Source organism: Solea senegalensis, linkage group LG16 (assembly GCF_019176455.1).
Source record: "Solea senegalensis isolate Sse05_10M linkage group LG16, IFAPA_SoseM_1, whole genome shotgun sequence".
NCBI classification, from domain to species: Eukaryota; Metazoa; Chordata; class Actinopteri; order Pleuronectiformes; family Soleidae; genus Solea; species Solea senegalensis.
The window spans coordinates 20,151,277-20,222,875 of record NC_058036.1 but is presented as its reverse complement, the minus strand read 5'-3'; the positions used below and the strand labels follow the sequence as shown (position 1 = coordinate 20,222,875).

The following is a 71,599-nucleotide window of genomic DNA, read 5'->3' as shown; positions in this document are numbered from 1 at the left end:
GCGGCCAGTGTGGCTGTGAGGTCACACCTACACACACACCTGCAGCCCGTTGTACTCACACAAGCATAGAGAGAGAGAGAGAGAGAGGAAGGACAGAGGAGACAGACGGAGGGGAGGGGGGACGGCATCGCTGGTACAAGCTGTGTGTCTTTGTCCAGTGGCCAAAACAACACTCAGATTAACAGTTAACCTTTTCACACTGAAGCAAAGTCAAACAGAAAAATACAATGTTGTTCTGTCGGCCAGCTGGAAGCAGAAAGGTCACGACACACACACACACACACACACACACAACTGTGTACCCACTCCATCCAACAACTGTTATACAACTTCACTGAGAGTGAGTGCACTTGAAGTCAAGTTAACTTATAGTGTTAGTGTATGTATATATGTGTGTGTGAGTGAGTGAGTAATATAGATTCAAAGTGTAGGTTCTGACTTTGATGTTGTGTTTATTTGACATAAAACACTCACTGGTCATGATTTGTTAATAATTCTCGTCTCCAGGTGGAGTCACAGCTGCCGCCTGGACACAAACATGAGCTCCATCATTTTACTTATCAGTGACACACACACGTGATACATCACTACATGTACACAACAACAACAACACACACCTCTGATTAACCACACCATTCAAACCATATGTAGTGAGTCTATAGAAGTAAAAACAATGAAACAGTGCCTGGTCTTCACTTTCAAGGCCTCAGGCGATGTATTCATACATTCAGATTTCTTAATCTGTATCCAGATTAGTCACTTTTACTTTCACAGACCTGAAGCGACCTGGTAGAGTAATAATCTCCTTCAGTGTGTTGCTCGGGTTTCAGCCCCGAGCCTTTCTGTATGGAGTTTGCATGTTCTCCCCGTGTGTGCGTGGGTTTTCTCCACAGTCCAACCTCTAGATTGACCATAGGTGTGAGAGTGTATGATTGTCCAGCATGTAATCCCACTGAGATTGGCACAGCTCCTCCATGTGACCCTCCTGTGGAGGATAAAGCGGTGGACGAGCACCAGCTCAAGCATTGCTCGATGCTGACTCCGCCCACTTCTCTCTGTGATGTGCATTCTGCTAAAATCACGTCACAGTTCATGGTGAGATTGGTTTGAGTGAATGACAGGATTGACAGACTGTTGCTGTGTTTCTGTTTAAGCATCAGACGCCTCAGACGACTGTAATGATCACGACGTCTTTCAAGAAGGATTTCAGCAGCAGCAGTTGTACCAGGGTTGTGTGAGATCCTCACGCTCACTCAGTGAGACTGTGAATGTTTGTGTCTGTACGTTGGTCCTGGGATAAGCTCAGATCAGACGGGCGGGGTGTAAAAATAGCAGAACCTTTGTAAAAGCTTAACAAGCTGCTGCAGTGGTGCAGAACACGACGGCGTTGACGGAGCGGCGAGAGCGCTGAGAGTGAGTTGACAGCTTGTAAGTTATCAGAGCTGCTGCCTGGGAGAGCGCTGCACCTCTCGGCTCCTGCCAGGCCGGTGCTTGACGTTAATTACGTTCACCTGGAAACGTCGCTGTGCATCAGTCCCAGATTAAATTACCACACTAAATAGTTAGTGGTCCTGAAAAAGCACTGACATCATAACTGCAGGTTATTAGTTTATGTACAGGAGGGAAACTCTGTTGTTGGCTGTGCAGGTTCAACTTTACACTGACAAATGTCTTCATCAACTTAATTAATGTGTGAATATCATATTCTGCTCTCTCTCTGTTCATGTTGGACTCGTGCCATTTTCATATAGTAATTGACTTTCTCCAACTTTCATTCATTAATTCATTCATTCATTCATTTATTGTCTAATACATCCTCCACATGAGCTTTGCAGAGGACGCCGGAGCCAATCTCAGCTAGGACAGGTGCATCCTGGACACGACACCAGGCCATAGCAGGACAAACGTGCAGAGACACACACTTAGGGTCAGTTTATTGTGTCCAGTTAACCACACACATAGAACAGAAAGTAAAAAAAAACTCTCCAATTCTCCAAACTTCCCATTTCTGTTCAAGTGTCTGTAAAGAACTTTCATCTTTCTACAGGTTTTCAGTTATTTTTGTATCGTTTTTCATTCCCGTCACGCTTCGCTCTCCCTCTGTAGCTTTCTAATGCTTCTGAAGTGATGCCACTTCCCTGGAGGAGCCACTGTGAGGTGACTGAGACACAGTGGAGGGAGTCGGAGGGCAGGTGGCGATCAGGAGTGAAAACAAAAAGAAGAACGGACGTCCGCTCTTCATTTCATCAGCGTTTCCTGTCGCCATTATGGTGACATTTATGATAATATCTTGAGAATCGCCAGAGACGCCACGCGACGATATTTTCACGATATTGCAATATAGTCATAGAACAGCTCTAGTCGAGTGGACTGAAAAGTCAATTCTTTTATCATGCAACTCCATTTAATGCAAAAGTGTTTCAGGACACAGGAGATCAAGCTGTGAGAGGACGAGGCATCATTTTTTTAAAAAAGGGTTGTACTCCAGGTCAAAAACAGCCAAGGATCAAAAAACAAACTCAAAAAATACACAAGAAAAAGCTGGAATGTTCACACTGGGTAAAGACGAGCTGGCACAAAAGGGAGGGAAAACACATCACTTGAAGGGGAATAGACAAAGAGACTCAGGCGCGAGTAATTAGGGCGGGGAAAGCAAAATCACACAAGCGGGGAAACTTCACAGGATGTGAGGGATGAAAGAGACTGCCAAAATAAAGCAGGAAATTGCAAAAAAAAGAAAAGAAAAACAATTCAGACAAATAAGTGGTGAGCATTTCATTTTTACTGACGTCATGTGTCTGCCATTTTCAGGCCTGTGTGTTGTGTTACATACAGTTTGTGCAGCAGCTTTTACTTCAATCTGTGAAGAAAATCCATGAGTTTCCTTTTTGCAAACATGACTCGATGCACGTGCTGCTGCCGGGGGGAAATGCCTCAGTGCCACTTAAGAGTCGACGCTGTCGTTATCACGCCGTTGGTAAATTGTTGTCAACACAGTGATAAGATGCCATTTTAGACTTTTATCACTTTGTTTGTCTTTCATTTGCTTCACCATCGAGAAGCATGTGAGCAGACACTTGCCCTGTTGACAGTGGCTATCAGGAGCCTGATGATGCTGCGTGACAAAGTCAAAGTCAAATGTTTACGACAAGGTTACTTTGTCATCTCACAGCCTCTGTAAATCATGTTTAAAAATACAGATCGTGCACATTCTGTTGACAGCCTGCAACCTTTAGTATGAAAAGAGACATTTTTGTTCTCTCTCCACACGAAGAAATTGTCCCTGGAGCCGCAAAACCTATGATAAAATAGGTCAAATGTATAATGATTGTTGCATTGTTGCCGCTATTACACAAACTCTTATAAAGTGGAGAAAAAAAAGTACCTAATTAATAAAAATAAAACATAGAATTATGTAGATTGACCTTGTTCTTCCATTGTTTGTGGAAAATGAATGAAATTATAAATAATCCACGGTGCACAGGGACGTTAACGTGCACAGCAGGGTCTGAATCAGGGGACGATCGTTTATAATCTCGGACTTCATTTCACTCAATTTTGGCCGATAATGGATCCATCTTCTCATGCAGCCTCGTGCAGCCTGGCTTACAACCAAGAAATCACTTGATACACTGCTGGATACGTCGACAGCTGTTGGATTTACACACACACACACACACACACACACACACAGACATGCATTAAGAAGCCAAAACAGTATTGATAATAACACGGCTGACAGAGCACATAAACAGCACTTATGAATGAAACCAAAGTTAATTTCCCATCGCTGGAAACAACTCAACATCTGTGATCATCTGAGTAAGTTCTTCTTTTATGAGTCTGAACTCAGTTAAACGGAAAACAAATATGTGTCTTTAGATAATTAAATAATTAAATAATTAAAGCCTGTGGTGCACAACAGAGTTTTGTTAATGTACTTGATTCTCTGATAAAGACTGAGGTGAATGATGATCTGGTTTATTATACAGTATATAGGCAAGCAGGCGTGTGTGTGTGTCTGTCTGTGTGCTGTCTGTGTGTGTGTGTGTGTGTGTGTGTGTGTGTGTGTGTGTGTGTGTGTGTGTGTGTTTCAAAGCCGAGCAATGATCCAGTTAATCAACTACACTAAATTAGACAGGACAGTCAATCAATGAACACTCACACAGTAATATAGTGTTGGAAGACCAGCTGTTTCTTCACACTGACAGACTGAGGTGCCGCACACACACACACACACACACACACACACACACACACACACACACTCACACACAGCTGCACACACACACTTTGGCAGCAGTGAATGCCGGATGGGCAGTCATTGACATTTATCAATATATCATTGGTCAGATTGTTATTGTGCCTGTGTGTGTGTGTGTGTGTGTGTGTGTGTGTGTGTGTGTGTGTGAAAACCTGGTCCTAATATGGCAGAATCTCACTTTAGTTTAGGGCGGGTTAATGTTAACTGGTTCTAGGTAAGGTTAGTGATGAGGCTTTGTTTAGGCTGTGCAAATGAGTGATCACTGCAATGTTCAGCTGCAGATACCCGTGTGTGTGTGTGTGTTTGTGCACGTGTGTGTGTGTGTGTGTGTGTGTGTGAGGGAGAGATCAGCCAATCTTCTATTAGTGAACACATGTCACGTGTGTGCAAACAAACAGAAGCGTTTCCTGCCAACATGGCAGAGCTCAGAACTGTTATATACTGGTTATAGCTTGTTCAGGAATTGAGGGAAAGTGTGGAATTAGTTTGGTAATAACAAGATAATAACATGCTATGTCCAAGCTAATCCAGATAATAGCTTCAGCTCTATCTGTGTGTTACTAACTAATGTTTAAACTTATCTGCCACCGTTTGAGGCAAAGTTATCAACTTGACAGCTGTGGTCTGATGGGAAGGATTGGAGAGAAAGGAGGAAGCAATGAGAGGAAAAGGAAAGAAGGTCTTATTTCACAATAATGGAGGGTTTCTGGCGAGAGAAACAACAAGCTTCACTTAAACACAGGAGCTCATCACAGCTTCATCTGATGAAACACTACACTAACTTTATGATGCTTTCCACTTTCACACTCAGTCAAACACGACCCACACTCTCTGTATTTATACGTGCACTCAGCTGCGGACACTGAGAAATATCCAGATACACGTCGTTAATCAAGAGCTGAGCTCTTTGAAACAATAAACAATAAAGCTCCAGTAAAGGTGCGCTGATCTCATCTGTTTCCCTGGGAAATCTATTTGTTTTGAAATGTTCCATAATTTTTTACATACTGGTACTTTTTTTGTTGTCCGTTGATTTAAAGGCCACTGTCACAATCTTTTGTGTTTCCTTGTCAAGAAGATGAGCTTTTTGTTTCCTTCCCTTCCTTGCCTTCTATTTTTCCCATATTGCTTTTCTCTTGTACATAAAGCGAGTTCATCAGTATGCAAAAAGGCCTAGAAAAGGTCAATTAAAATGTCACATCATATTCATCAGCACAGAGGGTGGTCGTGTCTGCACCTGTGTGTGTGTGCATATATACATATATTATACTTCCACATGTGCAGCTTGAGGCAAATCCTCATCATCAGGTGACCAGTGCAGCTCAGATCTGGAGTCTGTGGACAGTTTTGGCCGCAGGTGAGGTGACGCCCCGCCCACCTTCGATTCAAGGATGTTCTCACATGTGACGTGAAGTTTGTGGACACTGACGTTGATAAATGGGAGAAGACAGAAGCAACAGAGACCATGGAGATCATGGTGGCAAGGGCTCTGCAGAGAGAGTACACAAACACACACACACACACACACTCTGCTGCAGTGACACACTCTGCAGACGCACACACTAACACCCTCTGTGCCGATGAATATAAGACATTTTGCCACAGACACAGAGAGGAAGAGAATCTCTATCTAAGCGCTGACCTCATTAATGGCTCATTAATAGAAATAACATTTGCTTCCTGATTTAATCCCAACATTCCGCTGGGATTTGTGGTTAAATTTATCCCGGCTTTCCAATCTCGGCTTTCTAATTGGAGAGATTGTGTGAAATAATGAGGTGCAGTGTGAGTCATTACGCCTTAATTATTTAAATCTCATATGGCTTAACAGTTAACAGAGTCTGTGAAAGTACGTATGTAATTCATCTGCAGCCGCTCTCACCAAAGTGTGGCCACCTAGTGTCTGAAGGGATGAGTCGTGTTCACTGCCGTGTCACTGAGATTAACAAATGCAGTGAAGTCAAATCTTTAAGTCAAAGTAAAATTGCATTTGCATTTTTAAAAAGTACTAGTACACACAAAACCTACTCAGTTACAGTACTCCATGATAATTGAGTTTCACCTTCACATTTCTTAAATTCTAGATCTAAATATTTGTGGATATAGACTCTGTGTTTAGATTTCCTCCCACCACACAAGCGTGGGCAGATGCACACACACACACACACACACACTGACAGTTGTGTGTGTGTGTTTTCTGGTGTTTTGGTTGCCTTCCTGCAACAGTGACCAATGTTAGATTAGTGATCTCTCCACTGATGTGATATCTCTGTCATATCACGTGATTTACATTCTATTGAAAGATCTTCATGGAATTATTAATCAATAACGCCAACAGTGTATGTTATTTCTTATTTTTTGACCATGTTTTTTTCACTATGTGCTAAAAAAAAGAAGCAAACCTTAGTTTCTTTATTTTACTGCATCCAAATCACAGACCTACTGTGATAATGAACACATGCACTTCTGCTGATACGACCAAAAAGTAATAACCATCTGTTGGTTCTCCTTTAAATGAAAGCACAGGTAATACTATTTAATGGATACCATGGCACTAATAAGGCAGGACAGAGTGAAGTTGTACAATGACAGAACTTGCCCTTTAGTGTTAGTTAAAAGACCAAGTCCATTCTCCCTCAATCACTTTTAATATCATTCCTCTTCCCTCTGTATCAAAGCCAAGTGTGGCACTGTAATGAATCCCAGAGGTGGCCGTCTCTCTCTCTCTATCACATCAGTCTGTTTCATTTCAACCCTCCATGTCTCTCAGCTCCCATATCATCATTTGTCTCATCTCTATAACTACGATAGAATAAGACTGTGAACTCGGCAGTCAGACCCACTTGTATGGTGATTTCATCACGCTGTCTCAGAGGGTGGTGACACAGAGACCAACGCTTTCTCTGATTGTGATGCTGAGACTAAATTAACCACCATTGTTGGCTTTTGATAGTGAGGTGAAGCGAACGATGTTGAGGTGGATTCAGGAGGAACGGAGCTTGAACTCGAGCTCTGCGCTCGCACATGTGCGCAGCGGAGGCTTTGCATGGGGCTTCATCACCACTGCATTGTGAATGGACTGCTTTGTTTAGCTTGTGCTGCATGTGGCACAATGTTCAAATGCAGCCATTGGCCACTCAAATCACAGAAGCTAACCAGTCAAATCAAGGTGATGCGTTTGAGCTCCAGCGTCACAGCAAATGACACGAGTCCTTCTCATAGATCTGAGTCCCGTTTTCACCACATTTCCATTTTCTTTAGCGACAATTGCAGGAACAACACGTGTGTGTTGCTGTGGACGGGTGCTTCGTCTTTCAACAATGTCTGTCTTTGTGCCGTCGTGAACTTTATGTTAAATCTTGTCTGAGTGTACGCAGACATACTATGAGGCTCTTCTTAGGCTTTCTTCCTCCATATGTGCACACTCTTCTTCACAGAATTAAAAGCCACTGTTCTCTTCATTCAAACCTGTTCCACGTTGTAGAACAGAAAAAGGGAAAAGACCATTCCAGACGGAACTGAAAAAGCCTGAACTGATTTCACTTGGAGCGTTTCATTCCATCTTATTCGACAGACAGTAAACAGTCTGTGTTTTTAATTTATTACCCCGACCTCAACTCCTGCACTTTAAATGTCAAACAAACTTTATACACTGTTTGTTACCTGTCACCTGATCCCAGTGGGTTCTATCTGGTGAAATAAAGGTTAAATAAATAAATAAATAAATAAATGTGTGATACATAGATGGTAAACAGAAGCATATCCATGTCCTCTTTACATATTGTTGAACGAGCAGACGGTGGCATTTATAACAGTATCACACGTATCTGTGATGTGTTCCTCTCTAGTGTCTACTGTAATAAACATGAACAATCATTTCATTCAGACCATATGGAAAGATAGGCTGGCATTTCTTTGTGTAACGATCTGAAATGACTTCTTTTCTTTTGGCTTCTTCCTCTCTAGAAGTCGCCACAGCTGATGATCTAAATATCTCTGATTTGGCAGAGATATTTAAGCAACCCTTCCATTTATCCAGTCTAAGGTCCAGTACTAGCTCACTGGCTCAAAGAGGAAAATGAGGATGAAGAATAATAAGAATAAGTGACACTGTTGACAGAATATCTGCTTATGTTGTGATGGCAACGGCTAAATATGACTGAATTACCTCAAACCGCTTGTTTCTATGAACATCTCCTCACCTAAGCCTCTACATCGTCCATTATACCTTTGATGGAAACTCTAATATATAGTCCATTAGCAGTAGAAGTGTTCACACATGCTTTATGGAGCTGATGTGAAATCGTTGATGGTGAAGTCGGAGATAAATCAGGCTCAGCAGCACAGTGTAGGTCTAACAGAGATAAAACTGTGTGATCGCCCTGAGTTAGTGAAACCTTTTGTAGTTCAGAGCCATCGCTGCACAGTTAGTTTTGTCGTCGTAGGCGATCACTGCAAATATCAGACAGGGCGGTGAACTGAGTTTTATATTGCATGTGTCTTTCCTATTTCTCCTTGTAAAGTTCCTGGAGCTTCAGCGTGAGCGTAATAAAACTTGAATGGGATTTTAGAGGCAGACTGAGATTACTGCCGTCATAATCTCTCTACTTGTTTTCTTTTATAGTTTTTATTGAGCGTTCATTTCGCCTTGAGATAGAAATCCCTTTTAAGAGGGAGACATAATCATCATTTACAGTTCAGTTAAACCAAAGCTGTGTGTCCACCAAGTGGATCGGATCGGTTCAGTTTCCAAGAGGAAAATGAGCCAAAATGACCAGCCCCTACCGTTCCACCAGAGACCTTTTCTAGATGCAGACCTACAGTCTGGATTAGGATTACAGCCACAAATCGATGAAGAAAACCAAGAGCTGCTGGATGTCCTCCATTGTTGTGTTGTGTTCGATGTCGCCGTCCGTTGTCGTAAAACAGCAAAATGGTAAAAATCTACGTTGTAGTGTCCAGTTAGCCGGAAAAAAAAAGCATGAAAGCCATGTGGTCCAGTGGTGGGGGCAGATTTCATCTCCATGGGTATATTGTTCTAAAGTTTGGGGGCAGCTCCAGAAAAGGCCTGTTATTAGACCTCAGAGTTCTGAGAGGTTAGATGGTGCCAAACCAACAGTAACCTTTTAAAGTCAATGCAGGGAGCACAGCACAGGTGTGATGTGGTCCTGTCAGAAGGTGAGCAGCAGCGTTCTGGACCAGCTGGAGTCAGTAATCCCAGTCTAGATGTTCTGAAAACATGGATCAGTGTCTCTAAGACTCTGTTTATCAAATCTGAAAGTGCTGTCAAAATGTCTTAAGAGTGGATTGTTGGGTCCAAAGTGACCAATGCACCCACATCCTCTCCTGTTTAGGTTAAGAATATTTATGATTTAGTCATTACTGCGTTCATTAAGGGCTGAAGATTGTCCCCGTTTCCCTATTTCAGCGGCAGATAAACGTGGTTTAACCTGAGACGAGGGTTTTGGTTGTTCCTGTCATAGGGTGAGTATTTTATGCCCTTGGTTTTCCTCTGACTTAACTTGGTAAATGTGGGTTATGATAATTAGATGGAGATGATATTGAAATGAAAAATTAGCCCTATCATTACCTGAGCAGCTCGTAGTGAAAGCGTAGCACTTTTACTGTATGTAAATGAGCACAGAGCGACCTAACTGTGTGTATCAGAGTATAGATTGAATATAAACGTGCCCTCTCTCTCTGACCTTATTTTAACACAGCGTTTTCAGCCGACCTTGGTTTCATTGTCTCCGTCCTGCTTTCACCTGCAGCCGCTGAGTAAATGTAAATTTCTTCCCATAAAAGATGCTGCATTGTATTATTTTTATGGTAACTCAACATTAGGTTGAGTGATTAGGCCAAAGCAAGGTTGAATAAATGTGGAGTGAGAATTGTTTGCAGCCACTGAGAATAACAGCCACGCACGTGTGATCGCAGTGGAATTCTACTGTAAATGGTTTAAATAACTAAACGTACACACGCGTGTTTGTTCATCTGCAGATGTTGACACGATAGAAAGAGTCGCCGCCTTTAAATCTGTACTTTCAGTATTTTCTTTCCCTGACATTCCTGAATCATCCGTCATGTATGCAGAGCATGAAGTGCACGGGTGTACACAATAGACAAGAATACGAATAGTCATTTTATCGCTGTGGATTGTAGGAGGAAGAGTCAAATATTCATAGAAGAGAGAGTGAGTGCAGTGGCATCATCTGCACAGAGGGAGAGGAGATAACACTATTCACACAGAGTGAAAAGAGAACGGCATCATCCACCGCGAGGAAGAACAGATACAGAGGAGTGGTAACACAAAAGTAAATATTAAAGCTGTAGTGTGTCACTTTTCAATATGAACGAACGTGTGTTACATTCAAACCGTTGTCGTATCAGTTCCCACAATCAGCGACACACAACTCTCTGAATAGAGATTTAGTGTCTGGGTTATAGAGCTCACACTTGTGGCATCGCTGTGCTCTTAATACATCAGTCAATATTCCTGGATGAGGAGTAAGTAGATATTTATCTGTATTTCCTGTATGAACTCTCGTCTCGCACCTTAAAAACATAAATGACAACAAAATACATCCAGGCTCCTCCTCCTCCTCCTTCTTCCTGAAATAGAGGGATGAGGAATTGTGAGTGAGTGCATTGTATTTTCTCGTGTTTTTTTTTTTCAGATACATTTTCAAAGAACCACTGATTGGTTCACAATGAAAAACAGGAGACAATGTATACAATAATTTAATGGTAGCCTGGTATTCAAAGCGTTAATAGTATATATTGTTAAACCCAGAGACTGCATCACGGACGGTTGATAACTGCGTGTATTTACTCTTCATTTTAAAAAGGAATAATTTCATCCTCACACTGTTTTGTTCCACGATCAGTGCGGCAGCTCTCTTCTTATTCTTCTCAGAATATGAAATGACACACGGCTGTACGGACTGGAGCACACAAAGATCCTGGTACCTGTCACTGATACTGAAGTCACGTCAGATCAGGGATGTGTAACTGCAGTTAGAACTCAGCAGAAATAACCGGGACAGATACAGGGGTTCTGTGTCGGGTTCATGGATTCACCAACGACGGAGCTTGTATTCTGCTGCCTACAGTCCTATAGTAATATTATTATTGTTATTATTATCATATCATTGTTGTTTATTTAATGAATAGCAGTGGTTATTAATTAGATACTGAACTGTACTATATTTATATAAAGCATAACCAGGCTCTTGAATCTTCACCCTCATCTTCACTTTTCTCATTTCCCAAATTGAAGATACAGAAAACGTGTAATTAAGAGGTGGCTGCTGTGAAATGAGTCGCTTTCTTCCTCTAATGAAATGACCTCTGTCAACTTTCTTTGTTCTTTGGACGGAATTGTTAAAGAAAAAGACAGAAAGACGGAGAGAAAGGCACCGAATCACACGCGACGTTCTCTGAATAGAGTAACGTATTCCATTCCATTTAAGAAAAGAAAAAGATCCATTCTTTCTTATTTCCGATCACAAACTCCTGTTGACTTTTAAATGGAATCATTATTGCGAGTATCTTTTCAATTCACATCTCCAGAACCTCATCATGTACCTATGATTCACAACAGCCTCCTCATTACGAGAACAAAAACACTCCAGCAGACTTCAGTGGGAGTCGTTCAGAGTGATTTCTCCTCAATTCCTCTTAAAGTCGTAGATGTCTTCGTCACACACTCCCACACACAACCTTCATTTTCATTACTCTGAGAGCCCTTCAGTGTGTGGGGAGAGAAAAACTCTTTAAACAGCCATGGCTTCTCAAGTGTCAATCACCAGAAATTAGGAGTGGGGGGTGTAAAGGAAAGGAGAAACTACCGGTGTAAATCACAAGATATGAAGGATAATGAGAAGACGAGTGTGAAGTCACAAGAGACAGCGTCCAACGTCAATCACAGCAAAATGAAAAAGGGAAAAGAAGAAGACGAGAGCACGTGTTTGCCATCTCCATCCATCATGTGAAGGTGTGCTCGATGAATTACCTCCTGCTGCTCAAGTGTTTCCAGGAGGACGGTTGGGGGATAAATGGTGGCGTTAAAGGGAAAATGAGATTTGCAACCATTAGAGAACCTCACAGAAGAAATACCTCAATGCACAGATGGATGTGGTGAAGGACTCTCTCACTCACACATTGCTGCCCACATATTTACTGGAGGAAATATTAATTCAGTTCAGCAGCACTGTTATTCCCCCCACCCCCCCGCTCTGTTGCAGGTGATGTTAGATAGATGGCAGTGAGCCATGTGGCGGAGTGAAGATCTGTCGCTCACTCTTTGTTACGAGGGTCAATTCTGTCATTAACCTACGATTTAACTTGACATTTCAATTTAAAAAATCACATGTGAGATGTTTATTGCAGCAGAGATTAGTTTGAATTTGGCTTCATGTCATGGGGAACTCTGCTGACTCCCTGCACGAGCCTGCAGGTGCATGCTGGCGTGGTGTCGAGGCTGAATCAACACGTAGAAACAGAGGGAGAGACAGCCAAACTCAACCTGATCAAATCTACGTAGAGATGCGTTTCCATTAGAGATAGCACTAAAATAACCAGCTGGACCAGCTCCATCCATGACAGTCAGCTGACTGTACACGCAGTCTATTCTTGTCTTGTTGAGACAAAGAGGAAGTAAAGAGTTGTCTGTTGTGTTTGTTGTTTGTTGTTATTGCAGATTTCATTTCTATCTTTACATACTGTAGTTATTGATTGTCATTGGCCAAGATGTTGCATGCGACGGTTCAACAATGACGCGACATTTTGGAAATATGGATTTCCTGATCAGTTCACCACCTGACACCTCATCAGCTGATCAGTCCCCATCAATCATCCACCGTGTACAGTGAGTCATCGATCACACTCACTCACAGCTCAGTGACAGCTCACTGTACTGATCAATCACTCTCTCCACCTGTTCTTTTTCTGAAGTGCTTTGTTGTTATCTGCTTTATTTCAGAGGTGACCATCGATGACACTTAATATCAAATATTAGGTTTATTTTAAATGTGTTTTTATTGTGAAGTATCACTTGTTCCAAAACGAGCACTTTTACTTTGACATGTATGTGAAATACTATCATGAATATCTTAATTGCAATATCATGATGGGGTATTGTGTTGAACTGTTGGATTTTGTCTCTATGTTCATTGGCCCCCAGGTCATTTGAGTGCTTTAGTTTTGTTCAGTTGGGTATTTTGTTCTTATTCTGGGAACATATGTTCCACTACATTCAACAGTATATTCATTTTCTGTTTTTTTACAGACTGGGGTGAAATTTTATTGAAAGTCAATACCTCCACTGTAGATTAAACAGAAACCATATTATGTGATAAAGTATTATATTTTGTGCTGTGTGACTTGAGCCCTTGAGCTTGAGACACAGACACTTGCTTTCCCTGAAAATATGGCTGCAGATTTACAAAAAAAATAAATAAATAAATAAAAAAGAATTCTGCTCACTTTGTAAAGCCTTTTACTGCCCACAGCAAAATCCATAGTTCAAATCAATGATTTTACATCGTGGCACACAGGAGTTGTTGATCCACTGCTGCCTCCATTAGTAAGTTCAAGTTTATTATTTTGGCGCAAACTGTTCTCCATGAACTTCAGTGTAGACGAGAGAGAGAGAGAGAGAGAGAGAGAGAGAAAAAAACTTGTTTCCAGTTGGAAAAGACAGTCTATATATAACAAGATAAAGCAGGGATCACATCCTTGAGATATCGCAGACGTGTTTTTCCTCTGAGCTAGTTTCAACACCACGCTGCCCTATACAGTACATTAAGTCACTGTAATGCACAATTACACCACTGAGGTCAAAAGAAAAGTAATCAAATCCAGGAAACCTATGGAAGTCTATATTTGTCCCCTCGGCTGAGAATATCAGTGGACTAGTCGTGAAAGTTAGTAATTAAGTTGAATTGACTGGAGGAAACCGTGGTCAGCCAGAAAATGAGTAATGAGCTCCCTTCATAAGCAGCTGCTATTAACATGGTTGATGGCAAGGAAATTAACCTGTGACGTCCCAGGAGAGTCACTCATGTTCCACACATACATGTGTTTAACCTTCTCTTTGCCATGTGCTCACTGGCAGCAGCAGCACCTCTGGGAACTGACAGCAAAGAGTCGGTGAAGTGTTGAGATATTATGCCGGTGTGAAGGTGAAGGTGTGGGCTTTTAATGACACTGTTGCCCCTGTATTAATGTACGGACATGAGGACGTTTTTATGCCCGTGTTCCACAGAGGGAACATGAAACCTCTGTCAGTAGATCTTTGTCAGACTTACTGCAAATGTAATGCCTCCTACAGATGATGAGATTTCAACAATCCTTTAAAATCATGAGAAATCACAGATCTAATGCATGCAGACTGTGCACCGCTGACACACACACACACACATTCCTCAGCTGTGACTCAAGTCATCAGCTTCGTTGGCAACATCATAGCAAGGAGACAAATCCCACTCTGGCAAAATGCTCGGTGTTCCCAATAGATTAGTGTGTATGCGCGCTCTGTTAGTGGGTGTGTGTGTGTGTGGACGACTGTACCTGTAGGTGTGACTTGGAGAGTGATGTGTCCCTGTGATGGACTGGCGTCCTGTCCACGTTGTGCCCCGCCTTTTCGCCCTATATCAGTTGGTCTTGGCACCAGGATAAAGTGGTAGATAATGGATGGATGGATTTGATCGAGCAACACACATCATGTGAGTTGAGAATCCTAAACACTGTCAGACATTTTTCACAGAGTTTGCAAAGCTTTGATTTACCGGTCCATCTACTGAACGTTCCAACCCTCACCTACAGTCATGAGCGTTGGGTAATGATCGAAAGAATGATGCACGGATACATGTCATGGCCTTCCCGTAGGAGACCTCAGTGTAGACCCAGGACACGCTGGAGGGATTTTATCTCTCAGCAGGCCTGGGAACACCTTGGGATCCCCTGGATCAGCGCTCTGGGCTTCCCTGGTAAGGCTGCTCACCCTAGACCCGGATAAGCAGAAGAAAACAGAACAGAATGTAAGAATTTTGGAGCCCGTTTGTCGGGTCAGAGCCAAAAACTGGTAAATGTATATCAGTCATTGCTTACTTAAGGTCTGAGGAAGAAGAAAGTGAGAGTGAGTGAGTGAGAATTGGGACTCTCATTAATTTTCATACAGTGTGTGGATTTTTATCCTCCATGTAGAGTGATGAAATACAAAGATCATTTTCTTTTGCTGCACTGTGCAGGGAGAGAAATATTTTCTATCTCTTCAAAGAAAAAGATTTTTATGTGATGGATTTATCACAGTGCTTTTACAGAGAGGAACAGTTTGGTTTGAACACGTACATTTCAGTTAATGTGGTGGTAATCTTTACGTTTTTACTGAGTTCCTCTGTGACCTTTATGCAAAAGGGATTCTGCTGCTTATTCAAACATGAGACTGTCATATAAATGTGCCATCACATTTGCATAATTAGGTGCATGTCTGGGTTATACTTTACTGTCAGTACTTTCCCAAAGAAGAAATATTAATTACACTTCAGTTTTCCATTAGTGTTTGGAGAGTTCAAGTCCCATACTGGCTGTAGCTTTATCTAGTGTGACTAGATTTTTCATTTAATGGCTAAATTATTAATTATAACATCACACCACTACGTTTCATTTAAAGGCATTAACACAGGTGTAGTTATGCTGTCAGGCCATGGCTGAGCAGTTTTTAAGACATGTTTTCAAATCAAATTTGTTAATGCAAAAAGTTTTAATTGTGTTTTTGAGCCCCGATCACATGCTCTGCAGCCTTTACTCTGCAGCGATGTCACATTTCAAAAACGTCTCCATAATACTGTTTCACTGTAAGAAGTAGAGGATCATGTGATCACCGCGAGGAGAGACACCTGACCTGAGGTCAGCTAACCATGTTACCTGACCGCATCAGGGCCAGCAGTCCTCACTGAGACCAGAACCGGGTCTTAATGAGGCAGAATCTAACTTTAGGGCTAATTCTGTGAGTTGTTGTCAGGTTAATGTTTGGCTTAGACACTGACCTGGTCTTTGTTTGGGTTGTGGAACTGAACGTGCAGGAGTATAATTCATCTTTCCTTTCATCTCCTGCTTCTCATGAAGGAGGTTATATTTTTAGCCACATTTGTCTGTGAACAGGACAAACAGATTATTTAGATTTTGGAGGTAAAGACATAATAATAATAATAATTGACTGCAGATTTTGGAGGTGATTCTGACACACACACACACACACATACAGTATATGGATTCTACAGTTTAACAGACCATTGTTAACCTTGGTAGAATACACTTTGCTGAGTGACCTTGGCAGAGGTTTGTGCTAATTCAGTGCTTCATCTAGTTCATTTGTATTCCCTTTAATCCCACTCTTCCCGATCTTCTTTAATCTCCATTTTTATCCTTTCCTTTATTTTTTCCTCCATCTCATTTCTCCTGTCATCTTCTCTTTCCTTGGCCTCCTTTTCTGTCCTCTTTCTCACTTTCTTCCTTCCTTCCCCCTGCCACACCTCTTTCTTGCTGTCCCTTTCTCGTCATCACAGTTTATACCTTTCTTCCTCCTCTATGTTGCTCTTTTCGTTAACTTTTTTTATCCCGTATTTAACTTCCCTCCTCATCCATGACCTTTGTCTCCTCTCCTCTCTTCTCTGCCCTCTTTTCTTCTCATTATTTATTCCCTCTTCTTACATCATTTCTTGCACTTTTAACTGCTTTGTCCACTCGTCTTTTACTCTTGTCTCTGCTTAAGTGCTTCTCATATCATGGTGCTTCACATTCACATTCACTCTCTCTTCTTTTCTCATACGACGATCAACTATTTTAAACCTGCAGTGTTTAAAATAGTTTTTCTTCTGTTTGTTTGTTTTTTAGATATTAGTGGATCATTATGATCTTTTCACCTCATGTGGTTTTTCATTCTTCTGTTGTCATAGTTGTGATAGTTGTCACAGTGTCAGCCTCCTCTCCATATGAAGTACACCGTGTTGTGTCATTAAGACGTAAATCGTTTGTTTTTATTAGGGTTTGACTCCCAGTATGAATGTGTGAATGATTAAAAGTGGTCATTGTGACGAAACCTGTCCTTCTACCTTTGCTTCAAATATCTGAGTCAGTTTAAAAGTCTTGCTGTGACACATATGCAGCAATTTTCCAGAAACATTACATTATAATATTTCTCTGCACATAATGTACAAGTGCAATTCCTCCTGCGGTTTATAGAATAGAATACAGATTCATCAGTGAGACATGATCAAAAAATATTATTTGCAGCTCTGTCTCTCCCTAGAGGAGCATTCAAGTTTTCCTTTTTCAATGAATTTGATCAAAATCAATCATTTCCTGCCGTCTTCTCATTCCATTAAGCAGAACAACTCAATTCCCAATTTTTCATCTGCCATCAGAGGCTGACGCGGGGCTTCCTGAGACTTCCTCTCCACAACTCCCCGCTCTCAGACACATTTTTCCCGGTTGTGCGTGTGGCCCCGTTGTTTTCGCAGAGGCTGATGGAGACAGACAGACAGACAGACAGACAGACACTGGGGGAAGAGTCCGTTATCCACCTTCAACAGAAAAGAAACAATACTTCAGCAGAGATTCAATTTTAAATTCTGTTCAGAGTTTCTCTCTGAGTCACATTTCAGTGAAATCAGTCTGTAATAATGTTACATACACACACACACACACACATTAACCCCCTGAATTCTTGCATCAGTCACACTCTCCTCGTGCCCTTGGCGTTCAAAGCGCTCATTTAAATGGTTTGCATTTCCTACATTACATTACATTATAATGTTTATATAGTGCTTCTCCAGTCGAAGCTGCATTCATAGCCATTCAAACACAAAGCCATCAGGAACAACAGTGGGTTAAGCGTCTTTCCCAAGGACACATCAGCATTTAGACGAGCAGAGCCATAACAACTCACTCTGACCCCTGACCCACATGTATGCAGTGTGTGTCGACTGAAACGCTGCTCATTCACTTTGGATGCAGAGGCGTCAGGTGTTGTCGCGCTGCACTGCATTGTTCGTGATATTTACAGGGGAAGAAGAGAAATGATCGACTTTCCAATTGGCAGCAAATCACATGATCCAAAAATTCCAACACGGGCGTTAACCAATCAAATCCAACGCTATAAAACAAGATCTCAGACACTGCTCTGCTAACCTCGAGCACCAAGCATCAGTTCCTCCCACTGTCAAGTGTTAAAGCCGTGTTTTCATCGAGTGGAACGGCAGGAAAGAAAGAGGTGTGGGATGAACGCCATTGTTTTCTGTTGTATGGCGTTCTTTGTCATTGCTCGTCGTCGCCTCACAGGTACGATGTCATGCTACGTATCTGACTGACCCACACCCCGCCTACATGTGCCTGACCCAGGTCTAACCAAAGTGGAAAATACTGAACCGCACCTCCCGCATTTGGTTTTCAACTGGACCTGGACCTGGACCTGTTCTTGAATCTAGATCTGAATCTGCACCTGCTGGGCTTTACTGAACCCAAACTTATATCTCCTCCTAAAGCTTAATCACCTCCGTTATGTAGGACGGTCTTCCTGGATTCCCTATCATTGCTTTAATGGATTTTAAAGCAACGCACAGAGACTCATTCATTGATTGAATCATGTGTCCTGCAGTCATGTTTCAGTCAAATGTTCAGTATGACCTACTTATGGCCCATTGAAACCTAATGGGATCTTATAATGAGCAGTCTCTGTGTGGCAGCCTCTGAGGGCAAGATTAACTCACTGTGTGCCTCCACTCTCTCTATAGACTCTATAGATTTCACTTCTCTCTCTCTCTCTATGTAAATGTATATATTCCTGTCCTGCAACGCTTGCCTTGAAAGTTTCCTCCTCTCCTCTCCTGCCTGCATGTTATTTTAGTGTTTTTAAAATGTTTTCTCTGTCCTCCTCCTCCCCGTGGAGAGCATTAGCACACAAGTAAAGAAGCTCTTATCCTCGTGCTGACGATAAGAATAGGAATTACAGAGGAGAGGGAGAGGGAGATGGAGATGGAGAGGTGTACAGAGAGACAGATTGAGGGATTCAGACACGGAGGAGGAGGAGGAGAGGTGCAAAGAAGGTGAGATAGATAAAGGAAGAGAGGATGGTGGGAGAAGAGAAAACACAAACATCGTGTAGCCTTGGGCTCATTGGTGAATTTACTGATCTTGTGTGAAGCTGGAAGTTTATAAAAGCATGAGTGATAACAAGGAACTTCTTAAGCAGTTCATCTGAGGACGGGGCCAATCCCGACGGAACTTCCCCTGAGCAACATCAAGACATAGACAGAAATAAAAACAAGGCCAAACCAGAGTTCCCTGTAGGTTTTAAAAATATAAGTGGGAAACACCATGACCCGTCCATGCTAAATTCTAAATGGAAAATAAAAATACATTCATTGCACTTTATTTATTCTGATTTTGGCAAAGATACAGTGATTTAGTTACATCCAAACTAGTCTAATGTGGTTTGATGGCAGATGTGGTCATCGCTCACTCAGATCTTCACCGTGCTCACTTCCCATCACCACGAGGCTAAAGATGTCAAATCCTCTTCTCTGGCCTCGATTGGCTCCAATGCCAAAAAAGCTTTTCTCGTTTTGTAGTTTACAGTTTACATTACAACTTTATTTACTAGCAGGAGGATCACAGGAGAGTGTGAGAGCCTCAGGGTAAAGACACCAAGGCTTCCTTCGTCAAAACAATCAGGTTTTCCAATCATGACGTCATTGCAGTCTTCTTTGAATTCAGATTCAGAAAACTTGATTTATCCCTGAGGGGCACAAGGGATAAAAGTATAAAGGATAAAGTGTTGAAAACCTTTAGGCTAATACTATACTATATCACTCTTTTGAGCTCAGTGAGGACGAAAGCACAAATACTGATATTAATATCTCATGCAGACTCCAGGAAAGCCTGATAATACACAGGTGAGCATGTGCTGTGCGTGGGTTCAGGATGTCAGCAGATGTGTAGATTAGACCCACTTTACGAGGCGCTCTGCTCCAGTTGCTTGGAGATGCTGAGTACATACCTGACAACATAATTCCTGAGGCTATCAGAGCTGATGTGCTCCTCCTCCTCCTCTGGATGAGACAATCCCAGGTCACAGACACACAGGACAAGCGTGATAACAGATTAAATCTATAGTGACCCCAGGCTGCCTGCATGCCAGATAAGGCCATACGTCACTGTCTGTGGACAGCGGTGACCTGAACACCTCTCATTTGTTTTGGTCTGGTTGACTTTTTGAGAGAGAATGGGGTGTCGATGCCTTTTTTCTGACCTTGCTACACAGCTGTAGCTGAGGCACGTGCACTCTCAAGTTAACTTTCACTGTGTGAGTGTGAGTGTGTGTGTTTATCTGTGTGAGGTTCAAAAAAAACAGAAAACAAAAGGGTTTTAGGGTTTTAGGGTTAAGGGTTAAGGGTTAGGCACTTAGTTGTGATAGTTAGGTTAGGTTAAGGGCCTCGGGAATTCATTATGTCCTCACTAAGATATAAATCAAGTTTTTGTGTGTGTTCTCGCTTTCCAAACATTCTCCATGGCAAAAAAAAGTAATGTAATGTTCTTCGCTAAGTGCCCCAATATTGTATCCGGTTTGTTATCATTTTACTTGATTTATCTCCACAGTCCCACCACTGATATTGATGTTAGACGATATTAGAGCCAATATCAGCCCTTTAAAAAAAAAAAGAAAGACACATTACTGTGAAGAATCTTCTAGATTCCACAAGAGCTGCACAATGAAATATGTCTTTCTGCCGAATAAGGCCACAACACGTTGTGATGATAAAGCATGTCGGCTTTTGGTAGGAACTCTGTTTGTGGTCAAAAGACGACATTATGTCTATGCTGTGTGTTTGTGTTGTGCTTAATTTACCGTGTGCTTTTACTACATGCATTGGGAATCAAACCTGGAGTAAATGATGTCCCGTTATTTGCACTCAGTGTCAGTAAATGTGTGTTTTTCTTGTAGCTCTGCACACTTTCTTTAATAGCACTTTTTATTATGTATGTTAATTGTATTTGCTGCCTTCTGTGGTCCTGGCAGTGAAGCAATGAAATGGTCATAATGAGGTGATTTTGTAGCCCCACACAGAGCGCGGGGGAGCGTTGGAGACAAAGTTCAGTATTGCTATGTATAAAAAAAAAAAAGGACCCAAACTACAAAAAGAAAATACTAATCAGCCACTGAGTTTTCAGGAAACCAACACACACACACACACACAGACACCTGTTTGACTCCAACCATCCACTGAAGCACAAACCCCTCATCACTAGAGTCCCTCACCACAGGACCACCACCATGGCCACAACAAAGGGAGGAAAGGTGATGGAACAGAAACACATCAGGGAATCACTTAAAATGCATGGCTGCCCTAATTTGACTGCCCTAACAAAAAACCTCAGAGAAGAAGATTAAACAAGTAACAGGAATAAAACGGCAACATTTACTCCATTTCTGCTGGAGTCGTCAGCAAATACTACATCCCTGTACCCTTTAAACCAAAATCATGGTAGTTTTACCTTTGGTCATTGTTTAACGGTGTCACCTGAAAGATGAGAAACAAGTCGTGCAGAGGGAAGCCAGGCAAGGTCTGAGTGTGTGCCTCTTGGGTCTGCTTCCTGTCTTTCTGCTGGCCACTTCCTGTCATGGAGGAGCTGGGGATTGGGTGTGACACATGTGACACATGTGACACTTGGGGTCACATTTACTGATTCCTTTGTGCTTTCTTTCACAAACATTCTGCACCTAGAGACATGCATTATTTATCAGGTGGGCAGCCTGGCCTGGAACATTTCTGTGCCTTGTGAGAAGTGTGTGTTTGTGGAGATTTTTGATTGCAATTAAAAGTCTTTATAAATGAGACTTTTCAAACTCTGTGTCACTATAAAGCTCTAGTGCAGAACTTCTATTGTGAGAGTGAGGGAGAGAGAGAGAGATTCATCCAGGAAAGTTGGAGCTGCGAGGTGTAGGAACAGCAGCAGCTATGCAGGCACGTTGTCAGACATGACCATATGAGAATAACTGTTGTTAAAAAATGTTTAATGATGATGGCAGGACATTAAGCAGCTAAAGTGGACGTTCATTCATAGCCTTGTTGTTTTGTGTTGTTTTGTGACTCTCCAGATTAAGGGTTACTCACTCACTCACTCACTCACAAGGAGAACATGCAAACTCCATGCTGAAAGGCCCCTGTTCATGTTGACTGCAGTGTTATTTTAACCACTTTAATGCTGCAACACCCAATTACCTTGAATATCTGTGTATAAGCCTTATCAGCTCCACCTTCACCTCCTCTGGTACAAACATCTGCTGCTGCAGCTGCTTTGTTTTCTTTGCTCCTCGTGCAGCTGCAATGGTCTTCCATCATTTGTGGTGGACTGGGTAAATTAATTTCTCCATTTCCTTGGAGGCTTGTTAATGATTCCGTCTCCACCTTCAATAAAGGAAATATCACCAGCAGAATAATTGTCCACATTTGGAGTGATTAGCCATGAGTCGCTTCTTCTGCAGCTTTTCCAGTGGCAACAATGATGAATTAGGTCACGCAAGACTTCTACTAACAGATGGCTTTGGTAAGTCAACAAGATAATAACTAAACCAGCACATACTGAGTCACATCTCCAGTTCCCAGTACCAGACTAAAGTGATGTTTAAAAACGTCAGTTACACGATTAAACAGTGCCAAACAAGGCCAGGATGGTGCTTTATGAGTGTAAGTAAAAAAACACGTTAGCCCAACTATTCTTAGTTGGACTAACTTACCTAGATAAGTCCATTCAAAGTCAGATTACTCCTGCATGTAGAATTTTAGAATTTATATCATGTTTTTTATCATGATGAGTGATAATATTTAAAATCAACGTCAAACGTTCACGCTCAATAAATCAAAAATATGCGCGTATACGTGCATGTAGTGAGTGTCAGCACTTACCTGACTGGAGATAACCTTCGTGTCCTTCGTGTTTCCACTTTCATTCACACTGATTCAAAATCACCAGTGAACCTGTGCATGAACTGTGACCTCACAACCAGGCCAGAGACTCAATTAGTTGGAGGAATAAGAAAACAACAACAACACAGTGGAGCTCAGTGAAGTGTTACAGTCATTAATGCAGTATTTTATTTTAGTCTTTTACTTCAGAACGATTCTGAGCTGCTGATTAAACAGCGTTAGATGAAATAGAAAACACTGAGCTCTGTCCCAGATGTAAAAAGGAAGTTCCACTAAAAACATTCATGACTAATGACTTTCCTCAAGGCTGGGAGAGGAATGAGTTAACAGAGTTAAACACAACTGGTCAAAAACTCATTTAAATGCAGGATTAAACAAAGGTTTTGGGTATTGATCACTGGTGTAGGACTTTCCCTTAAGAGTTGGTGTTTTTGCCATATATCACATCCTTAATCTGTCAAAACTGCATCCTGTGGCCAATAAAATAATGAAATTAAAAAAATATAATGGTCTCAACATCATACTGATAACTCTATGCAGTCTATTTTCATGTTCTATTTACAAAACATCATCTTGAGCTGAGTTAAAGCTTGTTTCGTGATTAAAAGAAAGGGTCAGAATTGGAGTTCTGAAGCACAGAAGCGCTGGGGTGTGATGGCCTTGGACGACGGAGCTAAAGTGCTTTAACTAAATGCTAAATGGACAAATGTTTATCCAGATTCTGGTGAATTACTGCAGCGTTGTTGCTGTACAGAGGCATCATTTAGTCAAGTGGTCTGAGTTCCTGCTGACGGGAGAGCGTTTACTGAAAGGGAAATGTGAACCAAATCACTTGAGTGCTCTTATAGGAATCAAGTTTTTACATTAAAAGAAAAAAAGATTACGTGGAAGCTCCAAACACTGACATCAGTTTCAGCCTCGAAAGACAACCATTTTCCTCTTAAATGAAAAAGAAGCAGAAATACTGTAGTACCTGATTAAAGTAAAAGAAACACTTTCACACTCTGGTCCCGTTCTCCCAAAGCTTTTTAAATTGTTGAGTTGAAATTCATATTTACAAGATTTTGAATATCAACACAGTGGTAAACAAGTGCTTTGCATATGTTGTTGAGTAATGGCGTCCCCTGTAGAGTCTGCGTCAGTGAATTCAAATATTTGTTCACTTTTTCTGCCCTGGAAAAGCTTTGAACTCTGCAACTCTTACCATAAAGTAGACCATAATGTACGGGCAGCATAAGATTAATAGGAAATTAGGAAATAACATTCATATTTTGATCACTTTTGTTTTGGGGAATTTTGTTTGAATAAGCTAAAATATAATGTTGGCATTTTTACTAAGCCTACTTGCACTTTTCATCACCCACATTAAAAATAAAATAGAAAAGAAAGAACTAAAAATGTGGCCCTTACCTGGTCAGAGCTCACACTCCTGCAGCGACGTGATTAAGAGAGCGACATGACTCAAGACCAGAAAGCAGAAACACAAGCATGCACAAGGAGCAGCAATAAAACCATTACCTCAAAACTGCAACACGTAGCACCAGACTCTCAGGTTCAGGGCACACGGGGGAAGAAATAGCCTCCGCTCACAATAACCTTGCACCTTTGAGGAAAAGGAAAACAGAAGAAGCAGATACTGCAAGCTCCCTGTCACTGAGCTTCCTCCTGACATGTCGATTGTATTCAACCAAAGCAGCTCTGGTTACTCCTTCAAAGCACAAGACAAGCCTTTTTTGTGTGTGTGTGTGCGTGTGTGTGTTTTTCATCTATAGCTGATGTTATCGTATACACTCCCACTTTGCTCTGGTACTGATAGGGACATGGTCACATGACCGAGAGACAGCGTTAAGTGAGATGAACGCTGTCAACTCTTCCCTCTCTTTTTAGCCACAAGACGACCTGATGAACACACTGCATGGTGGAGGAGGGCATTACTGGCACGGAGGGTAGTCATATTACTGTGTGTGTGTGTGTGTGTGTGTGAGAGAGAGAGAAAGGAAAAGGGGCGGAGTTTGTATGAGAGTGTATGTGAAAGAGTGTGAAATCATTCATTGCTGCCACTGAGGAAGGGAAGCTTGGCCTGAGTGAAGACACACACACACACACACACACACACACATTATTAATGTTGTATAGCTGAACAGTGCCCCCTATGTCCAAAATATGGAATTATTCATATACTTCACAGTCTATAAATCCTATCAGCCTCACCTGTGTTTGATATTATTACTATACATGTACGTGTGTGTGTATATGTTGTTCTCTATATACACTTATCTCTGATATCTTAAAAAAATGCACACAAACTATTTGAATTTTACAATTAATTTAATTTCAAAACTTAAGATGTGTGCAATGTATGTGCGAGTATTGCATTTAGTTTAGTCATTTCTGCTCTGTTTTTATTACTGTGTCACTCTCTGGTTTAGTTAGTCTGTTTCCTGGTCTTCTCAGTTCTACAGGAGACTAATGGGTTTCTGAAAAGCTCTTTGTCGCTCTGTTTGTGGAACAAACCACAAATGACTCCTTGAAAGACATATCTGGCATTTAAGTACTGCTCTGCATTATTACAAACCCATTTTTGTAACAGCGTTAGTGGATTGATTAAATGGCAAAGAGCTGTTGTTTATTCTTTGCAGAGGAAAAAAAAAAACATTGTCACCACCTCATAGATTTCTAAGAACATTTGGCACATAATGATCATAATGAATGTTTTTACAGACAACACCATACTCATGTATTCCACTGATAGGAACTCTATTGATTTGCAGCCACGAAGCAAGAGATCCATTTCACCACATGCACTGGAGTGGCCTCCAAGTCTCCAGCCTTTTCATTTCAGTTTGTTTTCCACACTGTTCTTCACGGTGTCTTTGCTCCTAAATATCACAACACAGAAACCTCAAAAGAGGACGTTGTTGTTCTTACGCTAATTCTCAATGAAAAGTATTGTAAATCAGTGTAGGATTCATCGTCACGGGACCGTGAACATTTGTGGATACTTTCCAAAATCAATGAAACAGCTGTGAAGTTGTTTTTAGCCTTGATCCAAGTGGATGAGGAGCTGATCGATGAACATCAAAAACAAACCACTGCAGAGGCTAAGAGGATGAGGACAGAATAAACTGTAGTGTACACACACATTTATTACCATTTATTTTTGTAACAAGCCTTTATTTTGTTAATAACCACCAGAGCGACTCGTTTGTCAAAGACAGAGAGAAGAGAAGAGCAGATGGGATTAGTACTGCAGGTCATTTCTGCAGTCAAGGATGTTTCCTACATGAAAAAACAAGAAATGATTCCTTCTTTGTTTCACTGAATTGATTCTTGGGGGACAATTAACCATTCAAATGCACGTCAGTTTACCCCAGAATACCCAGGTCCCCTACAGTGATTGTGTTTTGCTGTTAAAGAAAAAAGGCCATGCTTCTCTTCTCTGTAATTCAAAAATAACAAAGGAGTTTATTGTTCCAGTGTTCAGGGCAAATAAATCTGATTAAATTTGCATGAAAGAGGAAAGAACACATGCTCTGCCAGCTTCATTAAAATAATCAATGTCTTAAAAGCTACGCTGATTGAACAGCCCTCTCACTGTGTTTTTACATTTGCCAGACAGGACTTTTTTTATTTATTTTATTTCTTACAGTCGTAAACCTAACCTCCTGGCACTGGCAGCGCACAGAAGCTGTCGTAGCTGTAGTTACAGTCATTCACAGGAACATCAACCACATGCAGAGCCGGCCCAAGACATGAGCCAACTGAGTGGCTGCTTGGGGCCCCCTTGATTGCCAGGGGGCCCCAACTGTGTGTGGAGAAAAAAAAAAACATTATAACATATTCAAGAAACCTAGATATTTTTCCATGTATTTAGATTTATTAAACTGGTTTACTTGTTTAATCCAAGTTCAGTATCACCACACAGATTTCCAGTTCTGGTTATGGCTGGTGACACTTCTTCTTTCTACATATTTTTAAAAGCCTATAATATAAGAGTGTGGAGTGACTGGTGTAAGAATAAAATACAACCAAGTATCTCATCCTACAGGAGGTTTCTGTGGTGTGATATTTAGGAGCAAAGACACAGTGAATGTACATCACTGGGAATAAACTAAGCTACTGACCTGAGAACAGCTAAGTTCTTAAGTTGGAGCCAGTAATACTAGTTACTGTAAATAAGTTGTTGTCATTTCCTGCAGGTTATATATGTGTGTGTATACATATGTATATATATATATATATATATATATATATATATATATATATATATATATATATATATATATATATATACATATATATATATATATATATATATATATATATATATATATATATATATATATATACATATATGTGTGTGTGTGTATATATATATAACAGAGGCTGAATTGTTTTTTGCTCGACAATAAATGATAGAAGAACATTTGCTGGACAAGACTTACAAATTTATAAGCAGCTAATATTCAGCAAGTTAAACAACTTTACCTCGTGTCAGGATGAGTTTACTCGTGTTGCTCATGCAGCAGATGAACTTTCTGAGTTTCTGAGTTCAGCCACCTCAAAGTTTGTTAGAGTAAGCCTCAGCCTCTGATGTCAATCCCTGACCATTCTGGTAATGAGGAGAAGGTTGAGGTCTTCGGACACCAACACTCTGGACCTCATGCTCTCTGTTATCATCCATACATTGGAACAGCTTGTGGACAGATTTTTGCTGACACTTCTGGGGCAGAGAGAAACTTTCCGACCAACCTTAAAGAGGATTATAAGAAAAACCTGCCCCCAAGTCTGAATTAAGTGGACTTGCTCTCCACTGAAAAACAGCCGATTCAGCATTTACAGTGAAGTTTCCACTCTCTTCTTCATGTGTTGGGTGTGTGTGTGTGCTGTTCTTTGACGGTTTTTGCTCCAAACTGACGAGGTTTTGCGATCCAGTCTTTTGTGTTGTTATGGCGAATGAGTGTGTTGCTTTTATTTTGAAAGTGCTTCTGTTGTTGACTGGATGGTTTTGTTGTGTCTGTTGCTGAAATCTCTCTGTTGTTATCTCACTAACTATAATACCGTGTCATTAGAAGAATGGCTCGCCTGACGAATCAGAGCAAACGTTGCTGTTTGGCAGGTGAACCAAGAGCTAAAAGAGAGCGTGTGAAATGAAGAGGCTGCGCCAGTGAGAGCACTGTGAGACATAATGTGATTTCATTATGATTTAATCTGATTAAATTTAACAGCATTTAACCTGAATTAAAAATATGGACCTGCAAACGGCTAAAATAAGGACATTTAATAGCATGGAAGATAGAAATGTTCAGTATGATCAAATCCAGTCTCCAACACTGGTTCCTTTTCTTAGTTTTTTTTTCCCTTTTTTACAACTTCATCAGGCAAAAAAGGTTCTCATGAAGGTCAAACACTGAGACTTTGCAAGTATGGTAACGTGTGCAGGACTTTTTGTTTGCTATTTAAATTATAACATCGTGTTTTTTCCCCTCCTGACCAGACTAGATGCTCATTGGCCCACAGGCCATTTGAGTTTGACCCCTCTGCCAGTGTAAGAGAAATCAAAAAGGCCGTCAGTGATCACTTCATTATGCGACAAATCACAACATACATACAACTAATAATGGAACATGTTGCACAGATTAATGTGGTAAAAACCTCTCTATTATATAAAGTATAGTCTGGGTAATCTTGTCAGGCTCCGAAACATCCAAAACTGCTGCTGACTGCGGCTCCTGTGCCTTTGTGCTGTGATACTACTGTACGGCCATTTTGAAGACTCCAACTACAGGGGTCCATGGAAAATGTGGCCCCAGTGGAGGGTCCCTGCCCAGAAGAAGATCTGGGAGCCCCTGCTGGAGGACTCCATTAATCATTGAAAGTATTTCAGCCCATGATGAAGAGTCCGTCCCCTGTGAGCTGCCAAAGTAAACTGCTGTAGAATGCGTGCATGCACTGCATCATCCTCCTGCACAGCCAGAGAGAAGTGAGTGCTGTCACCAAACAGAATAACCTTTACATCACCTGTCTGCTTCTGCCACCACCAGAGACGTATGGGAAATCTGCAGTGCATACAGGAATTATTGCTTCATGGGTGAAAAGAGGTAAAGTCACTTTATCACAGCCAGGATCAAACGTTATGTCTTTGCAGTAAAAGCAATATGGAAAACGAACGAGAGACAGGCTCATCATCGTCCCGACAAAATGATATTGAATAAATAACGGACTAAAAAGTGTTATACTAACATACATAAACACTGTGAGGTGGCAGGACTTCAAACTGTGTCCTATGTCCTTAGTATTCATGGTATATCTAATCCTTTTCACATGCCAATAGACAATTCCCCCCGTTCTTCCTTCGTTTTTCTATATTTCAGGTTATTATTGACTTAAATTAATGGATCCGGTCTCCTTGCACAAGGAGAGCAGACTATTGGCGTGATGAATGGATGAGATCCTGGACGCCTACACACTCCGGCGTGCTTGATCTTTCATCGTGATAAATAGAGAGAGTCGCAGATTTCTGGCACCACAAACACTCAACATATACTAGTTTTCAGGGAAAGTGAGGAGACGTGCTTTTCTTTAACAAGGCAGTACACACACGTGTTTATGCACTCACACACTCACACACACGCACACTGAGAGTTGACGAATGAGTCACAGTCAAGTAAAGGACGATTTCGTCAAACGACTTTATTCAACAGTTGATGAAGGTAGAAACTGTGCAAGTGCAGAATTATGAGGTTTTTTAAGACGTGACATTTTAATGCTGTCGCCAGCGTGTGTCTAGGACCAGGATTCTCAAACATCAGAAATACTGTTCTACTGTATATACCAGGGTATGTGACCGGAGCGGAGCTGAAGGAGTCTTTATTTGGTGTCCGTAGAAAATGAACAAACATAAATTCATTAAATAATGATAATTACTTTCACCTTATCTCTCGCTCTATCTTCATCTCATCTCACTATAGCAGTGTGTGAAGTCTATGTGAGGAAGAGGAGGATGAGGAGAGACCCACTGTATTTTGTGTTACTGAGAGAGCTCGATATTTTCTCAGGTGGTACTTGATATAAAAAGTTTATAAATTGTTTTTATTAATTTGTTAAAACTGTAGTAAATAACTACTCAACATAAATAAATGTCCATGTGTTTCTCAGTTATAGTGATGTTTAGCGCCCGGCAACATACCAGCCCTGCACACAGGAAGTGAGGTGTTTCATGTTGAGACAGATACAGAAACACTGCGGTAGTAAAGTGAAATGAAAAAGTTTGGACTGAAAATGACTGAAAGCACAAAAGAATCAAGAAGTTTCAGACGTGACTTCCACTGCTCGACAGACCAGTCGTTCAGAAGTTTGATGGAACACATCAAACTGCTGCTGCTGTACTCCCTCACTCGGGTCTGATAGTATTGCTTGACAGAGCCCATTTTCAGATGAAGGGTGCAGTATATAAATAATGTGACATTGTTTCTGTTCATAACTAAAAAGAGGTGGAACAACAACAACAACAACAAAACACCAAACGTTTCACACTGCAGATTTAAGTAGTTAAAGTCAATCATTTTGAATCCGCGCTCTATGGACGACTAAATCCATCACTTAGGTCCAGACTGAAATATCTCCACAACAATTGGATGGATTTCCTTGAAGATTTCTGCAGATGAACTCCAAAATCAATTCCCTGCCCTTTTCTCTTATGCCAAAATGAGGTTGACCTTTGTGGGTTTTAGTGGAATGATACGTCTGGATCCTGGTCTGGATCTTGGCCTGGATCCTGGTCAGCAGGATACAGACTTTGGTTATTGACCCTGATATTTATTCATTTATTTATTTATTTATTAATTTATGTATTTATTTATTTTGTTAGCACTTTCAACAGGTCAAAGTTTTCTCTTATCCTGTGAATGTTTCAACACATACCACAGCGTCCATTTTGCACTCATGCCACAGACGGCGAGCACTGTTGCCTCACGGCAAAAAGGTTGCTGGTTTGTGTCCCGGTGTGGAGTGTGCATGTTCTCCCTGTGTGTGTAAAACATGCAAAGGTTAAATGAACGCTGTAAATTGTGTGAAAGGTGAACGGTTGTTGTTTGTGTCTATGTGTCCAGGCTGTCTCCCGCCTTCTGCCCTCTGTCTGCTGGGATTGGCACCAGCAGCCCCACGAGCCTCATGTGGAGGATAAAAACATTGGATGAATGGAAGCATTAGCTGGTGTTGGGCTCAAAGCACTGCAGTCCCATTAACGTAAGACTGTCTTGTTATCACTAATCTCCTTTTGCTTTTAATGACATATATTATTGGCAACACATGGCCATTGAGTCCATTTTCAACTAAGCGTTTGTTTTTAACACTGTGGATGTGGATGCTGTCACTGTAGCTGCACTGATAAGAGGTTGAAATTGCCAAAATATGCACATTTTCCTCTGCATGCTGAACATTGTGAGTATGTGACTGAAGCCTCGAGGCTCTGCATATCACACACTCACTGAGATGCTTAAATCAATCTTTTGACATCTACATGGAATAGGAATCCCACAACCTGCTGACGAACCTGCTGACGACTCTTCTCTCTCTCTCCCTCCTTTTTATTGACCTGTCAAAATGTTCCTCCCCAATAAACCACCTTCAAGAGCCTCCCATAATAGGTCACTTTCATAGTTGATAATGAGAGGCTGTCGAGCATACGTGTCACATAAATGTGGTGTTTTATGTTGGATGTCTACCTTTCGTGTTTTACGGCCTCTGTCAGTCGTGACATCATGTGAAAGCTTCAGATGCCTTAGTTCACCGGAGTAATTGTCTTTAAAAATTACTCAATGTTTACATTTACCTGAAATGTGATGTCCATATGATCAGTTTAAAATCATAAAAACTGACAATGTTCTTTCAATTTTCTGCAGAAAAGTCTGAAGCGGTAATCGGACGCTGTGTATGAAATGGTATAACAGACATTTATTTGATACATTAATCACAGCTTCAATTTATGCAATATGAATTAAAGGTTTGCCAAAATGTATTTGGCCACCCCCCTAACTCAAAAAATGCTGTGCAATTAAATGCAGTTGTGAGTTCACTTTAGCTGTTTCTTCCATTTAATATATATGGCTTTATTGCTCCTGTTAAAGAGCTTCATTGTGATACTTTACATAAGTTACACCACTTTATAATGTTACAAAATATAATCTATGTGTCCTGAAAATGTCCCATAACAACATAAGCAGCAGTGTCTTCCTCTCAGGAAGGGTTGTCATACCAGTAATCATATCACAGTCAAAGAACATAATCATCTATATACGTATGACTGACTCTCTTCTGCAGTTCTCTTTTCTGCTCTCCACCATATACAAAATCTCCAGTAATTCTTTTGACATTATTTCCCCGCCTGTGCACAAATCCAGTGGTATTGATTCTGGCTTCTAAAGCTCAGCGTGTTATTGACTCAGTAGTGATATTTCAGTCTTTCCATGGAAATATGCTTTACTGAGGATCTGCTGCTTCTACACATACTTCATGGACACAGATGGTCCGAATAACTCGAGATAACGTTGGCTTTATTCACATATAAACATTTTTACATATTATATTTGAGACAGATGGCGATAAACACCGGACTAGCCACCAGGGCTGTCTTTTTTTTAATCTGTGGCTGTCTGTCTGCCAATTAACCTGTCTATCTCTTAGTTTCCCGACCCTTGGCTTCTGCCTGCTCACCTCTCCAACCTCTCAACCTTCGGTCCTCCTGCAGCTCACCTCAGCCTCTCTGAATCCCGTACTTGCAGTCGTGATCACTGTTAAGGCTGCTTTTGTGTTACCCGACTGTAAATCAGGAGATTTAAAATGTCCTTCCACTTGATGAAAACTCCCCTCTGCTTAATTGAATTCTGCTGTTACAGCTTTGGTTTGTCTGGTACGATCAGTTAAAATGAGTTAGTGTTGACCAGCGTTAGAAAATGGTGCAGAGTAAAGCATTGTGGGTCATTAGCTGACTTAACAACTTAGGTAATGCCTTCCACATTATTTTTAAGTGTCCCTTATGGCCAGTGTTCTTTTGTGTGTGATCAGTCATTTTAACCTTCGTGTATACGGTGCCATTACACTCACAAAAGTGACATAAGAATGAGGGGAAGCAACAATACAGAACCATTTTTAGATTTGTTTGTAAACCCGCCCCCAGGCCACGCCAAATAAAATGACCTATAGGTTAAAGGTAAAGAGAGATGGAACTTTTATTTCACCTATTGCTATGTCTAATCTACGCCTATGTGGACTGCATATCTATTTGTTTATTTTTGTACTGCATATGTTTTTTTGACACAGAGTCAGCAGCACTGAGCCATGGAGCTCTAACACCACCTAGTGCTTTGTACTGGACTTTTCTGTTAGTATTCTTTGCATGAAAGTGAGCGTACACATGCTATTAATGTGAGATTGAGTGATCAAAATAAAAAAAAAAACCTGTTTTAATTTTTTGTTATTTCACTCTCTTGATGCCCATGTGGTGAACCCTCAGGTTTAAAGAATATACTGAGGGTTTTTACTGATTTACAGAGATAAATGTGTTTTGGATTTTCAGTTCCAATCCCACAACAACAGAGAAAGTTGAAAATGAAAAGTCACTTCCTTCAAAGAAAATAAACTGTGTTTCTGTCAAATCTAATCTAACTGTAACAGAGTGTGAATTTAACAAACACAGCAGCATCATAATTGTTTTAAGTTTATTCTTCACTTGACTAAGTGGGGAAATATAGGTGACACAGCCCTTTAAATATTTGGAGGCAGCCCATGACCAAGAGGAAAGGAAAGGAAATCCCGGGAAGGATCAAGGGCTGGTGTGCCCCTGAGCAAGGCACCAACCCCACTATTGCTCTACAGGTGCCGATAAGTGCTGCTCACTGTGTGTGTTCACTGGTGTGCAAATTCACTTTCACTAATTGGTGTGTGTGCGCAAAATTAACTAATTAATGAATGAATTAGTTATTCAGAGAAGGACGCCGGCAGGATTGAAAGAGTCCGTGGGGATGTTACTTATTAATAGAGTGTGGTAAATTCTTCCACTGAAGCACAACTTAAACACCTACACCTGCACACATAAAGAGTCTCTGTTGTTGTATCTGCTGTCACCCAGTTTTCACAAACCGCCTCATGTAGTCTCACACAGCTGTCGCCCATATGCAGCTGTCTTTGTTCTTTCTTTTTTTTCCCTCCTGTTTATTTTGGGAGCTATTTTAATATTTGGTTGCTTCATTATCTGTTCGAACAGCAGTTACTCTCCAGCCAGCTTTGTTTTGATTGTTGTATATACATATGTGCCACATAGTTTCTTGACTCATTAGCAATTGTAAATGCTCTGTTTATTGAATAATTATTTTGTCCAAGAATGATGAATCTAAAGGTGATGCATGTGCTGTGCTTTCAGAGTCAGAAACATAAAATAAGCAGGTCAAATATAACCATTTACTCTGGAAGTATTCCTTGGTGGGTTTGCAGTAGCTTTAATGTGGCATTATATATAATATAGGGGCTGCAACAATCATTCCATTATTAACCAATAACGACATTAATTGTATTATGTATGTAATTATAACTATTTTGATAATCTAATCAGTTTGTGTTATGTCGATAATTAAAATGAGCTTTCTGATTTTTCAGCCTCTTAAATGTAAATGTTTTCTTGTTTCTTTGCTCCATATAACAAGGAAAACATATAAACCGAATAATTTCTATTTTTGGACAAAACAAGACATTTGAGAACGTCATCATTTCCAGGTTTGGTAAACACTGATCAACATTTATTTTACGGATCAAACAAGTACTCGATTAATCGAGAAAATAATTGTCAGATTTATAGATTATGAAAATATGAATTAAAGGACATTAAAATGTTAATTAAAGGACATTAATAATAATCAAATAATAATAATAATAGTAATCAAATAATAATCATCAAACTTTATTTTACTATTGACGTTAGAATTGTAATCTCAGTTTATTTGTTCACTATTGTGATCCTGATTGTTAATTAATGATTATTCACTGGTAATGGGGACAATTTCATCTGTTTTCTTCAGTGTTGTGGCACATTCCTGCCGATGTACGAAATCTGGGCGTGAATCTATGAATTTGAGAAGTTGGGCTAAATTTTGACTTTTGCGATTACCGTAAAACTGAGACTAATGGCGCACTCGGAACACAAGGGCGGCTGCTTTGACCACAGACACGCAAATGTGGCTTGCCCGTACTGGCTGAGGTACGGGATCGTTGAGAAGCGCGGCGTCTGCGGCAATATCAAAACATGGCGGACTCTGAAGAATTCAGACTTAAGCGGTTAAAGGTAAGAAAACACACACATTGTCCGCGTGTAATCACTGCAACGGGCCCGCATCACGTTTATAACGTCGCCGCTGTAGCGACACGACATTTATCGCGGACCAGCTTCCGGCCGGTATGTGCATATTTAAGCTAACCTTAGCCAGCCAGCTAGCTAGCTATCTGAACCCCTGTGTAGCTTTTTTTTTGCTCGTAAGGGCTAATGCTTGTTGCTACACCGAGCTCTGATAAAGAGCCACATCATCTGAAAACGAGAAAATAACTAATGCATCATAGTTCGACACAGTTCTTCAACATGTAAAGAGTCGCTTTTTATCTGGCACTGCAACTTAGTGCTGCAGCTGGTCGTTGTACACGGTACATATTGCACATATTGTACATATTGCACCGTGGGGGGCTGATACGAACAATAAAAGTGGAGATTCTATTGAAATAAAGTATTGTCTCGCACCATTCACATATATATGACATGTTTTCTCGCAACTACTGCAGAAACTGAAGTGTCTGTTTTTTGGCCTTCACTGTAAATAAACCAAAACACATGAAAGGATGGTTTTCAATTGATTTTTATTCCGCGTCCGTACAATGTGAGGCCTTTTACCTTCATTACAGATAAAAATAAGAGGTTGATAACAGCAAAGATCTTAACATAGTGACAGTAAGATGTTATATCAGCTGCGGGTGGGAGTTTATTTCCACCATTAATGCATGGGCTCAAATTGATAAAAAAAAAAAAAACATTTAGCCATATTTGTGGGTTTTCTTTTACCTGACCTGGGGAAATAGCTTTTTAAGTGTTTTTTTAGCAATGTAAGGGAAAGTCCCAGAGCAGGACTTTTATTCTCCAGGCTTATTCTTCCTATTATTAGTGCCTGCTTAGCAGTTCAATGGAAGGCAAGGTGCTTCCCTTGCGTTGCAAAGCAGACATTTGTTGTTATTGTCCAGGTTTCTTCTTCTGCCTATTATTCCTCTTCCCCCAAAAGTTTGCCCCGAAACTCTTTCCACAGTTTTGAGGAAAAACAGCATGTATCTAAACATGTGGTTCAACTTGTAATGATGTGCTATGTCTTTTCTAAGCATTTTGATCAACGATGGTGACAAAGAGTGTGCAAACCTGCAAAGAACTTTCTTTCATGAATGAATGAATGAATGAATGGAGAAGGGTCTAAAATGATCGCAACCCAGCCTACTTTGCAGCCTCATATTGAGTGTTGTCATATTTAAATACAGGGAAGTAGTTGAAACTTCAAATGGGTCACAACACTTAGAACTTTGGTTAAATTTATGTTTTGATTAGTGTTTAGTTTAGTTTTTTTAGTAGTTTTCTGACCTTTTCTGATTTTATAATGATTTTATAATATTGCACCTGTGGTGAGTGATGAAGTCACACACAAATTCTCACTAAGTTCCATGAAAATAATCAGGAAAAAAAGGGTTTCAAGGCTGTCGATTATCATTTAGTCCATAAATCAAATCTTTTTCGCAGAGACTAAGAATCTCTTCACCTGAGAACTGTGCATGGGATAGTCACACCTCATGAGCTTTTACATGTTTGGTTGAAATTTGTGGAATAGTGTGTGAGGAATTGCATGAAAGCCACATAAAAAAGCACGTTTTGAACAATATAAATGACAATATGATTTTTCATTTGTTTCTGTTTGACACTTAGGACCTCAAAAAGGCCATGTCACGTCAGCGACCCATATTTTGTTCAGCTGTCTTGCTACAATGTGGATAGACTGCATATTTGTTTAAATTTGAATATTTCTGTGCACTTACAAAAAACTTAAACAATGGGTAAATGATGCGTCTGTTAGATTCATGACTTGTTGAATGTTCTTGTTCGTTTTTGTCTGCTCTTTTTTTACATTCAATATGCTTCCTATAGCTTTGTTTAAAATAACTTTAGTAGCCAGCTCCATCCTTTACAAATTTCACCAAAAACTGTGTTTCTTCCATGTTATACGAATACAACTGTAGCCGTTATGTCCTCTCTTACTAATATGATAAAGGTTGCTCTTGTCTCATTCTGGAGTTTATGTATAAAAATATCAATGTAACAAGATGATGTCGATTCTGTGGAAAGGGACTTTTAGAAAATCAAACTGGCAAATGCTTATATGCAAATTAGAATGTACAATCGTGTGAGAGGAGGAAAGTAAGTTGTTTCTTGTCTCCCACAGCATGAGCAGCATCTGTCCAGAGTGTTTGATGAAGTCATGGGGCTGGGAGACTTTGCTGAATCCTCCAGAGGTTCTGCCAGTTCTTCCAGGAGTGGAGGTCAGGATGAGACAAAAGAGGTAGATGAAACGTCAGGAAAAGAAGAACCCCAGCAGGCAGAAGAAGAAGATGAAGAAGAGGAAGAAGAAGAAGAAGAAGAAGATGATAGTAATTCCAGTAAACAAGAGGAAAAGATTGAAGAGCCAGTGGAAGAGCCAATGGAAGAGCCAATGGAAGAGCCAGTGGAAGAGCCAGTGGAAGAGCCAATGGAAGAGCCAGTGGAAGAGGCAGTGGAAGAGCCATCTTTTCCTCCTGTTTCTTCCTCTTCTTCTGACCGACCCTCTTTGTTTGCCATGAGAAGGAAAAAGGGAGGTGGAAGTGGTGGTGCAGCATTTGATGATGCACTGGATGGTCTTCCCATGTATGGGCCAGAAGAAGAAGATGAGGATTGGCACTTCGCCTTGCCTGTGGGTTCCCTGGAGGATGTCGATGTGGAAAAGAAAAAAAGACAACAAATCCAAGCAGAAGAGGGGAACGACTCAAGTGTTGATGATTCCTCTGCCCCTGAACCCAAAGGAGAGGAGGAGGAGGTACGAGAAAAGGGAGAAAGCACCGAGTCTGCCAACACTTCACACTCCTCACAGGACCCCACACCAGAGAACAGCAGAGGTAAGAGTTCAGGGAGTAGAACTAGTGACCTTAAACAGTGAGACTGCAGAGTGTAACAGACTGAGGACTCCTTCACTCGCCTTTTACCCCAAGCATGTCAAGGAACTAAAGTGGCCTTGCCAGAAACGATAGACACACACTTCCACTCACCCACACTCTGCTGTTTCCTCTCTTTTCTTTGTAGGCATATGCATTGGTTTTATGTGGACAGAGTTGTTCTCCTTTGCTTGCTTAATAAGCTTCCGCATCAAAACAGGAAACAGACAGCCATTTGGCTGCTGTAACGACATATCGACGATGGCAGCCTCGGTAGAGAAGGCCCCTTGCCTAAAGTACATGTAATAGGCTCATTCTAGGGCTACGTAAACCTAACCAGTCTTAAAGTATGTTCAATGTCTGCCAATACTCTTAAACCCTCTTAAATGCTACACACTGGATCTTTAAGGCAGAGTTTGCCCATTTTTCAGACTTTTAAGTGACATTTGTCACATTAAGCATTGAAATTAGCTTTTCAACTAAAATGAGTGGCGTCATTTGAAAAAATACATATATTATACAACAAGCAGGTTTTCTGACTTAAGTGACCCTGGTGGCTTGTAGCATGCGTAGTTACTGTTCAAGGATACACTGTTTATTTGAATGTTTTTCTTCCTTCCTGTCAGATACAGGCATCCTGAACCACGGAGAGGATACAGAAGACAGTCAGGAGGGAGAGGTGGGCATTTGGGAAAAATGTTTTTAAAGTCATTTTTGAATCTTTAGTAATTCATTCTAAAGAATCTTATTATTTCAGAGGTCTGCAGCTGGAGCAGAGTACAGTAATCCCCCAATGTCTCCAACTGTAAATATTAAAGATGAGCCCATTGATGAGGGCTACGACGCTGCTTTACTCCCTCAGAGTAGCATCAAGCAGGTCAAAGAGGAGTTGGAGCATCAGGAGGTATGTGAGGGGAAGAATCTTACAAAATCTTACACATAACATTCAAAAATTGTATCTCAGAAATCATATTTCTTGTGTTTTATAATTGCAGGAGGAGCTTAGAATCAGCTCTGTCTACTCTGTAGGAGGAGCAAACACCTTTGTGGCCCCTACTGGTGAGTTGATACGTTAATTTGTGATGTTTCTGTCTTGTAATCCTACGGCTGTTGTTTTTGAATTTTCATACAGTGTCGCTTGGATGAATCACCTCACCTAGTTTGAGGATTATTGTTAATATTTATAGTTTGCTTTCATAGAGGTCTAGACATTATTCAGATGTGTTATTGGAGTATTTGACTAGCGAGAGGAAACTGGCTCCATGCTACCCATGTCTAACTAGATTTGGCACAGATGGGCACTTGAACAATTTTTATACATGAACACTGAACGCTGCAGTAGCCAGACACGGAGGTGAAGTCTGGACGTGAGTCCTCTGGTGTTTCTCTAACCGCCTTTGCACATGAGCTCCCTGACTTTATTCTGAGATTATACTTGGGAGCTGGCAGGAGAATCTCTGTTGTGATGTCAGTGGGATGGAATCTCTGGAGTTTAGTACTTAGTACCTAAAGTAGGTTTATACTCACAGATTAAAGATCAAATTTTGGCCTTTTTTTTTGTACAATAAATTCCTTTCAAGTCAACAAAAGTATCTTACTTGAGTCTAGAAAAAGAATTGACTGGAACTGCTTTGGTCACTAGAGACAAACAACTGCTGGGTGGTAAAACAAATCTGAACATGACCGTGCATGATGAACGTTTGTCTTGCACGTTATTGTGTGTTGTTTCAAATGATTACTCAATGACTTGAAATAGAAACAAATGGATTTTATTGCACTTAAAGAAAACACCTATATATTATAGTATATATCTTTGCTCCCACTGCTTGTTTAACCCAGGGATTCCACTGAATGCCTGTGTTCTATTTTGGGGGGACAGGAAGTCAACAACCATTACAATATTAAAAGTGTTATTTTCATAATAAAAGCACCTGTTTTGTATTAATAGTTTTGTTTCAATTCTTTTGTTTATGTAATCGTCAGGGGCCATAATCTTAATTGAAACATAAGTTTTGATTAATTGCACAGCCTACAGCAAACGTAATTAAAAAACTAAAGAATTTATAATTTATTATTATTATTATTATTCTTTGTCCTTAACCTTTGTTTCTGTCTTCCTTTAGTGCCACCGGTAATCTCAGCCCCACCTTCAACGGCCATTTTTATTCCAGGTAGAGGGGCCGTCCTACAAGCGATGGCTTCCCTTCCTGTCAGACCGACAGCTCAAATCACAACTTCACTACCCACTCTGGTACCAGCTCCCCCACGGCCCCCCCTGCCCCCCCTGCCCGCTGTACCAGGAAGTGTTCGCTGCAGCGGCTGCTCGAAGGTATTCTTCAACTAAAACTTACAGTTATTTATAAAAACACAACATCCTATTATTATAATGACGAAATTAAGTATTGCAATTAGGGGTATATTGATTGAAAATGTCTTCTCATTATTGCTTCATGGTTCTGCAAATGGTTGTAGGTTCTGCTGAAAGGCCAAACAGCTTTCCAAAGAAAAGGTTCAACGCAGCTCTTCTGCTCTACCGTCTGTCTAACTGGACATCTGCCTCCGGCCGCCAAGAACAAAATCTGTTTCCAGTGCAACAAGTACGAATTTCTTCCACTTGAAACAGTATGAACATCAAATTAAGCTTTCATTGATGGACTTAATGCAACCCTCTCAATACATTATGTTTGTAGGTTGAATTTACAAACTGGAAGAAAACACTGAAATAATTTAGTTTTCACTTGGGAGTAGTGCTCCATTAAAACATTGTCATTTTTAGAATGCTTATTTATGTTTAGTCATCCTTTTATTTTTATTGCAATCCCATATTTTGTTGTTGTTGTTGTTATTCTAATTTTCTGCCACTTCATTTGTCCTTTGTGCTTTTCTCTTTGTAGGGAAATCCTTCAGCCCCGGGACATGATCACGATTCCGTCGGACGAAAACACCTACCTGTACTTTTGTGGCCAGTTCTGTCTGTCTGTCTTCAGGCACAAGAAGAAAAACGACAAGATTCCTGACAAGCGGCTGGAGAAGAAGCCAGTGGAGAAAGTGCCTGAGAAGCCTGCAGAGCGGCAGTTGGAGAAACCTTTTTGTAGTGTCTGTAGAGTCACCGGGAAGGTAAGAGATTCAAAGGGCTAATGACTTTCACAGGAAGTAAAGATGTGTTCTGTGTTCCCTGTGCCTGTGCTCTTCCTCATCGTACTCTTTCTTGGCCATCTCCACGACAGATTGAGCATGAAGTCACCCATCAAGGTCGCCTGCACAGACTGTGTAGTGATGCTTGTTTTGTAACATGGCGCAAGATTCGTCAGTTAGCCATGAACTGCTGTGAGGGCTGTGGACTTTACTGTAATAGTAACTCAGGCTCCTGTCAGACACTCACGATTGACAGAACTGAGCGGCACTTCTGTGGCCCCACCTGCATCAGCACCTACAAACAGGTACCTTTTTATGGTCTTTAAGTTTGAAAATGAGGGTGTTCCGTGTCCTTTACATTTGCGTCAAATGTAAACTGTGTTTGTGTGCAGAGCTGCAGAAAGACAATCGAGTGTGTCCACTGTCGCAAGAGGGTCGTGGTGTCCTCCACCATCATGGAAAGGGACCAAAAGGGCAAAGTTCAACTTTACTGTTCATCTGCTTGTGTGGTAAAGAGTCGACCATCACGACATACTCTCAGTGGTAAGTCATTGTGTCAGTTTTGCTGCAGTGCAGGGACAGCCTGAGGAAGATTTAAGATAAGATAATCCTTTATTATTCCCACAAGGGCAGTAAAGGCATATTCATTTAAAACTTAATTTATCGATTTTTATTCTTATGTCCCTGAGTTATTCATATTTTGTTATTTGCCAAATGTATGTCAAAAACAATATTGTAGTATTGTCAAAGCTTCAAAGATTCTAAGTCTCTGTCTTTGAATAGGTTGAACTCTTTTTGATGAAAGGCTGTGCATCACTGCTGATTTCCTGATTCAATTTCTAATTTGATTATGATTAAATTTGATTGACATACCACTTTGCTTGGTTATGAAAGAGATTTTTTCCCAAAGCATTCATGGTTCTTGTCTATGACAATATTTGCTACAGTTCTTTCCCTATCTGTTTCTACATCTACATAAGCTGAGGCTCTGTATCACACCTATTTCAAGGGGATTGTGGACACTGCTTTTAATTTATTTGTTTGTGTTACCTTTCTTCCTTAGGGACGGCATTCCCATGCTCCCTCTGCAAAGTGTCAGCTGTTCCTCAGTATCACCTGGCCATGGTGGACAGCACCATCCGTAACTTCTGTTCCTATGACTGTGTTACTTTATTCAGGGTAAAGGCACCTGTGATGCAGTATGTGAAGGTTTTAAAATGTGTCCTCTTGTGAAGTTGACACTGATGCTTTTTTCTCTTCCTTATCTTTGTAGAAATCCGGGCAGACCTCTCACCCAGACCTGACCAATGGAACCTCCTCTCTCAGGGATGGCCCCAAAACTGGACTTTCTGCTGGAGCTGGCTCAGTCCCGCCAAACCCTCAGGACAATTCATCTTCAGCCCCCTACACAAGCCCTTATCCCAGTCATACCTCAGTACCCCCACTAGTGCCTCCGTACCCAGCCATGTCCTCCCCCACCGTCCCAGGACAAAACCAGGCCAGAGCACCTGCTCTGCCCCAGAAATCGACAGAAGATGGACAAGGTGTCGCCACGAAACTGACCTGTCATCAGTGCAGCAGCCAGTTCAACACTAAGCCACAGCTGTATAGTCACCAAGTAAGCAGCATAGGTGTCATATATGTAACCCTAACTTCGTTGTAGCTCCCTAACCTGCATCGAATCCTGTCATAGTTGGTAAGCATAGCCTAACCCTTACGATGATGATTCCATTTTCTCTCGCGCAGGGTCGTATTTCTGTCTTCTGCAGTGTTGCGTGCTCTCAACAGTATAAAATCCAGAAAAATATCCTGGCACAGTGCGAGTCCTGTAAACAAGAGAAGGTGCCGTTTGACATATTCAACTACAACCAACAGGACGTGGTCCTCTGCAGTGAAAGTGAGTCCACTCCAAATGTTTGATTAATGATAACTGACTTGATATAGCTGATTTGAAATCTTGAGAAACTACACATCCATTTAAAATGCAGTTATTTCCAGAAAGCTAAAATAAACCTGTGTGGAAATGTATTTTAATATTGCCATAATGTAAATAGCATAATAATAATAATAATAATAATAATAACAACAACATCTCGTCAATCTTGTGTTCCAGCCTGTCTACGGCTCTTTAAACAGGGACAGAAGGTTCGTTACAAGGATCATCCATGGCGTCCTTGCTCTTACTGCTGTGGCATCAACCACAAGATGCTGCACAGCCACTATGGAGGCAAGATTGAGGAATTCTGTAAACCCCACTGCATGTCCCAGTACACTGTACTCTTCTATGGGGTAAGGAAGTTGGATGCCTCACATTATAATAGAGATGAGATGAAATGAGGTTTTATTGTCTCCCTTAGTACAAACATGTCTTGAGCAATTGAGAAAACAAAGGTCGCCCATATCACATCTAAACCATCATACTGCAGACCTGGTATCAATTCAGAAATAGGGTATACACCTGCACCACATGCAATAAAGAGTTTTACTGCATTAGTTGTGTTCCTGTATGTCTCATCCGTCTTTCATCTCCTCCTCTTGTTCCTTTTCCTCTTCTCCTTTCCAGATGGGGAGATGTGACAGTTGTAGGAAACAGGGCTACATGACAGAGAAGCTGCAGTGTTTGGGTTCAGTCCGTAACTTCTGTAACCTGCCCTGCCTCCTACAGTACTGCCACTATCATTTTGAGCCAAACCAAAACACCAGCTGTAACGGTACAGAAAAAGCCCCACAGACGCCATATGGTAAGTTTGTGTTATACATGATGCGGACAGCTTTATGTGCTGGTTAAAATATCTTGTGGAAATGTGATGTTGCAGTGTTTGCAGGGGTGCATAAAAAAACTAATGACTGAAAACTAAAAACCCTTGTCTGAAATTTAAAACAAATCAGGTTCAAACTATCTTTAATATTCGGAGGAAAATAAGTAATCACTCCATCTGAGGTATGATTACCTTCTTGTTCTCGTCCTCTAGCTCCAACCCAGCCATACCACTCCTCAGAGATGAATCCTGTCATAGCTGGTGTCATCTCATTGGCCAGTGGCTCTGTCACTCAGCCCAGTATGTCAGCAGATACTGCTCTGACTGGTCAGTGTATACACACGTCTCTAGTATGGGCTTTTTTTAAAAGTACATCGCTAATGTACTTGTTTTTGAGACCATTGTCCACTTTACAATTAGTAATCAATTATAATATATGACTGTTTATTTTGTTGTTTATTAACATTGATTTCAAGCAGTGGAGTTGTCCGGTGCTATATTTGTAATATGTTATATTTTCCTCTGCTTACGCAGGAACACTTCCAAACTCCAGCACTGACATCAAGAACCTTGACCACGTATGTAATCTTTGATTTAAACCTGATTTTGAGATCTGCTCACAACTCGTGTTTCTGGAGAATATTTAGATCAGATCTAGTTAGTTTTCCCTTTGCTTATTTATAATTTGTGATGTTTTAGGCCAGCACTCAGACTGATGCCATGCGTGTGCCTGTGCCCCGACGACGTCAGATGAAGAACAAGTCGGTTCTGTGTCGACCCTTCACTGTGGACCAGGAGAGCATGTGTGAGCTGCCCGCAGCGTCCACTGAATCAGAAGGTAACTTTAAACAAACTCTTTAAAAAGGTTCTGGTAGTTTAGATTCATGAAACCATGTCCTGAGAGTGAAGTGCACAGCAGTATTAAGACCTCTTAACATTTGTCACTCCTTTGTGTTGTAGGTTTAACTTTAAACACATAATATATTATTTATAATGTGTAATTTTTGCCCGTCAATCTGCATTCCAGTCCACGGCCAAATGTTTGCAGATTTTTTAACAGTCTTTTGGCTGCAATTTCAGTCTTGAATTTTCTTTTGTAAATAAAAAAATAAAACTACAAGCGTCTTCTCCAGAAGCCCCTCGAGCTTTGTCCTGGATGTTTGCCTCAGGTCAGAGATTGGGTTTATTCCCTCTTCCTGACCTAGGCTCAAAGATACTTATACTATATACACCATTTATAGGTGAAGTTGCATGTTGCAGCTGAATAGCCCTCACCTCACCTCGTCTTCAATTTCTGCCAAATGAACATAATTTCACCAAAATTCTACACACAGAAGCGTTAATGTTTATATTGTAAACTTACTTTATTATTATGGTTGTGTCGACCTATGGACAAAAATAACTTCAAACAAACACAAAATGCAAAATGTCAAGGGGTCTGAATACTTTTAAATCCTCTGTAATACCAGACATTTCAAACCTGTTTAAGTGTCTTTCTTACGTTGATGTGTTTTCTGATGCTAAAGATCAGATGAGTGAAAAGTAGATTACAATATTTGCTAAATAATTTTGATCTTTAGTTAGTAAAAAAATCAGGATTTGTCAATAACTGACATCAGTTTATGCTACAGCCAGCACTGGCGACAATAATAATATGTGACCTAGTTTAAATAACTCTGAAATAAGAAGCAGTGCTTCTTCAGGCAGTGACTCATGTAACTCAAGGAAATGCAAAATGCTTATTAACAGCATTAAAACAATATAAAACCAGGATTTTTTGTAGATTATTTGACACAATCATTCATCATTCATTCATTTTTTTTTTGGTTGTTCACAATTAGCTGATTCAATAATTGCACCAGCTCTGCTAGATAGCATCATTCTACCATCCACTGAAGCATCCACATCCCCAGGGCTGTCACCAAAACCTCAGGAAGATACTCGGCCATGTAACGGCGTGCCGGCGCGCCTAAGCGGACGCCATTTCCTCGCCGTGAGAGAGGGCGACTCTGACTGCAGAGTCTGCTCGCACTACAAGAGGAAGAGGGTGCAGGAAGAGGAGGAGCAGAGGAAGAAGAGGAAGCTGGAGAAAGTGGAGGAGCCAGAGAAAAAAATAGAAGAGGAAGTGCCTGATGGGAAGGATGGGGAGAGAAAAGAGGAGGGGCACTCTGAAACCATGGACTGTGAGCAGAAATGTGGGACAGCGGGTTGGCAAACTTCATATTACTGTAAGACATGTTCAGGAGAACCCAGCCTCTGTCCTGTGCCCTGTTTTGAACTCTACCACACCAGACTGATCTACAAAAGTGCCCCCGAACTGGAAACATAAGGTGAGCCTTCTACATAACACCTTAACTTAGTGATAATAAACAAAACTTTTTGAATGTTTCACATGTCATTTTGTGTAGCTTTAGCTAAAGATTATTTCAGTAATTGTGTTTTTGTTTTTTTTTCAAGAAAATTCCACAGTGGACTTCAGAGGATTGAGTGTAACTCTGTTTTTCTCTGCGCAGCCTCCTGATCTGCGTTCATGAGAGGTCGTCTTCCATCCTAAACCTGGACCAAGAGCAACAAGCTACAGGTTTCACTGCTCATGTTCAGACCCGCACTGCTTCAGGATTAACAACAAACTTTACTCTCTTTGCAGATAAGTCGCTGTCAGTGATTTCTTTAGTCTTTTGACTTAGATGTCCGTTGCTGCTATTAGAATCCCCTCCTTCTTCATTACATCCCCTCATGAACATATTGGGTGAGGAGAGGACCGCCTCTTTGTGCAGTTCGGCCTCCTGATTGGATGAATGGATGTGGGTGACTCAAAGTTTCTCCCTCGGTTTACTTGCAGAGCTAAGAAAACATGTCACTGACCAAACACTCTACATCACAAGTATTTCACTGACAGCATCTTTAAGAGTATTTATGTTCAGACATGATCACATGTTGCTCTGGTGATGACGTCGGCGTACACGTGTTTGTGACACGGCTTTAAAAAATCAGGTGCAACATCTGACTCTCCTCCTAGTTATTTACTGACCATCTCGACCTACAGAGCTCCAGAAGTCACGTGACTCTGCTCACACGCCATGTTAGCAAGTGAACAATGAAGCTTTAAGAGTTTGCTGTGCACTTTAACTCCACAGAGAATGAACAGTATATCCTGACAGACTTTTCACATGTATGGAAACCTGCTTCATGATCCTTCCTCAACTGTCTCACCAACTTTACACTTACACTTGCACATCGCAATAAAAGCCTGTGAAATAAACAGGATATTTAAGTGAATTAGCATTGGCGTTAAGTGGAAACCTTGTCCCTCACTTTGTCAAACAGAGACGAGGTTTTATAAATGTCTGAAAATACAGTACGGCTTTACATTTTAGTACAGGCGCACACTTTCACATCAATAACAAGTTATGTTTCCCCTTAACCCCTGAGGAGAAGTGATCGCTACACAAGCAGAATCCAGTGCCTGTGGATTCCCATCACTCTGAGTGATCCACCGCTGCTGTCCTCAGTATCTTTGGTGATCTTCACTTTTGATAAAAGCAGCCGGTGAAGAGAGGAAGTTGCCTGGTAAATATACAGTGTACTCTGTATGGACAAAAGTATTTGGATGCCTGATAATTCCACCATCAGTGATCGTAAGGATGTATACAAACGGCGCTTTTCCACTGCATGGTCATCTGATGATGTCACACATAGTACCGGCTCAGTTCGCTTGCAACCTCTACTAAAAAAAAAGCACCCGGTATCATCGCTAATGGAAAAGCAACAACGTGCGACTGTGTAGTGGAAAAGTGCCAAAATCCAGTACTTTAACATGGAGCTGGTCCCCCTGTCGCAGCTGTGACAGCTTCCACACTTCTTGGAAGACTTCCCTCAAGACTTTGAAGTGCTTCTGTGGTGAATTTGAGCCCATTCATTCTGTAGAGCATTTACGAGGTTGGACGAGAAGGTTCTGGCTCACAATCTCTGTTCCAGTTCATCCCAAAGGTGCTCGATGGGGTTGAGGTCAGGGTTCTGTGTTGGTCAGTCAAGTTCTTCCACACCAAACTCAAACCATGTCGTTATAGTCCTTGCTTTGTGCACTGCGGCAAAAGAAAAGGGTCCTCCTCAAACCGTTTTGGGAAGTTGGAAGCATTGTCCAAAATGAAAGTGTTAAGGTTGTCCTTCACTGGAGAAAATGGACCAAATACCTGAATTCAATACTTAACAGGTGTGTCCAAATACTTTTGTCCATGTAGTTATATCTATGAATTTGAGCAGCGCTGCTTCCTGCCAATATGGCGTTGCTTTGCAGTGTTTGATGACGGGATTGCGTGACGTCTGATGCCCGACCTCGACAGACTGTCGTAGCCTGTGTGAGGAACATTGACCTCAGTGTGTCACAGTACATAAACATGTGTTTCATTTGTTTGTCATCAATGTCCCAGTAATTTGTTGCTCTGTGAATTTTTAAACGGCCAGAATGTATTCAGGAAATGACTGCGAGACAAAGTTATTTGAGTTCTGCTCCATTGTTCCACTTTAAACTCAGAAAAATAACCAGTTATTTAAAATGTATTTAATGACAAAATCCAGCAGAGCAGAATGAATGTTCCTGTAACATTAATGGTGACTCACTATTAAATATTAAATAGGTAAAGATGACCACAACAGCAGCTCTAACATGGCATGAGAAAACATTATTCTAACTACTATTATTGATTAAATACGTTTATTAGACTAAAGGAAACAGCAGATCAAAATGAATGTGATTATTGATCAGTTATATAAATGTGACTCTACCAAACACGGGGACAATATCTCTAAGGTTGTTTGAGTTTTGTTTTGATTGGAGTCAGAGTAGTGATTCAGTGCCATAATGACCATCTGACGCCTTGTAACTGTGTAATAGTGTGGTTTAATAAACCAATCAACCTGTCACCCACACTGAACTTAACAAAAAACAACTGAACAAATCTTGTTATTTTGACCATTGTTCACTGTGTTTATGTTACACTAAATTTATTATAAGTTAAAGGTTAAATTCCCAGATGAACCTAAATACAGACGCGGGTTGGTTGACATGATGTTTTTACCTCTACTTTACGTCCACATTTCACTTAATATTTAAAGTTTTCTTAGATCAGATTGTTTCTGTTTCAATCATTTTATATTGTCAACACCTGAAATGTTCCTGGCCTTTGTTCTTGAATATGTCAATAAATTAACATTTTCACAAAGCATTTGGGGCGACTTGTTTTTTTTTTAAGGTGTTTTTGTCACATTTATTCTCAGAAGACCTGAAAATAAGCTTGAAATCAGTAGCTCAAGAAACAAGTGAGTGACGGTTTGTGATGCAAACTCGTAACATGCAAAACAAACACAAACAAATCAGGCATTTATTTGCAGAGAGGTGGGAATGGTGTCATTTTCACAACAATATTGACTTTTTGCAGAGTCAAAAATAGCGACAAGAACATTGTTATGAGTTTGAAGACATTTGGTGATGTGTTTGAGTTGTCTGTCACGCGGCACTGTTAAAACAATATTTAAGTAATGAAATGCACACAAAAATGTGTTTTATATTGTGTTGAATTCGCCTAAAATACATTTCTTCAAAAATGATTAGTGTCTTTTTCTGCTCTCTAATTGTCCGTGTCTTTTCTTTCTTTCCCCTCTGATCTCAGCGACTTCCTCGGAGAGAGAGGAGAAAGTGAAGGTGGTGATGGTTCCGGTCCCAGTCCCAGTCTTCATCCCAGTGCCTATGAACATGTACTCCCAACACACGCCAGTACCCGTGGCCCTGCCCATGCCTGTACGTCCCAGAACTTCACAATCATACTCATTCAAATACTGCAAATGCAAATGAAATGTTCTGTCTTTTTTTATCCAGTTTCCTGTGCCCTTGGTTGCACCGCCACAAAACAAGGACATGAAAGATGCAGCTGTGCAGTCTGAGCCTCTGGCTGTGGATGAAGTGAAGCTGAATGCTCAGCCTGTTGTTAGTGCAGGTGATTTTTGTTCCACATCTTTAATCACACACAAGCAAAGCATGAACACAAACACCATTGCAGTTTGTTTGTGTGTGTGTGTTAATTCTTTGTGTTTCTGCTGCAGACCAGAGCAGCTGCAGTCGAGACACGCAGTCTCAAGTGAAGATGTGTGAAGACGAGGACGCTCAGCAAAAAGCAGCGGACGCTCATCTGCCTTTGACTGCAAGTTTAGAGACGAGCACAGAGACTGTTGACGCACAACCTGACACACAGCCAGAGACACACGCAGACACACAGCAAGACGCACAAACAGAGACGCAGCAAGACTCACAACCTGACAAACAGCCAGACACACGGCTAGAGTCCCAGCCAGACGCACAATCAGACTCACATCCTGACACTCAGCCTGACTCACAATCAGAGAGACAGCCAGACACTCAGCCTGACTCACAACCTGACACACAGTCAGACACCACAATGGCAACGGAACCACCGCCTACCACCAGCGCTGAGCCTCAACCTCCACTGTCTCCGATGATGGACCTGGAGACTGACTTCCCGTCTGGTGAGATGTGATGATGTCACATGTGTAGGTGCTTTGTTTAAAGCATGTTTAAAAACACCCAAACATATTTAACATTTGAACGTGTGTGTGTGTGTGTGTTTGCAGAACCAGTTGCTCAGAAGTCCTCGGCTCCAAAGCGAGGAGTGAAGAGAGCCAGAGAGGGTTCATCCAGCAGGAAACGGGTTTGTCTCCTCTACGAGTCCAAATGCCTTCATTTCACACAAAGGCTTGTTACACAGTTCTCATTGTGTTTGTGTTCATCCAGGGACGAAGGCGGAACGTGTCTGTGGAGCGCAGTGCAGTGGAGATTCCACCCGGAGCCAAACTCAACCACCTGTATGGTGTTAAAGCCTGGAAGAGCTGGGTCCAACAACGCAACACACTACCGCCAGAGTGTGAGACACTTGTTTTATTCTATTTTATTGTTTGTTTCATCTGATCCTATCGTCATTGTGTTTTACATTCTCTGCACCTGCAGCCAATCAGATGGACATTAAAGAAGACATCCTTCAGTGTGACTCTGCTGAGCTGAGCTTTGCTCTGTCTCGCTTCATCAGTGAAGTGCGGCGGCCCAACGGAGAGACTTACAGCCCGGACAGCATCTTCTACCTCTGTCTGGGGATACAGCAGGTCCACACACACACACACACACACACACAGATTCTTTATATCTCTGTGTTCCCCTCATAGTGACTTCTCTGTCCTCTGTCTTCTGTCCTCAGTATCTGTTCATGAAGGGACGGATAGAGAACATCTTCACCGACGAGCTCTACGTTCAGTTTGCCACTGAGATCAGTGGAATGCTGCAAAACTGGAAGCCCAAATTACTACAGAGCGGTACGACCTTTGACCCAAAGTCACATCTATATCTGTATGTGTGTGTGTGTAGGATTTAGGGCTGCAGCTAACGATTTATTTTCATCATCTATTCTGTTGTTTATTTTCTTGATTTTTGACAGAAACTAGAGAATATTTGTACAACAAAATAAAATGAAGTGAAGTTAACAAATAAACCCAGAAGAAGAAAAACAGTATAGAACCACACAAATCAATTAAATGCATGAAACAAATGAAACAAGTTGTTATAGGAGTTATACTCGGAGGATGTACCATTTTTGTACTCAGTTACTTCCTGTGTCGTCCTGCAGGCGACATCGTCTCCTCTCGCGTTGAAGAAGCGTACCTGTGGGAGTGTAAGCAGCTCGGCGCCTACTCGCCCATCGTGCTCCTCAACACGCTGCTCTTCTTCTTCACCAAAACCTTCCACCTGAACACGCTGCAGCAGCACCAGAACGTCTCCTTCGTCAACTTCACGCGCTGCTCCCGACCCTGCAGCCGAGCGGGCAAAGTCTTCTACCTCCAGTACCGCGGCGGTGGCTCTGCAGCGGCGCGGCGCGACGACACAGGTGAGACTGCTTCACCTAAACATCCGCAGATTAGCTGAGAGGTGTGGGAATCCTGAGTTTGGTGTGTTTGTAGAGCGGCTCAGGAAGAGGCCGACGGAGAGCGAGGGACACCTGGAGATTCTGGAGAATGTCGCCAACCCTCTGCACTGTCCCGTCAGACTCTACGAGTTCTACCTGTCCAGATGGTGAGGCGCCCGACACGCTTTCTGATGCATGGATTTGAAATAATAACGATGAAAATCATATTTTGTATCAAAATGTTTAAAATACTGAGACACCGTGATGACATGAGGACACAAAACAACAGGATCACACACATCGTCACACTTGAGTTCTGTCCTTTTTCCTGATCAACAGTCCAGAGTCAGCGAAGAAGAGGTCTGACGTTTTTTACCTGCAGCCTGAACGGAACGTCCACACACACAGGTGAGAGGATTTCACGTGTTAACGCTGTTTCTGTCGCTGTGTCACTGTGTTTCACACTCACTTTTCCTTGACCAGTGGAAAGATGTGAAGGAGAATTCAAAGAATCCACAATGTCTTAATCTGGACTTTGTGGTTATTTTACAGTGAATGACTGAGGTCTGCTGTAATTAAACGACAAGGTTCCAATGACACTTTCACTGCGTGAAGGTTTTATGAACCAACTCATATCAAAAATGTTGAGTATTCTGCCGTAGGAAAGGGAAATGTCCTCTTATAAAAGTTATGATGACTCTAACCCAACACACATCTGTCTGACTTTGAATTTCAATCTGACCCCAACAGTCCACACTGGTACACGTCTCAACCTTTAGAGGGCGCCACTCTCCAGAGCATGCTCACACGCATCCTGGCCGTCAAAGAGGTTCACCAGGCGCACGGAGCGGCCCAGTGTCCGACCTCGGGCTGCTCCGGTGACAGCAGCTCACAGTGAGAGGGTGAGATCAGGTACGGACCACAGAGATTTCACAGAGGTCAGAGGTCAGAGGTCGTCGTCCTCCTCCTCACAAAACCCCACTGTGAACGACGAGCATGGAAAAGTGAGCTCTTTTTTTCTGCTGCTTTGATCACGTGCAGCGGCAGAAGTCGACTCTCAGTCATGTGACGTAGATGCTGTTCATCACAGTGTGAGAGGGACAGTAAACGAGAGAGGAGCGCTCCACGTGCCGTCCTCTGTCTTTACATTGTCTCCATCTTATCAGTATGCGGTTGTTTGTGGACTGAATATAATAAACAACGGACGATGAGAGTACGGCATTTGGAGCAGGTTTTTTTAATAATTCAGGTGAAGATCATCACAATTCATCACATTGGCTGAGTAAAGACCTGATTTATTATGTTGTTAAACCATCATACGTCACTAGGGCTGCAACAATTGATTTACTATTTTGATAATCGATCATTTCAGTTCTTCAGCTGCTTCAATGTGAATATTTTCTGGTTTCTTTTCTCCATTTGACAAAGAAATGATTAAAAATGAGACATCTGAGAATATCATCATTTCCAGTTTGAGAAACAGCGATCACCACAATATTTAATGGACCAAACAAATACTCGATTATTCGATGATGATGATAATGGTTAGTTGCAGTTTGCGTGTCACTGTAAACTTTTCTGAAATAGAAAGTCGCTGTGTCTCTTAAACCCTTAAACACGTTAAATCTCCTATTATTTTGTTCCACTTTCATTTTCTCCATCCCTCTCAACAACATGTGTTTATGTATTATATCTGCTTTCATTCCCTTCTGTGTCTCTTGCCATAATCTTCTGTACAGGGACGATATTCCTTCTTTTTTTCCATTAACTTTATTCTAACAGTCTGTATGTGTTTTTTAATGGTGACGTGTGTTTTTCTCAGTATTATGACAGTGTTTTTTTGCTCATTCTGTAAATGTTACTGTACAGACAGTCCTGGTGACTCGGTCCACACACACACACACACACACACACACGGACACAACATTTCTGTCCATACAAACCATAGATTCCATGAAACAGTGGTGAGTCGCACAATTTTACCTTTTATTTTTTAAACTACGCTCTTCAAATTTCATATCAGAAAATGTTGTGTTTCTTTTTTGTGAAAATAAACACATTTGTCCTTATTTGTCACAGAGGCCGACGTGCCTTTACTCTTTCCCCCTCGTGTTAAAAAATGAGTAATAAGCAGGAGAAATAGTTGTTTTCTCATTAAGTTGAAAAATACAAGATTTATTCCTTCTTCCCTGGTTACGAGGCAGTGGATTTCTATTCAGAGCATGAAGAAAATGAAATGTGACGTTGAATTTTGTGCAGTTTTGAAACAATGGGTTTTATAACAAATGTATAAAGTTAAAAAAAAAACTCTTTGTTTGTATCTGGAGGTGATTTCAGGGCTCCTTGGATTTGAATCTTGTGAATTTTGTGCAAGAAACAAGTTGATATTGAGGTAAAATGTCTCCCTTGTCTGTGACGACGCCACCTGCTGTTTCATGCCCTGCGCTGCTTGATGTACGGAGACAAGGTCGACGTGGACACCGTCTCTCTCCGCTGTGGACGTGAGATTCCATGCAGAGCAATGAGTGAGTAAAGTTACCCAAAGAAATGACAAAAAACTGGCTTGTCCATCTTAAACTGTGTCAGCACATTCAGTTCATGAGTTTTAGAGAATTGGTCCTGGAAAACCCTTGAAATGTTCTTGAATTTGATGTCAACCAAGGTGTGGGAACCCTGTGATATACAGCATAGCCAGTGGCTTTTATACGCTTCAATCTGGACCATGTACTGTTGATTACTGATAGATTAGATGAACAGTACTGGTAATAACGACCATAATAATAGTAATAATAATAACAATACATCTATGTCATTCCACATAGTGTAGAGAAAGTCACTGTTCAAGCCCCAAAATATAATAATAAATGTATTATTATTATCATTATAATAGCCCCTGGAGGAAATGGAGCCTTTTTTCTGTGTGCAGCCTCTACACGAGCCAGATGTTCACACATGTGTCTGAAGAGCCAGAGATCTGCGTCATAGGATGAAAGGCGGGTACAATCAGACACAAACCACCATTTACTCTCACTTTCTCACCCTATCATCAATTTAAAGTGTCCAGTAACCGCGATGTGTTTTTGGACTGTGGGAGGAAACCGGAGAACTTCAAACTTTACACAAAAACACCTGAACCGGGTTGTGAGTCAGCAACTTTCTCCATGATTTGGATTTCAAAGTGATAATACACAAGTACAGGCCCTCGATGAGATGTTGTACGGCCCACAGCTTTGGTCTATATAATGTATGATTTTTGACAGATATAGACCTTTATGATTTAGATTTGGTTTCCATGATTCCATTTAAAAATGATAATTGTGATAATGAAAATTAAATTCTTATGAAACAGTGCATTTGTATGTAAATGTATTGACTGGAAAATCTTCACATTAACAAATCTGGCCCTTGTTAAAAAAGGTTTGGACACCTCTGCCCCCCCCCAAACTTTTAGCATCGCTCTTATGCCTTGTTGTGTGAGTCACCATCTGTAAGTGTAGCTTATGGATGTTTGGTATGAATGGTATGCAGATTAAGACAGATTTAACAGTTTATCCAGTTTAACAAACAGAAAACACAGACCCTAACCCCCATACATCCATGTGATAATTTCACCACATGCTGTGTGACACAAAGCGATGCCTATCTGTCCTTTTGTCCTTTTTTCCTGTGTGTGTGAACAAAGGAAACAGGTTTGGTTTCTCTTCATGCAAACATCCACACAGCTTCTTTTTCCAGCTGCAGAGACAGAAGACTGAAATCTGTGTCACCTCCTAACTTTTCCTCCACCCTGTAACTGATACATGTGAGATTTATGTACTGTAACTAAACGCTGCTGTGTGTTTGTTTACGGGCAAAAATGCCAGTATTTTAGGTCTTAAAATGTATTATTTGTTATGTACTGTGTCCTTTTTCAGGGTTACAGTTGTGATGTGGTGACATCAGGGAGAGGACAAGGATTATAGTTAGGTATGTACAGCATATCATTATCATACACGCACCTGTACACACTGGTCTTAATACAGCTTCTGTGAGGATGTGCAGTATTTATGAGCCAAATTCAGTTTCTTAACGTGCTGATGAAATCATTTATGATCAGAGACTCATGTAAACAGGAGGTGTGGTATCTCCTGTGAGGAGATAATGGGACCTTTGGCTTTGTACAGCAGCCATTTTGACACGTTTAAAGCAGGAAAGACACAGGTGTTAGTCTGGGAATCTCACTGTTCCCCAGTTAAAGCCCAACAAATGATAAGATATCAGTGGTGATTGAGAGGCTTTATTAACATGTATCACATGACATATCCACTGTTATTTGGCTTCAAGATGAATCACAATAGCAAATAAACATCAGGACAGTGTGGTCGGCCCATCCCCGGTGGTAGTGATTACATAATGGCGGCTCAGTTCCAATTAATTTAAGTTTGCAGGCTGCCAGAGAACAAGCATGTGCCCTGAATCTGATGAAGCTAAATGGAACGCAGCCATATTTTCCTTTCTTTGTGACCTGTCAAAATGGCTGCTGTGCAAAGGGAACCATTTTAGTCATCTGAAGCTTCCAGCTGCAAATCAGCCGCATGTTCATCCACTTCATGTTTGTAGGTTATATTTGACAGATAGTTGACCACGTGATCCTATTTTAAAACCTAATTGAATACCTGTAAAAGCCCAGTACAACCAGTAAAATGCATATATGACAGATTAATTAAAGACTGAACACTGTTTAGCACCAATTCAAACGACTTTTATTTAAACCCATCACAACCTTCGATGTCAGCAACAAAGTGACAGTTCTTGACAGCTCTTACTGCGAATCTTCATCTTGTAGTGCGTAAGTTTATTTTCTCCAATAACTAAAAAGATTTAACTTGGGTTAAGACAAATGGATCAAATTTAATTCCGCTAAAAAAAAAGCTGTTTTTTTCTTTTGTATGAAACAGATTTACATTCAGCAAAAAAATGCCTTGAACTGGTCACCGGAACTTTCTTTCTTCACACATTTAAATCGACCCGACACTTGGAAAAGACAGAATATTGTACAGAACCATGTCGATCATTTACATCACAACGCTGCCACTGAGCATGTTATATATGCTCAGCAGCAGGTGCCTGCTACAAACAAGAGAGCTTTGACTACAGTGACGCGACACTCGCAAACCAGCCGATTGTCAAATCTACACAGGAGAGAAAAAAGTGAAAGAAAATAAACATTCATATTCAAAACTGGAGAGGAAGCATGAAGGTAGAACAGGTATGCATTTAGGCCGCCTCCTCCTCTTCCTCCTCATCAAACTCGCCCTCTTCATCAGCAGTGGCGTCCTGGTACTGCTGGTACTCGGACACCAGGTCGTTCATGTTGCTCTCAGCCTCTGTGAACTCCATCTCGTCCATGCCCTCGCCCGTGTACCTGAAACAAACAAATACTGGGTAAGAGCGGGCGAGCACGGGCGTCTCTCACTGTCCTAACATCACTGTACTTTGACTCACCAGTGGAGGAAGGCCTTGCGGCGGAACATGGCGGTGAACTGCTCTGAGATGCGCTTGAACAACTCCTGGATGGCGGTGCTGTTGCCGATGAAGGTGGCGGCCATTTTGAGGCCACGCGGGGGGATGTCGCAGACGGCTGTCTTGACATTGTTGGGGATCCATTCGACGAAGTAGCTGCTGTTCTTGTTCTGCACATTCAGCATCTGCTCGTCCACCTCCTTCATGGACATGCGGCCACGGAAGATGGCGGCGACTGTAAGGTAGCGGCCGTGGCGTGGGTCGCAGGCGGCCATCATGTTCTTGGCGTCGAACATCTGCTGGGTGAGTTCAGGGACTGTCAGTGCCCTAAATGGAAAAAAAGACAATTCATTTTCAATTTATTCATTAAAAAAAACACAACTTCCTCCACTGATACAGTTTCCACAGATTGCTTCTCTACCTGTACTGCTGGCTGCCTCTGCTGGTCAGGGGGGCGAAGCCTGGCATGAAGAAGTGCAGCCTGGGGAAAGGCACCATGTTGACAGCCAGTTTCCTCAGGTCAGCATTGAGCTGGCCTGGGAAGCGCAGGCAGGTGGTCACCCCACTCATGGTGGCTGACACAAGGTGGTTGAGGTCACCGTATGTGGGCGTGGTGAGTTTGAGTGTGCGGAAGCAGATGTCGTACAGAGCCTCATTATCAATGCAGTAGGTCTCATCGGTGTTCTCCACCAGCTGGTGGACAGACAGGGTGGCGTTGTAGGGCTCCACCACTGTGTCTGACACCTGCAGAGGGAGAGGCAAGAGAACAGTGTTCTAGCACGAGGGGGGGAAAAACATGGAGATAAACATTTGGTGACATCGTAAAAGATGATGCGGACCTTGGGTGAGGGCACCACGCTGAAAGTGTTCATGATACGGTCTGGATACTCCTCCCGGATTTTGCTGATGAGCAGTGTGCCCATACCGGAGCCTGTGCCTCCTCCCAGAGAGTGTGTGAGCTGGAAACCCTGCAGGCAGTCGCAGCTCTCGGCCTCCTTCCTCACCACATCCAACACAGAGTCTACCAGCTCAGCTCCCTCAGTGTAGTGGCCTTTGGCCCAGTTATTACCAGCTCCACTCTGGCCTGTAACATGCAAATACAGATAGTTATCACAGCTGTGGTGACAAAGCCTTCTTAAATCCACTCCACACTATCAGATTTGAAATCTGATACAGCCAAAGTGATAACTCATCATTTCTGAACTTAAATTCTCACCAAAGACAAAGTTGTCCGGTCTGAAGATCTGACCAAATGGACCAGACCTCACAGAGTCCATCGTTCCTGGCTCCAAGTCGACCAGCACTGCGCGGGGGACATACTTCCCACCTAATCACGAAAGAACATACACCAAAAAGATGAATATAAGACAGCTGCGTTTTTTCTCTATTATTACTATTATGTCTTCATTTATTTAATATTATGCTTGACCAAATCGTAAAGCCAACACGTAAGACTGAAGTCCTCATCAATTATACAGACAGTGAAGCTTCTCGACTTGGTTAGCTTTTTACTGCAATACAATCCAATCCTAATTAACATAACAGGTCTCTTTGTCCTGGACCACGGTCTATTGATTGTCCCTCATGCTCTCAATACAAATGGTGATTTTGCTCAAGTGAAACGGTTTCTTTGCATTTAGTAAAAAAATTCTGTTAATTTTAAATTACCTATATTAAGTATAAAGGGTTAAGATGAGACAGCAGAGAATGACGACAGCTTACACAAACAGAGTGATAAAATCACTAATAATCGAGAAATTAGGAGACATCGTTTATTAATGTCTACTGAAGTGAAACACCAGATAAGATTAAAATCCGTTTTGCCGGTCGATTATAAATCAAGCCTGTTTCTACAGTCGGTATACTGTAATTCCCCGCGTCTGACACACCTTAGCTACGCATTGGTGAGGGGGGGAAAAAAACAGCCCGTCATTCCTTCAGTTTTGCCTTAAAGTTGATGTTTTATGGTCACATGCGTACATGAGGCCTTAGTTCATTGGGTAACAAAGTTAGAGATGAGTCATGTTTGTGGAGGCTAATGTCGTTAGCGGGGCGGTTTGTTGATTTCACTGGAACGTAGAAACGGGGACACAGTAACTAGGAAGTGGAGTCAGACGGGCCCGATGGGACCGTGAAGCCTGATTTCTAGTGACTTCCAGGCAGCGGAAGCATGGACGCCCTGCTGGACGACGGCGATAATGCAGTGTGGTTTTACATTCTCCCGACTCCTAAAGGCCCGAACAAGGCAACAGAAAATTGAAACATCCATCAAAATAAAGCTGACCTGATGCCTCGTTGTAATACACATTGATTCTCTCCAGCTGCAGGTCGCTGTCCCCGTGGTATGTTCCGGTCGGGTCGATGCCATGTTCGTCACTAATCACCTCCCAGAACTAGAACCACAAAATGGAGAATATCAGACAATTGAAATGAGTAAAAAAACAAGCAGCAGGCTAATTAGCATGACTCGATGCTCTGCGTGTGAGACAGTGAAACCTAACGACGACATTCATGCTATCACGAGCGGTTTCGTCTTGTAAGCTAGTTTAGCAGCCCGCCAAAACCTTTGCGGCAAGGCGCGGTCAAAATGCGCTTTTTCCAAACCTTGGCTCCAATTTGGTTTCCACATTGGCCGGCCTGCAGGTGAACGATTTCCCTCATCTTGATCGAAATTTGGAGCTTTTAGACGACGATGACGCAGAAATATTAAGACAACACGGCTTGTTACAATGAGGTCCAGTAACCGACTAACTTAAGAAGGCAAAACGCAGGCAGACGAGTTACCACCCATAGGCTGTCGGTCAACGCGATTGGACCAATTAACTGTCTGTCAACATAGGCAAAGCATCTGATTGGTCAAGGAAACTAGCTGGGGATTTGTGATTGGCTGGTGTTTGGGAGGATCCGTCGTCTTGGGAACACAATAGAGCAACAGTGAAGAGACCCTTAATAAGATAGTTGGACGATTAATGGGTGGATAGAGGCAGACACACAGCTACAGACACACACCACGATACGATATCATCACGAAATAATAAGTATTTGCGAAATCATATTGCACAATAGCGCTAGTGAAAGTTAGCACTTGGCACCATCTAGTGGACTGAAACGTCAATTATTTTTTGTTACGTTATGATTTTTTAACGTTTATTTGTAACATCAGTTAAAAAATGATTGGTTAAAAAAAATCAATACTTGGTGTCTAAAATGTGATATAATATCATAACTTTTCACTGTACCAATTTTGTATCTTCCCAATCCCTCCAACCTCCCTAGCCTATAATAACAATCCATCTGTGTATACATTTCACTTCCTCTTTTGGTCCAATATTCTATCACTAATGTTCCAAATCTACCTAGAAATAGATCCTCTGCTGATAAAAGTACATTAAATTCTACCAGAAATCTAAGACCTACAGAGTTGTTTGTTGTGTAATGCTCCTTTTTCTTCATAAATGCTACTATAAATAATTTGGGTTTTCTGTGGTATTGTATGAGGAAGTCAGCAGTGGTAGGGTAGTGTGTGAGGGAGATACAGGACATGTATGAGGAGAGTGAGACAGTGTGCAGGTAGACAGGTGGAAGAGTATGTAGAGGTGGAAGTCGACACTGGAGAATAAGAGGTTAGTAAAGACAAGACAGAATACCTGTGTCGAGGACATGAGGACACTTGGTGTAACATAGGAGGACACGAGGAGAGTTGGTGTAACAGAGGAGAACATGAGGACAGTTGGTGTAACATAGGAGGACATGAGGACAGTTGGTGTATCATAGGAGGACATGAGGACAGTGTGAAAAGAGGAAGCATATCAAAATATCAAGAGAAAATAATTAAAGTGTAGAGGAAAGGGTTACAATTAATTAACCGGGATTATTGTGGAAGAGAGTACTGTAGAGTTTACGAGTTTAATAAATTTGATTGTCTAGTCTATTTAATGGTTGTATAATATGATATTAATGTGAGTGTTTTCTTCTCATACGTTTGTCGTTTTTAAACTGACCGCCAAGTGACGTCATCTTCGTGCGACTGTTTGTATGCGACTTACCGTCATGGCTCTGTTTCCAGCGTTTGCAGAAAGTAGCAGTGATAAAGTTGAAGATTCGCCCAAAGGTGACCACGTCTCCGTGTTACGTACGTTTCGACTCGTTTGCGTATCGTATCAATACCGTGTTGTCGTTATATGGAGACGATAAACCGGCAAAAACAAGCTATGCTATTGGATGTTAGCTGCTCTCACGTTTGGCTGTCGTTGAAACTTGAAGAGACTGAACAGACTTTGCTTAATTACTGAGGAGTTTACATTTTACATGTTTTATCCCTCCAAGTGACGCAGTCTTGGTATTTATATATCTATACACGTGTATCCAGGGTTTTAAAATGTGCAGCACATATAAATCCTAGTCTCCTCAGCTCCAAAAAAGAATGTCCATAACGTGTTAATACACATAATATAATGTAGTTATGAGTGGACTTTAACTTCTCTTTATTGTTTGAGGAGATAAATCCACTGCAATTTAAAACACCATGTCACAACAATGATACCAAAAAGATAACCAATTGTCAATAATCACCATTGTCACCAATACATCTCCTTTGTCAACCACTTTCAGGGTTGGACTGGCTGAACAACAAGAGTTTTCAGACAAAGGATGCCCTCTCTCTTCACAGTCACCTTTTAAAGGAGAAAGACAAAAGGTAACATACAGTATGTAAAAGAAATCACAGAAATCATACTGCATAGCTTTCACTTTGTGTGTGTGTGTTTACATTAAGCAGTTATAACTGTGCATTTCTCATTATGTTTTTTTACTTTTAACGTGTTCCACCTCACGTTAACTTTGAATCAACCTTGTAATCCTTAAGTGTAGACAGATATTTTAGCAGCTCTACGGAGGAAGCAGAGGACGATAACAGTGCTCCCCCCAAAAAGAAGAAAAAGAAGAGGAAAAAAAAGAAAAAACACAAAAAGAAGAAAGGTGGCAGGTGTTCACACAGCAGTGGCTCTGACTCTGAAACCACCTATCCCAGTGATCTCAAAAGGGAACAAGAGGAGAATAAGTACAAACATACACATCACAGAAGATTACGTGAGTTTATTTTTTTACACACTGATTTACACTGTATTTTTGTGTGTGTGCAATTCCATCCCCCCAGATCACAAACTGCTCCATTAGCTAGTTGTTTCTCCTGGTTGGATGATCTGCAGTCGCCCACAGAGCATCCATACTGTGTGGACCATAAACCAGACCCAGCCAACTGGACCTACAAGTCCCTGTACAGAGGAGATGTTGCGAGGTATCATGTGTCTTCACGCACTCTTCCTGCAGTCACTTCAGAATGTGAAGTTTGTTCAAGCTTAAAATCTAACATTAACATGAACAGGAACTGTAATTTTGAAACTGTGCGTGTGTTCCAGGTATAAGAGGAAAGGCAGCTCGTCAATGGGTCTGGACCCTCGCAGACAAGGAGTCAGTTGGGATGAGTCAGAGTCAAATAAGAAACAGAAAAGTGGAGACAAGAAGAAAGTAGCAGACAGATACTTCTCTGCAGTCAGTCGGCAGCTGCTGAGGTCAGAAGCTGCTCTCCCTACGTTACCAAAGGCTCCTGATTGTAGCGATGTCATCAGCTCCACCTCCTTCCTCTCACTGAGTGTTGACGATGTGAAGAACAATGGAGGAGACACAAGTAAGAAATTCACACAATTCCACAACTTCAAACTATCTATCTGTCGATTATTTTCTCGATTACGTGATCAGTTGTTTGGTCCATAAAATGCTGAAAGATGTTGACTGGTGTCCCAAACCTTGAAATCTCCTCAAAAGTTTTGTTTTTTGTTTCCACAAACCAAAATGAATCATTTCTAATGTGTTCTTTGTTATAATCGATCAATCAATGTGTCAACCCAGGTGATAGAGTGCAGACATCGTCAGTAAATCCGCTCGGTGTCTATGACTCTTCCACGGCACTGTGGCTGCAGGGGAAGGGACAGCCGGACCAGACAGAGCAGCAGAAACAGAAACACGACGCAGACACAGGAAAGAGCACCGTGCTCACAACCAAGAGGACTGAAGAGTTTAACAGGCAACTCAGAGAACAGCCAGCAGACACGCAACTGTGGATAAAATTCATCAAATACCAGGTATGGAGACTCTCGATTAATAAGACTAAACATTGACAGTGATGATGATAGTTTTACTTGTGCAAATTACAAATTCTAGATCGATATCTTTAAAAATTTGCAATCAAAAAACAAGTAAACACAAAACAGTGTATATACTAATAAAACTGCATCAGAATGAGCTTTATTGGCCAGGTATGAGTGCTGTGCACATGCAAGGAATTAGATTCAGGGTTTACAATTCTCTGTGTACTCACACATAAAAAACACAGAAACAAGGACCACAGAAATTTCACAAATAAGTCTTAGTTACTGGTTGTTTTCAGTGCATTCCTTGGCGAAGACTACAATTATCAGCAAATGACAGATTTCTCCATAATCTTTAACCTCTCTCTCTCTCTCTCACTCCCCCTCTCCCCCACTCTAGGATGAGCTGAATTTAGCAGAGTTTGGAGGTGAGGAGGAGCAGCGGGAGAGCCAGTCAACTGAGCACCGCAGGTCTTCCTACCGAGCCGTGCTGGACAAAAAGCTAAGCATTGCAGAGCGTGCTGTGGACACCAACCCTGGCTGCATTGCTCTGCAGCTGGAGAGGCTCAGGATCTGCCAGGAGCTCTGGGAGTCATCAGCTCTCGCTAAAGAATGGAAGAAACTGGTCAGTCTACCAGCTTAACGTGTGGTTTGAGTGTTGTTGGTTTGCCTTTTGTGTCTATACATATCTGAGTAGACCTTCCAGTTGTTCTCGGCAAGTTAACTTGTGATTTATCTCTTATACCCTAGGTGTTCATCCACCCAAACAGTGCCCCCCTGTGGAGGGAGTATCTGCTCTTCACCCAGAGCTACTTTAGCAACTTCACGGTGTCAAAGGTCAATGCAGCCTATGGGAAGTGTCTGAGCACACTCAGCTCTGTACGAGATGGCAGCATGGTCTCTCACCCAGCTCTCCCAGGGATTGAGGAGGATATGTTGGGTATGACCTCTGTTTGTTCAGTTGTTACCCCAAAGCTTTTACGTTATTGTCATTTGACCCTTTTGCATCTTTCTGTCCAGGTATCTTCGTCCAACAGTGTCATTTTCTGCGTCAGTCTGGTCACTCAGAGAAGGCCATTTCTCTGTTTCAGGCCATGATCGACTTCACTTTCTTCAAACCTGACAGTGTACGAAAACTGACCACCAAGCAGCAGGTTTGTTTGTTTGTTTGTTTGTTCGCACAAAGTCAAAAGCATGTGTACCATTACTCCAATAATGTATTTGTGTAGGTGGAGTTCTTTGAGCCTTTTTGGGACAGTGGGGAGGAAAGGATCGGGGAATTGGGGGCCAAAGGCTGGAAATCCTGGATGCACCAACAAGAGCGTGGAGGGTGGATACAGCCAAGTGCAGGTGAAACACACACACACACACACAAACCTGAGTGTTGATGTAAGTCTGGAGCTGTGAACACAGCAACAAACATAATGTGTTTGTGTGTGTGTTCCCATAGACGATGAAGATGAGGAGGAGGAAGAGGAGGAGGAGGAGGTGAAGGATCGGAGCCAACCCAGAGGAACGGTCTGGCTGGACGTGGAGTCGTCTCGTGAAGCAGCTCACTGGTTGCCTTGGAGGCCTGACAAAGCTAAAGGGCAATCAGAGGAGGACTGTGAGGATCCGGACAGACAGGTACAGAGGGACAGACATTAGTTTAGCTGTTGTTCCAGTGACGTCGTCATATTATGTCATTTAAAGTGTCACAATCCCCCCTCCCCTCGTCTAACTCCAGGTGCTGTTTGATGACATCAGTCCATCCCTGATTTATCTGTCTTCACCAGAGCTCCAGCTCAGTCTTCTTCTCCATTTCTTGTCATTCCTGGGACTGCCCATTGACTCTGTGCCCTCTGCTGCCCCCTGTTTGCCTGGTCTGCTGATGGAGAACCTGTCTTTAATCACTCAGGGTAAAGATTTTGCAATTGGTCAGAATATTATTATTTTTTCAGTTGAAAGTAAGTAATAAAACAGACTCCAATTGAATTCTTAGGTCATGATCCCCAGCACCCCCTGACCTCCTATGACCTCGCTGACCCTGGGATTAGCTCTGTAGGACACATGACTACTCTTCAGGGAACCAGGAAATGGGTGGGGCTTGGAAAGCACGGCGAGAGGTTTGTCAACAATGTGTTCAACATGGTTCAGCCAGTGCTTCTTCCTCGAGACCGAGCAGTCCTGTCACTCAGCTGGATGCAGTATGAGAAACTCAAAGTAAGATTGAGTTCATTTCATGAATCCATTTCGTCCTGAAATTGAAAGATTATTATTATTTTATCTGTCAGTGAAAAAGTTATTGACCTCATTCACTGATGTGTGCACGTGTCAGGTCTTGCGCTGTTTGCACAGTGGCAACAAAAGACGTCTACGCTCTCAAGGTAAGAGTAGCAAGCGCGTTGCCAAGCGACTGCTCAAGGAACCTGAAAACCGCTCATCGTTGGTGCTGTGGCGTGAGTATGCGCACATGGAGTGGATGCTGGGCAACTTGGACGAAGCTCGCAAAGTCTTCACCACAGCATCGGGGATAGAGGGAACCACAGGGTTGAGTAGCCCCGCCCTCTGTGAGCTGTGTCTCCTGTGGTCCCAGCTGGAGGTGGAGGACAGAGGTGTGCAAGGAGGGGGGCAAGCTGATGTAACCACATCTCCAGCTGTGTTGGTGCTAACTAAGTTAGCAGAAGGAACCTGCTCTTCGGATTCATCCTCCCAGTCCCTGTCTCCAGTCTCTGTTCTGAAAGCCAGACGGTCTTATGAGCAGACCCTGACAGCACACTTGTCAGCCCTAGACCAAGTCCTCAGCAACCTTCACACCAAAAGAAAAGGTTTGCTTTCTCAACAACATGTGTTTTATGTGTCATGTAGGTAGATGAGAAGAATGCTTTATATTCAGTATTACCATAACTCTCATTGTCTTAAAATTATAATTCAATCACAATTGTGTTACAAACCATTGTCAAAAGAGTTCACACAGTGCTGATTAGGTCAGTTCCTCTCTCTCGACTCTGGGTTTCTCATTATAGCAGGGTTTAGATCTATTGTCACATGGCAACAAAGGACAACATTGTTCTTTAAAGTGAAACGGGTGCATCAGGTTAAAGTATGACTGGTATCGCAAAGAAGCACCCATGAAAATCAGTGGACAGTGGAAGTGGATGGATAGCTCATGTTTGACCTGAGAGGCAGTAGATAAACCAGTTTTTATCACATGTATAATTTCGATACTTTAAACTATTTAGATTTGCACCGGAATCAACAAATAACATTGTACTGGGTTTTTGTTGTTTTACCTGAAAAACACTTAAATTCATTTGTTATCTAATTATTCCACTACTAGGTGAGGAGGATCTTCCGGGAGAGAAGCTGAGGCTGCGTGGTCTAGTTGGCTGCTATGCTCTGTTCCAGTATCTCACAGTGGGCATCCATGCAGCTCACACTGTCTACAGCCAGGCCAGAGAGAAGATGGAGGCGCTGCATCACACACTAACATTAGATAAACAACTTCATAGCAATGAAGGAGATAAACATCGTAGCACTGATGCTAGAAAAACTGCGTCTAGGCTCCATGTTTCCATGCTGGTGTCAGAGTGTGAAGCATTAGCAGTGCAGCAAGCAGCCATGCTCAGGTACCACAACAGCATCGGTGTGTTTCCACTGGCCACACTGAGACTAATGCTGACATCTGCCCTCTCAACCTGGCCCGGCAGCGCCCCCCTGTGGAGCATATACATACAGGTAAGTTTTGCAAAACTGAATTCATTTGTATTCATCCCAGTGCTCAGACATTTGGTCAGAGCGTCTCCCCGGAGTGCTGTTTGTGATTATTTTGGCATGGCAACCCTCATGTGATTTGTTTTCAGGTGGAAAACCGTTACCATAGCGCCGGCAGAGCGCGTCGCTTCTTTCACTCTGTAACCAGGGACAACGTGAGTGTGGTGCCGCGCCTCTTTGCCATTGTGACTGAACAACAAAGGAAGCAGCTGGTGGATGCTGCTCAGAGGTAATAACAGAAAAGCATGAAAATGAGTCCTGCACTCGAGTTACCTGGGAATTAACTTCTCAAGTTTCAAAGCCAAGGAAGTTATCACACATATATTATTGTCTTCCAAAATTCAAAATAACCCAGTAGTCATTTTAGAAAACACCATATGTGAATCACTTTTTAAAAACTAAAATATTGTTTCTCTAGGTCTTGTTTCCATGATGCCACCTTGACTGTCCTGCCAGAGAATGGCCTCAGCAACCGTATCCGTGGGCTGTTTGAAAGCGCCATAGCAACAGAGACGGGCGCCCGCTGTCCGTTACTTTGGAGGATGTATATGTACTTCCTGGTAAGACGGCAAACAGTACACACAAAACTATTAGTCTTGTTCGAATAGAGCTGCACTGACCTAAACTTAAGTTAGATATTCTAATATTAACAGTCTGAGTAAGAAAAACAGCTTAGTATGAGTATGACCTCATTCATACTGTGAATATGATGAAGGAGTTGTATGATTTTAATCACGTTATGTACATGTGTCAATTACATTGAAACGTTCTATTTCACAGCAGTGATCGTCATGTAGATGCAAAGCATCAGATTACACTGTGTAGCACGTACGCAGGAATGTGTAATGTTTAATATTTTATTAGCAACTTCCAAATACAAATAAAATCCTACTCAGATCATAAGATCAAGTGTTGGTGTCATGTATGTAAATGTCGTCACTGATCGAGGCCTAATCGTCTTTCATTTGTTTATCCACTCAAACGAGACAAAGGCTCTAATGAATATTCATTTAGTGTTTTATGAAAGGGATCAAAGTAATTATCTCTTACCTCTAAGAACTAGAACTAACACAACACTACTCTGTATTTAAATATTTGTACTATGCACAAAGTCTGTGTTGTGTGTGTTTGTAGGTGTCTGAGGGGAAGGTGGATAAGGCCACATCAATCTTTTACAAGGCCTTGCAGAATATTCCCTGGGTTAAGGTGAGACACAGACAGTAAAGTCACGTTTTACAACAGCAGGCAGTCCCTAGTTTGTTTTCCAGATTATACACAATAATTAAAAAATAATTGTCTCCCCTTTTCTCTTTTTCCCCTCTGGTTGTGTATGAATTTTACATTTATACAAACGTGCAATCAGGGTTTATACATGGATGCTGTGAAGCTTTTCCCTGAGCATCTGCAGCAGTTCGTAGATCTCATGACGGAGAAGGAACTCCGACTCAGACTGCCTTTGGAAGAACTGGATATACTACTGGAAGACTGAACACACTGCACACTTTGTTTAAGAGCTCACTCTGAGTTTGCTCCAGTGGCAACATGCCAAGCCATATATGGCAACCTGTGTTAGCAGACGCTAACTGAGATGCTTTTTGGGCACATCGCTTGTGTTTTGATCAGTGAAGTTGCGTCAGCCTCATTGAAAGATGGACAAAGAGCCATCCTCAAACTTAGGTTGCATTGATGGTATGGAAGTATAACTTAATGTTAAGTGATGGTTTCACTTTTGCTTCAAAGTGTCATTGTTGTATCAGTGTAAACATTAGTAAATAGTGACTAATAGTTATCAGTCAAAAAAAATAGTGCAGTTTTGCACCTGAGTACATACTGTCTGTAAAGCATTTATTTTTGAAAGTGAATAGAGCTATGTTTTAATACCTGACATTGTCAATAAATGTGATTATCACTAGTGTGCTGTGTGATGTTGAATTGATTTTAGCCTCAAATTTAGTATTATTTTGGACATAATGAGGTGCAATAATATTGTAATCCAGCACCTCCAATTATACAAAAAATAGACAAAACTTGCTGCAATAAATTCATAAATATGTCACTTTCCTCTTGGTGATGTTTACTTCGTTCTAGCATTCGGGTTTGTTTGTTTTTAATTTAAAATGTCATCATGTAAAATGACTGTACTTTTGACATAGTTTTTCATTTTGTGTTTTAATCCTGTTCTTTTCTAGAGCTGTGGTCTAATAAGGACTTTATACTTTAATAAGAAAACACCTGAGAAGCTGTTGAAAGTTTCTACCTGTCTGATTCACATATGATGACTGTATTTATCGCTCCCTCCTGCAGCCGTTGCCGCGCCGTGGTTTGACGCATTGCAGATCTGCTCTGACCAATCAGCGGCGCCTGTACAGTGCACAGAATATTGCGGCTCTGCGCTGTCCAATTACAATCCGCCTTTTAAATGCAAAACCGCTACTCTCCCCAGTGTCGTCAGACGCAACGTTTGGAACGTATTCTTCCGCCCATATATAAATCCATGTAAGACAATATAGTCCGCCATTCTCCGTGTCACCGTGTGTTCTAAAACATTTGAAAGTTGAATCGAAACCAATCATATTCAGTCTATTTTGTTCATCAGAAAGTGTTAACATAATTTTCTGCAGATTCTGATCTATATTTACATACATACTAAAGCTGTTTTATCTGCACTTGTCTTACCACAATGTATATGATGTAACCACATAAGTACAGTAGACGCCTATTGCAGCTAAACAGGTTCAGATTACACTGATGCTGTCTGACTATGATTTTAATGCCAGATAAAGAAGCAGCCAATTGGCTAATAGACATCAGCAGACAAGACTCTAGGATTGGTGCAAAGAGGAAGGGACATGTGGCCCACACAGAAGATAATGCAATAAGAGCCTTAGAGAAGACGGATACATATTAAAGTCTGTTTGACTAGGAACAGCACTCTGTGTGCACACGTGTTGCATTATGTTCAGAGTAATACACACACACACAGATGTTCCCAAAGCCAAAAAACATCCAACAAATCAATGTTTTGGACTCTAATATACATGGTGCATCACACAGTTTTGAGTGCTTATGTGTATATGTATATAAAATGAAATGCTATGGACACCATTTAAAATAGTTGGCCTGATACATGACGAGGAGGGATTTCCTCTGGGCCCTTTGCCCAGCAGCAGTTTAGACAGTTTACAGTAGGAAAACCACACAACTAAATGATGGCTGAAATCCATTTAGCTTCCCCAGTTTCTGGGTACACGGTGGTTCACTGTCACACCGACTGACACCCTTACTCACACCCTTACTTACACTGAACTGAACTGAGCTATCGTTAACGTGATCAGCAACACCTGTGCTTCAATAACCGGTATTGGTGGGCATAAATAATAGGTTGTGGGGTTTTTTCCAGACTCTACTTATGTACACCTATTAGTATATGAAGAGACTTTAAATCAATATGGTAAAATGTGTTTTAAAAACCAACTGCAGAGCGTACCTTTAACCCTTCACCTGGCAAATAACTATATTTGGTCATTTCTGGAGATGCCCAAATCTGCTTTACCATGAAATTTGACCAATCATTGGAGGCCTGCGATGCTCAAAACTTCAAGTGCACTCCAGTAGGCAAAAAGAATGATCATACGGGTCGGTCTTCTCCTGCATCTACAGTAATATCTCAAAAACTAATGATAGAAAGTTGATTAAATCAGTGAGGTGTGTTGGAGCGGGAAAACATGTAAAACATGCAGGACAGCTTTTGATTGGGGAAAACATGTTCTAAAGGTTCTAAAATAATGTTCATTTCACTTTATTTGTGTTTTCCTTGTATATTCTTATGCAT

At 41.5% G+C, this 71,599-nt stretch overlaps 3 protein-coding genes across 5 annotated transcripts; 2 read left to right on the top strand and 1 right to left on the bottom strand.

Annotated features, from left to right (window-relative positions):
- The first annotated feature begins 35,473 nt into the window (after positions 1–35,473).
- LOC122783364 (zinc finger MYM-type protein 4-like) lies at positions 35,474–53,738 on the top strand. 2 transcript variants are annotated; one of them, XM_044048122.1, is made up of 29 exons: positions 35,474–35,587; positions 37,767–38,472; positions 39,135–39,187; positions 39,266–39,412; positions 39,504–39,567; positions 40,632–40,837; positions 40,981–41,105; positions 41,403–41,625; positions 41,736–41,948; positions 42,036–42,186; positions 42,707–42,822; positions 42,917–43,261; positions 43,390–43,540; positions 43,757–43,932; positions 44,207–44,384; positions 44,616–44,729; positions 44,937–44,980; positions 45,102–45,240; positions 50,072–50,199; positions 50,278–50,395; positions 50,502–50,942; positions 51,048–51,124; positions 51,208–51,337; positions 51,421–51,572; positions 51,665–51,779; positions 52,091–52,348; positions 52,422–52,533; positions 52,706–52,774; positions 53,117–53,738. In XM_044048122.1, exons 1-29 carry the CDS (start codon positions 35,549–35,551, stop codon positions 53,262–53,264), a joined length of 4,938 nt encoding a protein of 1,645 aa, XP_043904057.1. In that variant the 5' UTR covers positions 35,474–35,548; the 3' UTR covers positions 53,265–53,738. The 2 variants fall into 2 exon arrangements, with proteins under 2 accessions (XP_043904057.1, XP_043904058.1); XM_044048123.1 differs by lacking the exon at positions 44,616–44,729.
- Positions 53,739–57,085: 3,347 nt separating this feature from the next.
- LOC122783365 (tubulin beta-4B chain-like) lies at positions 57,086–60,632 on the bottom strand. The gene is made up of 7 exons (XM_044048124.1): positions 60,473–60,632; positions 60,153–60,261; positions 59,085–59,195; positions 58,708–58,952; positions 58,290–58,612; positions 57,851–58,195; positions 57,086–57,770 (listed from the first exon to the last, which is right to left on the bottom strand). The coding sequence occupies exons 1-7, from the start codon at positions 60,527–60,529 to the stop codon at positions 57,623–57,625; spliced, it is 1,338 nt and encodes a 445-aa protein (XP_043904059.1). The 5' UTR covers positions 60,530–60,632; the 3' UTR covers positions 57,086–57,622.
- Positions 60,633–61,869: 1,237 nt separating this feature from the next.
- Positions 61,870–69,679, top strand: nrde2 (NRDE-2, necessary for RNA interference, domain containing). 2 transcript variants are annotated; one of them, XM_044048009.1, is made up of 19 exons: positions 61,870–62,000; positions 62,480–62,564; positions 62,733–62,927; positions 63,024–63,164; positions 63,286–63,554; positions 63,776–64,008; positions 64,415–64,639; positions 64,765–64,954; positions 65,035–65,168; positions 65,244–65,364; positions 65,465–65,640; positions 65,741–65,912; positions 65,996–66,216; positions 66,332–66,821; positions 67,334–67,731; positions 67,857–67,996; positions 68,186–68,327; positions 68,902–68,973; positions 69,131–69,679. In XM_044048009.1, the coding sequence occupies exons 1-19, from the start codon at positions 61,904–61,906 to the stop codon at positions 69,254–69,256; spliced, it is 3,627 nt and encodes a 1,208-aa protein (XP_043903944.1). In that variant the 5' UTR covers positions 61,870–61,903; the 3' UTR covers positions 69,257–69,679. The 2 variants fall into 2 exon arrangements, with proteins under 2 accessions (XP_043903944.1, XP_043903946.1); XM_044048011.1 differs by having other exon boundaries at positions 61,871–61,979.
- The last annotated feature ends 1,920 nt before the right edge of the window (positions 69,680–71,599 follow it).

Bases quoted from the DNA above. Each gene is read 5' to 3' on its own strand.
- nrde2 (XM_044048009.1), top strand. From the start codon at position 61,904: ATGCGACTTACCGTCATGGCTCTGTTTCCAGCGTTTGCAGAAAGTAGC. The intron at 63,165-63,285 runs GTATCATGTGTC...CGTGTGTTCCAG, and splicing joins TACAGAGGAGATGTTGCGAG to GTATAAGAGGAAAGGCAGCT. The intron at 64,009-64,414 runs GTATGGAGACTC...CCCCCACTCTAG, and splicing joins TAAAATTCATCAAATACCAG to GATGAGCTGAATTTAGCAGA.
- LOC122783364 (XM_044048122.1), top strand. From the start codon at position 35,549: ATGGCGGACTCTGAAGAATTCAGACTTAAGCGGTTAAAG. The intron at 44,981-45,101 runs GTATGTAATCTT...GTGATGTTTTAG, and splicing joins ACATCAAGAACCTTGACCAC to GCCAGCACTCAGACTGATGC. The intron at 52,534-52,705 runs GTGAGGCGCCCG...CCTGATCAACAG, and splicing joins GAGTTCTACCTGTCCAGATG to TCCAGAGTCAGCGAAGAAGA.
- LOC122783365 (XM_044048124.1), bottom strand. From the start codon at position 60,529: ATGAGGGAAATCGTTCACCTGCAGGCCGGCCAATGTGGAAACCAAATT. The intron at 58,613-58,707 runs GTCCGCATCATC...CTCCCTCTGCAG, and splicing joins GCGTGGTGCCCTCACCCAAG to GTGTCAGACACAGTGGTGGA. The intron at 57,771-57,850 runs GTGAGTCAAAGT...TGTTTGTTTCAG, and splicing joins CGCAAGGCCTTCCTCCACTG to GTACACGGGCGAGGGCATGG.